This window comes from Nuphar pumila, chromosome 6 (assembly GCF_984573655.1).
Source record: "Nuphar pumila chromosome 6, dmNupPumi1.hap1.1, whole genome shotgun sequence".
NCBI classification, from domain to species: Eukaryota; Viridiplantae; Streptophyta; class Magnoliopsida; order Nymphaeales; family Nymphaeaceae; genus Nuphar; species Nuphar pumila.
The window spans coordinates 33,434,454-33,506,542 of record NC_143254.1 but is presented as its reverse complement, the minus strand read 5'-3'; the positions used below and the strand labels follow the sequence as shown (position 1 = coordinate 33,506,542).

The following is a 72,089-nucleotide window of genomic DNA, read 5'->3' as shown; positions in this document are numbered from 1 at the left end:
GCAAAGATCTTGCTTTACCAGCAGTCATTACAAGATCAATTTCTGAAATGGTGTAGCAGCTGCAGTCCCAAAGAACAATTCCCTGGTCAAAGATGCTCGAGATCATCTTTGTTGAAGAATGACAATCAGTACAAAGTTACAAAGCCAGAGATTTTTAGATACGTGGATTGTTGCTCCAGGTGAAATACAAATAAGCCCAAAAAGAAATTGTGAAAGAGGCAAAGACTTCCTCCTTTTCTTCTGCATCCAGTCTGGCTTCAGCTGTATCCAGTACAATAATTTTTTGGCGTGAAAACATAAAAGATTAGGGTTTGTTTAAACTTTAAACCCTATTTTTTGGTCAAATGAGGGCTTTGACCCTCATTTGACCAAAAGCCCCACGCATACACTCCTCAGTTTGAGGCACGCCTTGCCTCGAGGCGTGCGCCTCAAGGTGTATGAGGTGCACGCCTTGAGGGTTTTGCGCTTTATATACGTGTCTCAAGGCATAAAGCCCCTTGCCTTGAGGCGAGGTGCGCTTTTTGCGCCTTGAGGCGCATTTTTAATAACATTGACTGCAACTAACCTTTGGCCATTCTTTTTTGAACTCTTTCAAAATTTCATGAATACAATCTACCTCGTCCTTCAAAATCCACGTTCTTATCTCGTGATAAGAAGGCGGTTTAAACCCTTGCCCATAATTTGCAATAGCTTCTACCATTGCACCAAAATATGGATTATTGCAAAGATTAAATGATAAGGCATTTGCATAAAAAAATCTACCAATGGAACAACATACATTTTTTCTTTCATTCCTTTTGAAAGCAGTGTTTATTGTGGTTTGTCGTGCTTCTTTGTTTATAAAAAGGTCCATAGAACCACCTGTACTTGTTTTTGTTTTTGCATCACTACACGATCCACTAGTTTCTTTATTCACATTATCGCCTGTTGATGATCCAAAATAAACACTTTTCTCGATATCCAACTTGTTTTGTTCTAACTCTTCTTTCTTTTGCTTCTAATCCTTTAGATGATTCTGAAAAAATCTTTTCACATCAGGTGGAACCGCTTCACAGATGCTTACACCATGTTTTGTGCCAGCTAAGTGATGTTTTAGCCTATAGATGCCTCATGTATTTTCTTTATGACAGTAATTGCAAATTACATGTCCTACGAGTTTGGGATCTTTAGTGAGATTTGGAACTTTAACTCCATGATACCATCCCACATCTTTTCCCATTGTTCAACTGCAAAAATACATATAACAAAATATTTATTAACATCATGCATTCTGCTGATCACATTACATGAAAACAAATGCTAAAAATGTAAACCACATTCAAAACTTGTCATGTTTAGTTAGATTTTTAAAGAAATCTAAAAATCAGCATACTGTATTACACTAAAACTTCAACATAAGTATTAATGTAGTGCAGTTTTTTTTAACTAGTCTCACAAGTATTAATGTATCTAAAAACAATAATTAATAAATTAACAACTAAATTCAAATCTAAATGCAGAAAATAAAATTTCTGAGATTGAAAATAAACTTAACAAGAAAATGTAACAAGAAAATGATGGCAAATGCAAGCAAAACAATAAGACACCCGATGCAGAGAACTATTTGTCGTGATGTAGAGAACTATTAGTAGTGATGCAAACACAGATTAGCAACTAAAAGTAAAGATACAAGTAGTTAACTAATCCAAGAGGAACAATGCCAACATTTAGGTAGATTTGATATGTGAATCAACGATAAATTACTAACAATGCATATAGAAGTATATTGTACAACCCGACATCCAGTGGCATGACACCTATACCAGCCCAAGCTAATCAAAAGCAGGTTCATGTTCATGGACAGATATCCAAGGCCTATATCATTGGCCTGAAACGGGTTAATCCTCGAGGAGAGACAGAACAACTAAAAGTTAAAAATTATACATGAATTAGAAACATCACTCTGTTTACAAAATGACAGAACTAAATAAAACAATAAATGAAGCAATCATCATCAACAGTTTGATTAAATACTTGAACACATCATCAAACATAATAAACTAAGACGTTCCCCAATACATAATATTCCACTAGCATGAAAATCAATACATGCAAAAACAGAAAATAAGAAAATCTATAAAGAATCGTATCAATGAAATAACAGTTAACATAAACAACCAAATATGTATTAGAAGAAAAAAATCTAAAAAGACAGTAACAGAGCGAGAGAGAGAGATATAAGAGAGCAAACCATGCAAACAGTCGCAGTTATAAGTTTCCTTCCTCACTACTTCTCGACAAGGCGAATGGGGGGGGGGGGGGGGGGGGGAGGGTGGAGCCCCCTGCGGGCAAAGCAAGGAGGACAGGGGGGAGCATAGCCCCCCTGTCGACAAGGCAAATGACAGGGGGGGTTGGAACCCCCTGCCGGCAAAGCAAGGAGGACAGGGGGGAGCAGAGCCCAATTGTCGACAAGGCAAATGGCAAGGGGGTTGGAGCCCTCTGCCTGACGACAAGGTGAGCGACAGGGGACGGAGCCCCCTATTGAAAAAGAAAGAGACAGTGGGCTTCGCCCCCCTGTTGGTCGACCAAGAGAGAAAAGCAGAGGGGGGGGGGGGCTGCCCAAGGCGATCATCATCAACAGGGGGGCACTGCCCCATTGTCGGTCGACCCCAAAAGAAAGGCAAGGGGTAAGCCCCTGTCGACAAGAGGCGACGACAGGGGGTTTCGCCCCCCTGTCGGTCAACCAAGAGAGAAAAGCAGAGGGGGGGGGGGACCCCCTGCCGGTCGACCCCAATAGAAAGGCAGGGGGTTGTTAAAATGTATCATTCAACATTTGTAATATTATATATATTTTATATATATAAAGTATAATACATATTCATATATGGTATATATGCATATGTATTATCCTAATTATATATATATATAAAATATATATTTCTCTATTTATAGGCATAGGGGTAGTTTAGACATTTCCAGTTTTACGCATATTCCATTTGGAATATGTTTGTAATTTTATCTTTTATTTTATTTTTTATTTTTTCCTTTTTCGTGGTTTGCGCAACCTAGGGTGGCTCCCCAAAGAGTCGTTGGGGAGCCCCCAACGACTCCTTTGGGAGCCCCCTAAGTGGCTCCTTTCTTGTGTTATAAATAGGGGTCTCCCCCTTTGTATTTTCTAATTCTTGAGGGAGCTTATGCTCCATTGTAATGGGGTTTTTACCCCTTCTCCATTATTCTTCAATGATATGCAACTTATGACTTTATGTCATATTTTTCCCTTTTTATGGGTTTTATGTGTTAGCACATTATGTGCTTATGTTGTTTCCCTTTAATGAGTATATTTGCACTCCACGTGCATAAGTATGGGTTCATTATTGAATCCAATGTATTCCAAGTCACTTTCTAACATGGTATCAGAGCAAGGTTGAGATCGAGTTGCTCTTTGGTGCATCGGGAAGCGTGGTATTCAAGAATTTGTTAAAGAAAAATGGTGAAGTATTCATTTCTCTCTATTGTCTTTCTTATAGTTATTCGGTATGCATTCTATTTCTTTGAGTATTGTATGAAGAATGGAATATGTTCTTTTCTTTATGTGTGATTTTTGTCATTATGTCTTTTTTGAGTTTCTTGTTACTCCATTGAATCGTTTTCGTATGTTTTTCTTTGAAAAACTTTAAATGATAACTTGTTTGGCGAAAAATTAGATATATGATTGCTCAAAACTTGCTTTAATGGGTCGGTAAAAATTTATGACCGTTGGAACTTTGAATTTACATTTTAAACCTAACCTTGTTTATGAAAATACCTTTATATGAATGATTAGTCTTTAAAGAAAGGTATGTTAAGATTAAAATGCTTGTGAAATATAGTTTTTTGAAAAATGTTTGGCATATATGAAAAATTCCATATTATGTGTCCGTTTTATATGAGCAACATTTTAATTAAGAAAGTTTTTTTTTTTAATACCGGTTGAATTAAGTTTTAAAATGGTCTTATGGAATATGATGATTTTCTTTCCATCTTTACACTCTTAAGGATGTTTTCAACATTTAGAGAGTTCTCTCTCTTTTCAATAAGAGACATTTATATTTTTATGTTGTGATTGTCTCTTGTGGGTTTTGGTGTTTGCCCTTTTGTTTGTTCATTAGTGAATGTTGTAAGTGCTTAATGCACTCTTTTGCTTTTCCGCATATTTCATTACAAAAGTTATGGTCTTCACTAATGTTTATTGTGTACTTATTTCATTAGGAGTAGGTAATAATCTATTAAGTCATGTTTTTCGATAAAACTTAAGAGTGTTAAATTTTTCCTTAATAAATGTTTACTTTTTATTTAAGCCATAGTACAATCTTATTTATCATAAGGTTTTGTTAATGAATCTATTTTGTTGGGATTTCTTCCACTTTAATGGAGTTTTCTCCTTCTTTGGAAGTTGTATATGTTTTTTTGTTCAAACTCTCCTTAAGGAGCCTTTCGGTCCTTATAATCTTCTTGTGAGTATATACTCTTTTATGAAGATTTCATGATTGTTTATCATTTTTTAAGTTGAAATAGTAGATTTCATAAGTTTTTCAAAATTCACCATCTTTATGAATGCCTATATTGGCCTAAGTTTGTTATTTTTGAACTTCACCAACTTCACCGTTTAATTGCACCTTATGTCTTTCATAGTTAAGGCTTGTTTGTTCCAAATCGGTTCATACACATGATGTTGCTTAATATTTCATGTTATGTTGCATAGTAAGCCTTTTTTGGTGTACAAGACTTCTTTTGAAGATTAAGCATAATTCGTGGTTATGCAAAATTGTTTTGATGGATTATATTGGACCTTTGATTCAATTTGTTAATCGGTCCTCTTTGTAAAAAAAAATTATTTGGAAAATGATTCCTTATGTGTTTATTGCCCTTTTGTGGCATTTATGTTTGTCCATCACATGTTATTTAATGCATCATTGTTTTGGCCTTATTATTGTTTTATTAGAGATGTTTGTTGAGGTGAGATATGGGCACCTCGTGTTATATCATTTTAGATTGTCCAAATTGCCATATTATAGATGGTGGTTGAGGTGAGTTATGGGCACCTTGGGACTCTAGAATGATTTGGTATATGATCTCTAATTATGAGTGTGACACTCGTTGTTATGTTTTTTTAGATTGTCCACTTACCATATTATAGATGGTGGTTGAGGTGAGTTATGGGCACCTTTGGACTCTAGAATGATTTGATATATGAGTGTGTCACTAGTTTGTTCTTGTGCCATTGATATTATGGATGCTTCTAAGTAAATGTGATGGACATATGGTTTTTGAAATCTTAAATGTTTTAAGGTACATTTAAAATCAAGATGTTTTGGGATTATAACCCAACCTTTTATTTGTTTATGAATCTTATGAGTGCATTTGCACATTTGTGATTCTGTATGTTGTGCTCGTTGTGCACATGTGTTCTTGTGATTTCGCACAAGTATTCTAAGTGTTCTTGGTGTGTGTATGTTCACACATTTGTTCTCAAGAATTTTATTTTATCGATTATAGTATCTTGTTGAAGATATTTTTTACATGCATGTTATTGTTATGAGAATTCATTTTAAAAGGAGTATTGTTTTATTCGAGGTTTATTTTCATTACAAGTTTATTGCCTCAAAAGTCTTTTCCTTTTATGCCCATTATCTAAGTGTCATCATATGTAGACAAGAATTTTATTACACCTTCGTGTGTTTTTAGCCCTTTGTTGGCTTTTGCTCTCTTGGTCTAGTAGCTGAACACACTTGTCTTGAGTGTTTTTATATGTAGACAAGGCACGTTGATTCACACCATGGTGTGTAATTTTTAGCCTATGTTGGCGTTTGTGTCCTTGTTCTAGTCGCTTAAGATGTATGCCCATACAAACAACAACAACAACTACGCCTTCATCCCAAAACAATTGGGGTCAGCGATTAAGATGTATGCCCATGGTTGGCTTATTTCATTCATTTCAAGTGCTATCATATGTAGACAAGAGATGTATTATGTTTTAGCCCATGATTGGCTTATTACTCTTGTTCTAGTAGCTGAACATACTTGGTTTTAAGTGTATTTTTTACGTAGACAAGAGATACTTTTTAGTTCATGTTGGCATGTATTCTCTTGTTCTTGTCGTAGATGCACTTATTTCAAGTATTATTATATGTAGACAAGAGGTTCTTTTACACACCTTTGTGTGTGTCTTTGGCCTTTAATGGCTTTTTATTCTTGATCTAGTAGCTTATACACTTGATTTATGGGTTTTGGAGGACTAATGAGGAAGTTGTTTGTAATGGATAAACTATTGTTGAAATTTGCAAAATTTCATTCATGACTTATGTTTTTCAAGTAACTCATATTTTTTGATATGAATATCAAGTTGATTTCTTAGCATTTAATCTATATATTAAGTGCTTATGGTTTTTGCCACCCTTATATGCAAAATGTGGATTTTGTCAATTAAGTATGACTTTCATAAATGATTTTAAAACCTTGTGAACTCTTGGGTTTATTTTACCTAAAGTATGCTTGGAGACTTCGTTTCTCTTGTTTGGGACTTCATTACATGTTTGAAGCATGATCATTAATGAGTTCTTTGAGTATTAATTCATTTAATGATAATATGCATATGCTCTTTATGGCCTTTTTTGGGCTCTCATTCAATAAAGCATAGGTATTTTATGCCTCTTCATAGGCTTCTTGTGGTATCCCTTTGTGGATCATTTTGTTATTCCTCATTATGGGGTTATATTTGTCCAATGTTGGACCTTATGAATGCATTATGCATTCTTGCAATTTATTTTTGCATAATGTGCTTCCGCTCATTTTTTGTTTTAACATAATGTATGATTTAGAAACTTTGGTTTTCTAAATTTTTCGTTTCATGCTAAAGTAATTATCATATTATACATAAATTTTGCACCTTGTTAGGAATGTTCCTTTTTAAGTAAAGTGCAAAGGTATTTTTTACTTGTTCTTTGTTGGTTTCTTTTCTCAGGATCTTGAAGATAAGAGAAAAGGAAGTCCCTTGGATAGAAGGTGCTCATCGATAAAGACATTGGAGGAAGATATTTACAATGGCATTCGTTCTGAAGGCTCTTGAAGCTTTGAGATTCTTCTTCTTGCCGTCTTCAACCTCTTCGTTCCCCCACGCAAAGCTTGAGGGGGGGTGTTAAAATGTATCATTCAACATTTGTAATATTATATATATTTTATATATATAAAGTATAATACATATTCATATATGGTATATATGCATATGTATTATCCTAATTATATATATATAAAATATATATTTCTCTATTTATAGGCATAGGGGTAGTTTAGACATTTCCAGTTTTACGCATATTCCATTTGGAATATGTTTGTAATTTTATCTTTTATTTTATTTTTTATTTTTTCCTTTTTCGTGGTTTGCGCAACCTAGGGTGGCTCCCCAAAGAGTCGTTGGGGAGCCCCCAACGACTCCTTTGGGAGCCCCCTAAGTGGCTCCTTTCTTGTGTTATAAATAGGGGTCTCCCCCTTTGTATTTTCTAATTCTTGAGGGAGCTTATGCTCCATTGTAATGGGGTTTTTACCCCTTCTCCATTATTCTTCAATGATATGCAACTTATGACTTTATGTCATATTTTTCCCTTTTTATGGGTTTTATGTGTTAGCACATTATGTGCTTATGTTGTTTCCCTTTAATGAGTATATTTGCACTCCACGTGCATAAGTATGGGTTCATTATTGAATCCAATGTATTCCAAGTCACTTTCTAACAGGGGTAACCCCCCGGCGAAGACAGAGGGCTCCGCCCCCTGTCGCTCGACCAAGAGAGAAAAGCAGAGGGGGGAACCCCCTACCCACGAGAGGCGACGATAGGGGGCACCGCTTCCCTGTCGGTCGATCCCAAAAGAAAGGCAGGGGGTAACCCTCTGCCGACGAGAGGCGACGACAGGGGGCTCTGCCCGACCCCTCACGAAGAAGAAGTAAAGAAGAGGGTTTACTTGGCGGCGGAGACTTCGACGTCACCGAAAAACGCAGAGAAAAGGCGACGTCGGGGATGTCGGTCGAGGTTGCCGGAACGGACGGCGGTGGCGGTGAGTCGCTGGCGCCCTCGCAACAGAGAAAAGAAGACAGTGGTGGTCGATGGGTCACCGACGCCTTCTCAACAGAGAAAAGAAGAAGGTGGAAGAGGCGATGACCGACGACGGGTGGTGGCCGACGACAGCGGTCGCGGGGGACGAGAGGGGTCGGGGTGGAGAGAGAAGGGGTGAGGGCTTTTGCTCCTCGCCCGAGGCGCCTGTGACTTTTTTAAAGACAAGTTCTCTCGAACCTTCGAGCATACGGGTCCGGGTCTGGGTCGGACTCGGGTCCGGACCCATCCGATTTTCTAATGCGCGCCTCATGGTGAGGCGCGCCTTGCCTCAAGGCGTACGCCTCAAGGCGCATGAGGCGTACGTCTTGAAGGTTTTAAACTTTTTAAGTGCACCTCAAGGCAAAAAGGCCCTCGCCTCGAGGCGAGGCGCACTTTTAATAACACTGCCTACATCACTTCCACCTTGTCACAGAAGGTGCTTGTGGCAATCCCAGATGACTGCACAACTATGCAGTTATGGCATCGTCTTGTTCAGACATATTCTCAAGTTTCTCAGACTAGAGTTTTATTTTTAAAGAAAGAGTTTCAAATGCTGAGAAAGGACTCCATGACTGTCATGGAGTATTTAAACAAAATAAAAACTATCACAGATCAATTGGCTATTGTGGGTTGCGCGGTCAGTGACAAAGATATGGTGCAACAAACCTTGAGCCTGACACCCGATTATCATATGATGGTTACTTCCTTGTTGTGTTTGCCGGACTTACCTACATTTGAAGATCTTCGTGCTAAGCTCTTACAGTGTGAAACGACTTTGAAAGGATTCTCTGAAGGTAATCACAACTCCATTGGAGCACACAATATTCTTGTCACAGGAGTTAACTATGGTCGAGGACGTAGCAAGTATGAATCTCGAGAAAGGGGAGGTCAAGAGAGGAATGGACAAGGAACTCGTGGAATATTACCTACTCCCAGTATGCCTCCTAATCTGCAAAGGTAAAGAACAATATCTACCTGCTTTCTCTGCAACAAAATGGGGCACATAAAGGCAAATTGCTGGTTTAACCCGCAAAATAGAGGAAAGCAATTGGAGATAAGAAAGGGAACAAATACATTGAAGAATAGTGGAAAAGTCAAAGAACTGTTATTATCTGCCTTGGCTGAATTGAACATCAAACAGAATGATCAAGGCACTTGGTATGTTGATTTTGGTTCAACCACTCATGTCACTGGTGATACTGGTAAGCTCCTAAATCTTGTTCCTTATGTTGGTAGAAATAGTATAATCACTAGAGATGGGTGTCACCATCATATTTTGCACATTGAAAATTCTGTAATTTCTATGTCCAACTCTTCTTTTGCTCTTTCAAATGTCATTCATGCTCCTAATATCAAGAAAAATATTGTTTCTGTATCTAAGCTTGTTGATGACGTTAATGCTTCAGTTAAGTTTACTCCTTTTTCTGTTTGTGTTAAGGACCTTCACACGAGGAAAATGTTTGCTGAAGGAAAACGTTAAGGGAATATGTATATGTTCCAAGAGAATCCTTCCTCTCGTGTTCAGCCTGTTGACTCCATCTTGAAGCTCACATCATCATCTTCAGTTCCTTCTGATAGTGTTTTTAATCTTTCTGAATGTATTGAGCCAAATCTTTGGCATGGTCGTCTGGGTCATTGTAGTAGTCGCTTTATTGATAAGCTTGTTTCAAGTAGTCTTATTCCCAAGTCAAGTCTAAATTTAAGTGTCGATAATAAAAAATGTTCTAGTTGTCTTCAGTTTTAGAGTCATGTTCTTCCATTTCATTATATTAATAAAAGAGCTTCAAGACCATTTGAAATTATATGTTCTGATGTTTGGGGTCCGGCTCCAGTTTCTTCAATGTCTGGCACTAGATATTATCTCATCTTTGTTGACAGCTATTCTCGATATACATGGATCTTCTTTATGAAAAGTAAATCTGAAACCTTAAAGTTATTTTGGAATTTTCATTCCTTTGTTCAAAATCAATTCTCTGAGAATATCATTTGTTTCCAATGTGACGGAGGGGGTGAATTCTCTTCAAATGACTTTATTAGTTTCCTCCAAACAAATGGGATAAGTAGGCAGATGTCTTGCCCTCATACACCTCAACAGAATGGGATTGCTGAACGGAAGCATCGCCATATTGTCGAGAGTGCAATGAGCATGATGCATGACAGTAATCTTCTAGTTTTCTTCTGGACAAAGGCTTTTCATACAACAGTTTATGTCATAAATCGATTGCCCATGAACATCTTGGAAAACAAATCACCCTATTTCTCTTTGCATGTGTGCATCCAAATTATCATGATTTGCGTGTATTCGGGTGTGTATGTTATGTTCATGTTGACAGTTCAATGCGGCACAAGTTTCAGGATAAGGCCTTAAAGTGCAGATTTGTTGGGTACGTTGATGATTACAAAGGGTACATATGCTATGATCCTGTGAGCAAGCACATCAAAATATCTAGAAATGTTGTGTTTGACGAATCAAATTTTGGTCATAGTGCTAACACCCCTCCAGAAATTGAAGTTTATCATCCTTGGTTGAACTCAGATCTCTTTTTTAGTATTGATGATGTTTGTTCTTCTGAATGTAATTAAAGAGATGAGGGAAACGTATCTACTACTGCGCAAAGAACTTAGAAAAGTGTGATTCCTGAACCACTGTTGGCCCCCGAAAGGTATAAAGGCATTGTTTACTCTATACGTGAGAAGGAGATACCTCTCAGCTCTAATCAGGAGCAGAATTCTCTTTCTGTTTCCATTCAATCACCTGTTCACAGAAGATCTACCCGATCTCGACATCCAATTGATAGGTGGGTTAGTTATGAGAACTTCATGATGGATTTTCAGCTTTTCTTAGCCTCTCTCGACAAGGAAGATCAACCCATAACGTTTTATCAAGCAATAAATTCTAAGTGATGGATTGAAGCCATGAACGAAGAAATGAAGGCTCTTCATGAATGTGGCACTTGAGATATTGTTCTCAGACCGCACAATCGAAATGTGGTTAGGTCAAAGTGGGTGTATAAGATAAAGTATAAGTCAGATGACACTATCGAGCGGTACAAAGCTAGACTGGTTGCCAAAGGCTTCACACAGGAGCAAGGACAAGACTATGATGAGACCTTCAGTTCAGTCATGAAAATAGGCACTATACTATCCGCATCATGCTAACATTGGCTGTGGAACATCAGTGGACTCTCAACCAACTGGACGTGAAAAATGCGTTTCTACATGGGACTCTGAAGGAGGAAGTATACATGGAGCAACCTACTGGGTATGCAGAAGGGAACTCTAAAGAATACGTGTGCAGGTTAAAGAGAGCTATATATGGTCTGAAGCAGGCGTCTCGATCTTGGTTTGACAATTTTTCGCTTGAAGTTGAAAAATATGGCTTTAGTCGATCTCTTCTTGACCATTCTCTTTTCATATTCAAATGCAAAGATATAGTTACCCTGTTATTGATATATATTGATGACATTATCATTACAGGTAACTATAATGAACATATTGAATAGGTTAAAGAACTTCTGAACCATAGATTCAAGATGAAGGATCTTGGTAAGCTGCGATACTTTCTTGGAGTAGAAGTTGACAGGACTCCTGATGTTCTTAGCAAGTATACCGTTGATGTTCTTAGCAAGGTAGGTATGACAGATTGCAAGCCTCTAAGCACACCCAGTGTACTTCATAAGAAACTCAGTTCCCAAGATGGAGATTTGTATGAGGATCCTACAGGATATCGCAGGATAGTAGGAATGCTTCAATATCTTGCCTTTACTCGGCCTGACATTGTCTATTCTGTCAATTAGGTATTTCAGTTCATACATGAACCACATATTGGACATATGAAAGCTGTTAAACGCATTCTTCGATATTTGAAAGGAACTATTGGAGATGGTCTTCTGTACAGAAAAAGTATGCATGGCCATCACATGCATGAACTTCTTACTTACACAGATGCAGATTGGGCAGGAGACCCAGATGAGCGTAGGTCAGTCTCAGGATACTATGTTTTCATTGGCTTAAATCTTGTCTCCTGGAGCAGTAGGAAGCAAAAGGCCATAGCCAGGTCGAGCACAGAAGCTGAATATAGATCAATGGCAGTTGCTACAACTGAAGTAACATGGATCAGAGACCTGTTGTCAGAAGTAGGAGAGTCGATTTCTAAAAGTGTTCTCTTGTGTGATAATCAAAGCACTATAAACATGTCATTCAATCCTATCTACCACAGTCGTGCTAAGCATATTGAAATTGATCAACATTTTGTAAGACAAAAGGTCGAAGAAAAGGAAATTGAACCAGAATATGTTCGAACTGCTGATCAAGTTGTTGACTTGTTTACAAAAGGACTTATCAAGGATAGACTTTGGATGTTAAAAGGCAAGTTGTTCATGGTTATACAACTTGAGGGAGGGTGAAAAGATGTCATCATTCACAGCTGGGTCTGGACCCTCATATCCAGACCCAATTCATTTTATCTATTTTAACACATGCTCATTAATGGCATGTTGTAATTTTAGTATTGTCTGTAATGGGTATTTTCGTACCCTAATTTCTGTACATGTGCATACTTAATGTAAAGCAAGAATAGTCGACCCTATTGGGTTTTCTTCTGCAGCTATTAGAGCTTCTCTCTCCTCTCTCGTTCTTTTCTGACACAAACAATAGTGGTTGTAACTCTATGCTAAATCAAGAAAATAAAATAGTTTTCAGCCATTAACTTTGGGATTACCATCTATATGAGAAACCAGTTTTCAGCCCTTTTCTGCATTCATGAAGCCATCAAAAGATCCCTGATGGTTAAGTTCCTATTTTCTTCATCCTCCAATCTGAACAGACCAGGATTAGCATCCTGATGTGGAAAAGGCAACACGAAAAGAGGTGGTTGCAGTCTTCCTCTACATTGAAAGACATACTAGAACAACGTGCCAACTGAAATAACCCAAGTCTTAGTTACGTTGAGTGAGGTCACATTAAGTGAAACCAACTAGGCAAAAAAAATCTTTTGTTAGGTTCACCCTCAGAAGTCAGAATCCATTTTGTTGTGGCTGGGAACAATTCATGGCCAGATGGGGTAAGAGAGAAATAGAAAGTCAGTTGAGAGCTTATTCATACCTGAGCACTTCCAGAAAAGTAGATCCTTGCAGTCTCTTGGGCGTACCCTTTCAAGTAGCTCCATTAAGCCCAATCACTAAGCGAATTCTTGATCATCGAGTTCCATCATTAGCAAACACTCCTGTCCAGCAATATTATTCTGGCACTCTGATACCTTTTGATTTGTAGTCTTGCGATCAAGTAAAGCTGAGGGAATTGATACCTTAAAACTATCTCAGTAATCCATGGACCTCTCCAGATTCCATAATGATGTAGAACTTCTATCACCTGATTCTGCTCATACCCTCTCCACAAAGAAACTTATGTGGTCATTGTAGTCATATTTTTATCGAATATTTAGTTATGAATGCAATATTCGGTCATCTTAAATCTGTAGAATCTAGTCGGAAATCCGTTGGGGCCACAAAAAACTTATCGATCATGATGATATGGAGAAAATTTGTGATATGAAAAGACGAGATTGATTTATCTCATAGCTTGAAACAAGTTAAGGTGGCACATTGGTGTAACCATTCATCATATACTATCTTGCCCTTTTCACCATGAGGAAAAGGAAAATGATGATCTAGGCTAGCTTTCACTTTATATACACAGATACATACATATGTATATACATACTTACATATATATACTATGAAAGAATATCTTGAACTCAAATTTTAAAAGTTCAATCTTGTTAACGATTTTCAAATTACATTACATTGTTCTATCTGCAAGTGTAGACTTACAGATGCTGAAAGTAAATCAAAATATAGATAACATGTACTCGGATTGGGTTCAAGTTCACTTAGATTGTTTTTGGAGTTGGATCAGATTTGGATCCTTATTTTATATATGGATATTTATCCATATCCAGATCAAATCCAATTCGTATGTATCTTTTACATGTAAAATTACCTGTCTGCTAAGTTTCATTGTAGGAGTACCATCTACATTTCAAACTCAAGGTGAATCCTACTTTTCTATATCTCATTTGGATTGAGACTTAAATTTAGATCTACCACACATATATTTGGGTATGGGTTCACAATAAGAATGACCTGCCAGTATCGAATCCTTTGGCACCAAATGTATGTGGGGAAGTTAAAAGGCTTCGAACCCTAATTATGAAATATAAAGGATGATGGAGGGATGTATAATACCATAGAATAAAGATGGCTATATATGAAATTGAAAAGTATCACTATGAATTTAAAAAGTGGAAAATCAATAGCAAAGAAATAAAAAATGAGGGACGTTGACATCTTAGTTATAAAAGTGAAATTCATGATTTTGAGTAAAAATTGGAATATTACTTGAGATAGATGCATGTCACACAGATTATTGTTTTGGCCAAAATGTTAGTGTGGCAACAAGCACAACTTCTTAGTATGTAAAGGAAAAGAAACTCCAGACCCATGTAATATATGAAAAGGCATTTAACTTTCTCAAACCAATGAGACTGCATAGCACATTTAACCACAAGAAATGCATAGGATCCTTCTATCGTTAAAAGGCATAACCTTTTTCTTGTCTCTTTTCCAAGACATCTTACAGCAAAAAAGAAAAAAAATCCTCCCCAAAGCTAAATAAACCAAAGAAATAAACAAATACTAAAAAAAAGATAAAGAGGGAAGATAGCTTACCAAGATTGAGACTGGCCCAAGAGAGTGTACATTGAAGCCCCTTAACTTTTACCTTTTTATGTAACATGTGGCTCAGCCCTAGCCCAGGTTGCCATATCCAAAAACCCAAATCATCACCAACTCAAGACAAAATAAAAAAAAAACAACAGAAGAAAAGAAAAAGTTGTTTCTTGCTTTATCCTTCTCACTGCAATGAACAAGCCCAGAGAGCGAGAAAAAAGAAGAAAAGATAAATACAAAAAAGAGAAGGGATGACAATAGAAAAAAAAGGCTACTGAAGGGATGTAGGGAAGGTGGTCCTGCAGAGCTCGGGCAGAGACAACTACATCCGGTGCCAAGAGCAAAAACAACTGCGGGAAAAAACATGACAATAGGTTAGCCATGTGCTCTTTCTCCTTGGACCCCCTCTATCCTTGCTCACCTCCCAAGTTAGCAGCTCCAGCATCAGTCTAGCCCTGCAGCACTACTGCTGGTATTCTTGCTTCTCCAGTCACCGCCTGTCTATGTCACAGGGACTCTCCAACTAGGTGCCGCACTCGCGTCACACCTGCACCCACACCCGATGCGGTCAACCTGACCCTGGGTGCAGTCAACACTCCCAGGGTCATTTATGTCAAACTTTTGGACTTTATATATATATATATATATATATAATTTTTTATATTTTTGCCGCACCCCCACCCAAGTTTTTTGAAAGTGCCGCACCCCCGCACCCGCACTCATGTGACATAGCCGCCTGTATATGATTATGGTGCATGCGTGCAAGCTTTATATACATGAGGGTTGAATATTCAAACAATGACATGATCTTCATTATGAAGCTTGTGTAAATTAAGGGTGTGTTCGATTGCTTGTCCAAGATTGGACAGAACAGACAAAACACATGTTTTGTCTATTTTGTAACAACTGTTCTTCGTTCAACGTTTGTTTCGACCAAGGTTTTAAAACTCGCCGAGTCAACTCGGTGACTCGGCTCAGCTCGGCCCTCCAGCGAGTCAACCCGGCAGGGTAAACTCGGCTTGCCTTGACTCAGTCTGACTCGGCCGAGTTTTGGGATATTTGAAATTTGATTTTTTGGGTATTTCAAAATAACAATTTAATAGTAAATAATAAATTACAGTATGCTTGTACATGTATCCATGTGATAGCATTTCCCTTGGTCATAATTGGAATTTCTTCTGGTGATTCATTCTATTATTGTTGTTTTACCTTGTTGCAACTAATTCAATTTGGCTTTTTATGCAAGATGATGTGTTGTTGTTCTCAATGAGGTGAGATCACTAGAAAGGAAAGCTAACAAAAGCTAGGGTGTCTTCTGGAGAAGTTTAGCTGAAATTCCTAAACCATTTTATTTAGAAACTTGAGTTTAAGTATGTTTCTAGACTCAGTTACATGGGGCCTTCATTGAATACCAAAGACATGCAAATGAAAATTGATCGGTCCCTCCTTGGTCCTGCCTCTTCTAACCATTTCTTCCAACCTAGAGGTTCTAGCTGGGGACAATCAATATTCATCTAGCTAAACCTGAGTCAAATATGAGCAGCATGCTTTGGTTCAATAAGCTAATCACCTTTGAATTTAAGGTATTCATTAATGTCCTTTTTATTTCTATTTATCTTTTGTTGTAGTTGTATTATGGTTCATCAGCTTCTTCATGTAACTTGTTCTTTCCATGTGACCTTGTTATGAAGAAGTTTGTACTTTTTCTACTCTGAACTTGCAATTTTTTATTCTGTCAACTCTTTAGACTATATGTTTACTGAAAAACATGGTTTGAGACAAATTATATATTGTTTTTCTTTTAAAATCAAAAGTTAACAAAACCCGGTCTGAGTCACCGAGTTGACCCGCCGAGTCACGAGTCAATAAAGAACGAGTCGAGTTCCGAGTCACGGGTTTTAAAACTTTGGTTTCGACTCATAGGAAATCATATTTTTCCTATTTGAAAATAAATAAGCTGTAAGAAAATAAATCATAAATAAACCCTAAACTGTAAGAAAATAAAGCATACATAATCCAAAAAGCTTCAAGAAAAAATAAACCATAAAATCAAATAAACTACAAATAAACCATTAAATTAAATATACAAAGCACCAATCTAAGAAAATCAATGAAAAAAACCCTAATCAAATTAAATATAAAAACCCTAATTAAAGAAATTTGATTCAAAGTCCTAATAAAAAAATTCTTACTTTTTATATTTAATTCAAACCATAAAATCAAAATCAAAGAAAATTCCTCATTCAAACCCTAAATTGAAAATCTCTTATTCAAAACCCTAAATCAAAAATCCCTAATTCAAACACTAAATAAAAAATCCCTAATTCAAAACCCTAAACCCTAATAGAGAGAGAAGAAAAAGAAGAAGCAAGACAGAAAGAAAGAAAGAGAGAGAGGCCCACAACTGTTAATATGTACATATAAGTATATATATATTTAGCTATATGTACTTATATATATATTGTCTGTATATTCTTGTAATAGGTTATACCCATTAAGGGTATTTTGGTCATTTCAGTCATTATAATAGTCTATGCCCATTAGGGGCACATTTGTCTTTTCTATTTATTTTTTATTTTTGTCTTTTTCCTTTTGACTAAGGGCTATTTGGTCATTGACCAAATAGAGTTGTTGGGAGCTCCCAACGACTATTTCTATCTGTTGGGAGAATCTAGACGGCTCTTTTAAGCCCCTATTGTCTATATAAAGGGGATCTTCCCCTTCTCTTGTGTCATGCTTTTCTTAAGCATTTGGCTCTAATAAAATCCTATATTTTTTACTTGTGTTCATTGCCCTTAATTGACTTATGCACATGTGTTCTTGTATTGACCCATAAGTGGTCTTTGTGCTTTTGTTGTTGTGTTCTTGTAACCCCATAAGAAGCACACTCTTATGTTTTTTCCCCCTCTTTCATTACAACCACCACCCTGCCTTTGAGAGAGAGGACAGTCGAGGACATAACCCCTTCTGCACTGACCTTTTTTTTAACCCGCATTGCGTTCCACATGTCCAGCATGTGTCTGGCGCAGCGTCCCTTGCGAGGCACGAGACTTGCAATCGAACGCACCCTAAAAGAGACCAATTTGTACATGGTTGTTGCATTTGTATAGGAAAGAGAGAAAGGCAAGCATGGGTAATTTCCTAGAGAGAGAGCGTGGAGATGTTTGGAAGACGTTAGATGAGAGGTACAGGGAAAGTGGTGGAAAGGGTGAGAGATTAAGGACATTAAATACCATTAATAACATGAAAAGGTGGAAATATGAGTTACCATTTGTAGAAGACCATTAAAGATGATAATGAGACAAAGAATATAGAGAGAGGGAGAGGGGGGAAGGAAATTTTGTTAAGGTATTTAAATCTGAGAGAAAGAGAAACAGGTAAGGCTACATGGGGCTCGAGAAAGAAGGGCATAAAGAGAAAGAGGCATTAAATGGAAATTACTGGGAAGATAAGAAACTAAAAAATTTGAATTATTCTTTAATAGTTTGGTATTAAATATAAGATTGTTGACGTTACTAGATTGGTGAACTTACCGTGAACAGAAGAAGAAAAGAAAAGAGAGAAAGAAAAGAGAGGGAGAGGGAGAGAGAGAGAGAGAGCGCTCGTGTTTCATTAACCCTAATCACCTATTTAAATAGGTGATTAGTAATATTACACGTAGGCATACACAATTGTTCTAAATTACGTATGACCACCTCAAGTATGTGAATATTGCTTTTAACACTCCCCCTCAAGCTGGAGCATATATATCTATCATGCTCAGCTTGCTGCAACATCTTGAAAAACCTGCACTTGCAATAGGCTTGGTGAAGACATCTGCAACTTGGTCCTCAGAAGTCACATGACTAGTAGAAATATGCCTCGATTGCACTAAGTCACGTATATAGTGGCAATCAACCTCAATGTGTTTTGTTCTCTCATGAAAAACTGGATTGTTGGCTATATGGGTAGCTGCTTTATTATCACACATCATCAACATTGGTGATGAAATCATCACTTGTAGATCTTTTAGAATGGACCTAACCCACATCATTTCAGCAGCTGTTTGAGCCATAGCTCTATATTCTGATTCAACACTCAAACGAGCTACCACAGTTTGTTTTTTACTTCTCCAAGTAATTAAGTTTAATCGTACGAACGCGCAGAACCCTGTGGTGGACTTTCTATCATCAATGGCCCCTGCATAATCTACATCTGAGTACGCAAGTGTTTCAAGGTTGGAGCTTTGTTTATATAGCAATCCCTTTCCAGGAGAGGATTTCAAATACCTGAGAATCATCATAGCTGCCTGCCAGTGCACTCGGGTTGGTCGATCCATGAATTGGCTTATTTTGCTCACAGCCAAGGAGATATATGGCCTTGTTACAGTAACATATAAAAGTTTACCAACCAGGGATTTAAAACTGCTATTGTCAATTGGTTCTGCTTGTTCATCATACATATGAAGTTTACGATCCATTAGTATATTGGCTGGTTTGGCACCTAACATCCCTGTTTCCTGCAGTAGTTCAAGGGCATACTTTCTCTGCGATAAAACTAACCCCTCACTATTTCTAGCCACCTCTATGCCCCAGAAGTATCTAAGAGGACCGAGATCTTTTGTGACAAAGTGCTTCTGAAGATGAATTTTAGTGTCTGAGATGTTCTTTTCACTGCTCCCTTTAAGAATAATATCATCCACATACACAACCATAACCACAATACCAGCGGAGGTTTTCTTGATAAACAAGGAAGGATCTGATGCAGACCTGTTAAAGCCAAATGCAGACATAATTTCAAATAACTTCTGAAACCATGCACGCTCTGTTTTAGGACATATATGGCCTTCTTTAGTTTGCACACCTTGCTACACTCTCCATGAACCTCAAACCCGAGAGGTTGCTGCATGTACACAGTTTCAGACAGATCCCCATACAAGAAGGCATTTTTCACATCTAACTGGCATAAACTCCACCTACAATGAACAACCACATATATGACCAAACGAATAGTCCCAAGACAGGCGACTGGGGAAAAAGTCTCAAAAAAGTCAGCTCCATATGTTTGAGTATACCCTTTTGCCACCAATCGAGCTTTGTATCTTTCAATGGAGCCATCCGAGTTATACTTAATAGTGTAGACCGACTTACATCCGACGATATTTGCATCAGCAGGTGGAACAACCAAGTCCCATGTGTCGCATGAGAGCAAGGCATCCATCTCAACCTGCATTGCTTGCTTCCACTTAGGGTCTAACAACGCCTGATGATGATTAAGTGGAACAGATGTGGTAGATAAAGCAAAGATAAAATTCTTCATGTGGACCCCAAGCCTTGAGGATGTAATGTGCATTGTCTTGTACCTTTTCTGAGGGCTATAGGTTTGTCATCCTCAACATTAGGCATCTCAATATTTTCAGACGAACTTACTTCTGAAGAAGGCAGTGATGTAGGATCTGATTCAGGTGGTAATCTGCGAGTATACACCAACGGAGGATTATGATACCGAGCAGATATGGGAGTCTGAGAATGGGTGAGAACTCCTCCATTCTCTGTCGGTGAAAACGACTCCAAGGGAACCGAAGGAACTGGAAGAGGCATGACATCACCTTGTTCAACATGTAGTCTGGATGCAGTAGTAGAAAAGTAAGGAATAGATTCAAAGAAGGATACATCAGCACTAACATACTCTCGATGGGAGATGGGATCATAACACCGGTATCCTTTTTTATTCTTTGGATATCCAATGAAGACACACTTGATGGCTTGGGCAGATAATTTATCACGGTTAGGTCCAAGTTCATAAACAAAGGAGACACATCCAAACACCTTCGGAGAAATCGGGAAAAGTGGAGCATGAGGATAGAGAATTTGAAAAGGAATTTGCTCTTCCAATGATGAGGAAGGCACACGATTAATATGATAGCAAGAAGTGAGAATGGCATACCCCCAGTATGAAGGAGGCATATTTGATTGCAACATAAGGGTGCGAGCAACATCTAGAAGATGTCTATGTTTCCTCTCAGCAACTCCATTTTGCTGGGAGGTTTGAGCACAAGTGGTTTGGGGGTGGATGCCACGATTTTGATAAAATTGTAACAATCTATGTCACACGGACTCGGCTAGGGAGGCGTCGCACCCGAGTCAACACGCCCCGACACGGGTGCGGCTTCGGACACGACCTGGACTCAGTCAATGTCGAGTCAGACTCGGTCAATGAGTCGAGGCCGAGTCCGTCCTTGTTTTGGACTCGGTCAAAAAATGTCCATTTGTAGGGTGAAAAACTAAAAAAATTGATTTTTTAATATTTTTATTTAAAAAAAATATATAAAAAAAGGCTGTGTTGTGCACAGTCACAGTGCACAGTGACTGTGTTGTGCACAGTCACAGTGCACAGCAGTGGACTATGTTGTGTGACTGTGTTGTGTCTTTGCATTATATATATATATATATATATATATATATATATATATATATATATATATATATATATATATATATATATATATATATATATATATAGCCGAGTCCCCGTGTCCAAAAATTGTAAAATCGCGCCACACCCGTGTCGCACCCGCACTCGCACCCATGTGACATAGGTAACAATTCATTTGACTTGAACTCAAGAGCATTATTAGTACGGATAATCTTGACAAGAGAATGAAACTGAGTATTTATTTCAATGACAAAAGACAAAAGAATGGAGGCAACCTCTGACCTTTCTTTTATTAAGGAAACCCATGACAATCTAGAAAAATCTTCAACAATAACTAAGTAATAACGACACTGAGATCTACTAGGAACTCTACTAGGTCCCCATACATCAGCATGCAAAATCTCAAACAATCCTTGACTCGATGGACTCTGACTAAATGGAAAGGAGCTTCTGTGAAGTTTGCCCAATTGACATGCGTCACACTGGAATGAGTCAGACGGAGAAATCTCAGGAATAAGTCTACGAAGCTTTGGCAAAGGAACATGACCAAGACGGAGATGCCACTGATAGGAACTAGAAGATGTTTCGGACAGAGAATTCATAGATCCAACTGGCTGATGTAGATAATAGACAACACTCTCCTCATGGCCTCCACCAATCCTATTCCCTGTCAGCAAGTCCTTAAAAATACAACACAAGATCAAATATCACCCTACAATTATGCTCCTTAGCAATACGACTGACAAACAGTAAATTTTGAGGAAATAAAACAGCATGACAGACATTAGTCAATTGAAGTGTGGGGGATATAGATATGTTTCCTTGGCCTATAACATGAGAATATCTCCCATCTGCAAGTATAACATTGCGAGGTTCAGCAATAATATGTAACTTTGAAAAATTATAGGGAGTCCCACATAGGTGTCTAGAGGCACCTGAATCTATAATTCATCTACTACCTTGATAACTCGAGCTATCACCTGTAGAGCATGCAACATCAACAACATGCATAGGAGCACTCAAAATAGGAAGCCGGTGAGAACAATTCATCGTACTCTACATGACTAAGGATAACTGGATCTCTGGAGGATGTAGTGGTAGTCTCTGCCTCGAGTTTAGCAACTTGAGCCTTGGACACATTTGGTTTGGGCGATGGAATAGGAGGTCGACCAGTCTTATCCCAGCACCTATCTTCAAGATGTTTGAGTTTACCACAATATGTACATCGAAGCCTTCCTTTTCCTCCTATACTATGACCGTGACCTCTACCTCGAAAATTCAAGAAAGTACCTCTTCCACAACCTGAGGAGATAGCTAGAGCTTATGCCTGTGATTCTGATTGAGTCTGAGGAAGAATGATGACAAGCCTACTCAGACGATTGTAGGCTTCTGCAAGAGTAGGAACATCAGACCCGGTTAGCATTTGAACTTTGGCAACAGAAAAATCAGATGATAACCCAGTAAGCAACCGGGCAACCATAGTCTGCTCCTGATGGGTCTTTTGTTTGGTGCAACATAAGGGTCTGTGTGCATTCAGCCTCTCAAAGGCAGACTTAACAAAAGCATAGTATTGGGCCAAAGTCTGTTCTCCTTGCTGCAACTAGTAAATTTTCTGCTCAACTTGTAGAATACGACTCACATTGGTTTCATGAGAATACGTATCACAAAGATTATCTCACATTTGTTTAGCTGAGGTATAATAAATCAGTCCATCGGCTATATGCGGCTGTACACTATTTATTATCCATGACATCACAATGTCATTGTCTTCATCCCATGTGACATATTTTCTGGTTCTTTTAGTAGGCTCCAATTCCAACGAAACATGTTTTTTTTTATGATCAGAAACCGACATCATGAAGGTGTGAGACCACCGTGCATAATTAGTATCATCTAGCTTAACTGAAGATCCATACGAAAATGGATTCACAAAGGCTTTATATTCACCGACTACCTCTGCTTTTTGGTCATTATCTTGAGCATGTGACTGAGCCATGATAATAAAACACTTGCTCACTAACAACAGCTAGACAAAAAAAAAACCACAAACCAGATATTGCTGCTCAACAAAGAGACTCCTATGCAGTTTGCTTCTAGATCTGAATAACGATCAAATCATCATTTAATTTCAATGGTAATGATCTGATCACAGACATTCAACAACGATAAAAACAATATCAAGACAACACCATTCAGATCTAATCGCAGTCTTCAGATCTGCGTGCTTCTTATTATGCGTCACAATGATCAGACGCAATCTGAAAAAAATACCTCTTTTTTTTTTTTTAATCCACGAGCAGATCATGCTGATCAGTGACACCCACTTCTACTTCACCCTTCACGACTGGCAGGAGCCTGATCACGTTAAGCAGCCAAGGCCCCTGAAAAGAAATACCTCTTTTTTTCAATCCACGAGTCGATCACGATGATCAACGACACCCACTTCTACTTCACACTTCACGACTGGCAGCAGCTTGATCATGCTAAGCAGCCAAGGCCCCATTCCACTAAGCAGCAACCTGATCACGATCCACGATCTCCCACTTCTTCTTCACCTTTCACGACCAGCAACCTGATCACGATCGACGATCAAAATTTTTTCACGAGCCGATCACCCACTTCTTCACCCTTCACGACCAGCAGCAGCAGCAGCGTCATCCCAGAAGGGAGACCCGCTCTGATACCATGTTGACGTTACCAGATTGGTGAACTTAACGTGAACAAAAGAAGAAAAGAAAAAAGAGAGAAAGAAAAGAGAAGGAGAGAGAGCTCGTGTTTCATTAACCCTAATCACCTATTTAAAAAGGTGATTAGTAATATTACACATAGGCATACGGAATTTTTCTAAATTACGTATGACCACCTCAAGTATGTGAATATTGCTTTTAACCAAAAATGGAAATTAGAAAAAGGAAAATGTATTGGGTGAAGGGGGAGAGGGGGTTGGACGTTTCATGGACTGAGAGAAAGGAAAGAAAGTAAATTATAGAATACGTACACCATGGTAAATAAAACATTAAATGAAAATGGGGAAAACAATGTGATAAAAATAAGAACAATAATAGCTGTATTCTTGTGATTGGTTACAAAGAGGGATTCGGTCACTTGGATTTTAGTGTTCAACTCCAATATATACATATATATATATATATATATATATATATATATATATATATATATATAATCGGATGTCTTCGTATGACATTATGTCTTCTTTTTCATGTGTAAAATCACACTTCTGTGCAACATGAATACCCACTTTTCTGTGCATGAAGCATGTGACATTAAGATGTATTTGCCCATGTACCTTTGGGTCATCTAGTTATTATTTGGCATGAATTCTTCACTTGCGCAAATGCTTTCTAAACCAAAAGAGTATCTATCTTGCAGGAAAGCTTTTACTTTCTTGTTGCATTTCCGTGCATCACCTCACAATGGTTATGATGTTAGGATATCTTGTAGGGAGTGCTTCTACTTTCTTGTTGCATTGCCTTGCAGCACTTGACAGTTGTTATTACATCGGCATTACATGTCATGTGTTCTTTGTTGCAGTGATGCATGCATTTGCTTGCTTGGTTTCTGCTGAAATGGTTATAATTTTGTGAATGCTTTTCTAAATTCCGTCTTCTATGGAAATTGTAATAGAAATATATGATCTCTCAAGCTTTAGGCATGCATGAACACCGTGTATAGAAATAATTGTTTTTCTTCTTTCTCCAGGGATTTTGATTTTGAAATAATTATTGTGGATGATGGAAGTCCTGATGGTACCCAAGATGTGGTAAGACAGCTGCAACAAGCTTACGGTGAAGACCATATTGTAAGTGCTTTCAAACATTCTCATCACAATTTGAAGTTCCTTGAGTTGCATAATTAACTTTCCAGCTTTTCCTTGTTTTAGTTATTACGACCAAGGCCAAGGAAGCTTGGGCTAGGTATTGCTCTAATCATTTAATCCTCAATTGAGTTGACCAATGTTGGTATCTTAACCTTGTATTGTTGTTAGGAACTGCTTATTTTCATGAATTGAAGTCTGCATCTGGGGATTTTGTTGTAATCATGGATGTTGATTTGTCTCATCATGTAAGTTTTCTTTTCCATGTATTTGCAACTTAGAGTCATAGACAAGGTGGTTTGGTTCTCTATTTCAGAAGCTTATCAAATTGGCATCTGAAGCTCCTTGTTTTCTGTTTCCTTTTCCTACAGCCTAAATATCTACCAAGCTTCATCAGGTCAGCATATGCATGATATATTCCGTTCTTGTGTCATGAATTCTTAAATTGAGATTAGACCTTCTCCTCATACCTTATTTTGTAAATTCTTACTCTCTCTCTCTCTATATATATAAGGTTAATCTAACATTAAACTAGTATTTAACATTAGATGGATTCGACATTATAAAATGACTAAAATACCCTTAAAAGAATGACATTTTTTAAAATGCATGGTTACTTTTTGGGCATTTTATCTCTTTTGAACTTGGAGGGAAATAAAAGGTCAAACACCTTTTCCAAAAAAGTAACTTTATGAATCTATCAAGTTACCTTTATGAACTAAAAAATTAACCATGCATTTTTTTAAAAATGCCCTTCTTTTTAAGGGTATTTAGTGAATTTATAATGTTGAATTCATCTAATGTTAAATACAACTAGTTTAATGTTAGATTAATCCATATATGTGTATGTAGTAATGGTTACTATCCTCATTGGTAAGAAACCTCCTAGTGGAAAAATGTAATTTTTTTTGTGTCCCTTTTTTTTGTACATCTAACCTTCCAGATGTGTTCTACATATTAAGTTCAGTGGAAAGTGACCCTTGGATCATGTTTTACTGACATGCATGTCAGATTTTACGAGGGTTGAAAAACCAACGATCTGCAATGTACCAAATTTTCAAACCACAAAAAAACATATTTTACATCAATCAACTATGATTCAAGGGTTGATTCTTACTATTTTGACGATACTGAACACATTCATGAGGTCAGATTTGGTCAAAACAACCTCCCCCCATGAGTTCCAACTAGGGAGTTCCTTAGCCATGTGGGTCGCAAATTCTATCCATAAATATATATTTATTTATTCGTCATTGTTATAAAATTATTGGATTTTTTCTGTTAGCTTCACTGATCTGTCTTTTCATTTTGTTTTTCCAGGAAGCAGATGGCGACTGGTGCAAATATTGTTACAGGATGGACGCTCATGCTCAAACTTACTAGTAGTGGAGCCAATGTGCTTGCTCAGACTTTTCTTTGGCCAGGTGTTTCAGATTTGACAGGTTCTTTCAGGTATAATACTCATATTGTAACCAAATTAATCGTAAATTATTTCATGCACTCCTGGAGATTAATGCTTTTTGTCCCAGGCTATATCGGAAATCAGTTCTTGAAGATCTGATTACTTCCTGTGTGAGTAAAGGATATGTTTTTCAAATGGAAATGATTGTCCGAGCCTCCAGAAAAGGCTACCGCATTGAAGAGGTAGTGATTAGTATCTTATGGCATTAACTAAGGCAGTTCTCAACAGTTCGGTTGATGAAGACATTTCTGTATGTTTTTCTTATCTGTAGGTGCCAATTACATTTGTTGATAGGGTATATGGTAGTTCAAAGCTTGGCGGGTCTGAGATTGTTGAGTATCTGAAGGGACTTGTATATCTGTTCTTTGCAACATGACACTAGCATGGCAAGCTTTGCTCCTTATCTGTCATTTTGTGACCATCAAAATCGCTATTTGCTAAGTTTCCATGTTTGAAAGTTCATACCCAGCATTTCGATGGAACAGATCTAAGTTTTGGTGGCCATAGCTTTTTACAAAAATGTATGTTTGCCTTCATTTCTAGGCATATAACATTGTTCATGAATTGTGGTAAAGAATTTTTTTGAATGTAGTCCATTTTGTGCCATTTTTCAATGATACTGCTATTTTCCCGCCTACTGCAGTTGTTCATACCTAGCTCCAGCATTATTCTCAATATCTGTTCGGAATAGTTAATCTAAATATTTGCTTTTTCCTAGTTAACTTGAATGACCCCTGATTCCTTATATTGAAGGATAGGTAGAATCATAGTAACAAACCTTTTAAACGTGGTCACAACTCACAACCCCCTCTCACCCCAAGAAACAAGTTTTTTGGGTGGGGGCTGTTTCGATCGAAAGTTGTGTCTCACGTAATGGTGTGTAACAAAACCCCAGTGGGGCGTGCCTTTCATGAGAAAGCCACTTTCCTTCCCTGTTCCCACCCATTGAAACAAACGGGTCTTGACAAAGGTCCGGGTCGGGTCATGACCCGACTAATTTGACAGTCTTCTTGGAAAAAATAAAAGGAACCCATGGATGGTTAAATTTTGGTAATTGGATCCACACGAACCCACATGCAAAACTCCATTAGTCAGCAGCAGCAGCAAAACAAGAAGAACAAGGAGGAAGAAGGAAGAGGAGATCTCACAGAGGTTGGGAAAATGGATGCTCTCAGGAAACAAGCGAGCAAACTCAAAGAGCAGGTGGCCAAGCAACAATAGGTAATCAATCCTCTTCCCTCTCCTCTTGATGCCTGCTTCTTGTATTTCAACCCAATGAATTAGGGCTACGCGTCCAAATCCCTTTTTCTTTCCTTGAAGTCTTTTTGGTTTCTGTTGTTGGCGCAATGCTGACGCTCAGATCTATATCTAAAAATAACAAATTCGAGTCACTAGTTGGTTTTTTGAGATGCGCTTTTTGTTTGGTATTTTCTTGGGTGGTGTTTTTTTTTTCTGTTTTCTTGTTGTGGGTGATTTTGAATCTCTCTTTCTCAATTCGGTTCCAATTTTGCTTTGTGATTGTGCATTTTACTTGGATTTGTGGTTAATATGTTCTGGTACGAGGTCGTTAAATGTTCCATTAGAAATGCTATCTCTTTCAAAGGCAATGGTTTCTGCGGTCAGAATATGCTTAGAATTCCAGGACAAATTTGAATAATTGATATGAGAATGATGGTGTTCTCGACTTCAACCCTTTTTCTCTTTTAAAAATTTCGTTTTGCTGCTATTTATTGGTCCTGTGATACATGAACTGCATACCTTTTTGCGTTTCGCAAGTCGAATGGCTGGATTTCCTATGATGGTGGGTACCGATTATGCATTTGAATGAGTTAACTGATTCTGACTCTTAATTTCTCCTTTTTTTCTTGTGCTGGTTCACAGGATATGTTATAGCATACTATGGAGAAACAGGGCAGATGTGACATCGATAAATTGGTTACTAAATTATATGTTTATGACAATAGTATCACTGCTTTTCCAAAATATGTCTGTTTTTGAGTTGGAGCTTGCCCGAACCATGTTTACTGTACATCTCCAAACAGTCTATGTGGCCAATAATGATATTATCTAGGACGTGAACATTTAGCTGCGAAATACAGTGTCTTATAGATGCATATGTCCTATGTTCAGTATTAGCAACCATTCCTATCTGTTGTTACTTTGAAACGGCTAACACTTAAGGTACATGACCTTTAGGGATATCTTATTTCGAATAAATATATTTTTACATCCTCTCCAAATTGTTCGAATAAATGACTTATTTCTTCTTCATTATTTCGTCCGTTACTGGAAATTGTTCCTTCCAAGGACCCCCAAGACGAGCTCGGTGTTTTCGAGGAGATTTGTTGGTTGATCGGTTTTGTATGGATTTGAAGATGCATTTGGATTGCTTGGCCAGGAGATTCTTCAATCCCTCCTCGTCTTATTTGCTTCCTCCAGTGGCTCTTCCTTCTACAAGGTCTCTCCCTCTCTCTCTCTCTCTCTCACACACACACACACACTCACGCACGATATTTGGGTTTGATTTTCATTGTCGTTATGGTAAATTACAAGTATTGCTATCGCTTGACGATGGGCTCTGCAATATGGTAACGCTAATTTTTGAGCTTTTGAACTATGAAGATTGGTTTTCAAAGTCATAATGTCATTTGTGGAACTCTCCAAATCAATAAAATGCTAGTATTTTAGTTCATTGTTTGATGATTCATGCAACAAGGTGCTAGCCAATAAAAGCAGGCCTCATTAGAAAAGGGATGCCAATAGGCCATAAACTAAACATAAGAAGTAATTGTGGATATTTGTTACTGTCAAAAATCTGTATGAAGCATTGAAAGCATTTTGGCCTCCATGGACTAAAAGATGGAATATCCAGAAATTGTTTTGGGGCGTTAGAGTTGGCAAGTTTCTGACAAGAATGAAGCTATCTGGTAAGAGTGTGCAGTCATCATGAGTTGCGTTCTTAATTGCTTAAGCGCCCATCGCCTTAGTAAGTTTAATTATTGTAGCTGTCCTGGTTAGGTACATAACTGGACTGGAACTCTTGGAACATATATTAACAAAATCTGAAGAAAAAACAAGGAAGAAAAAAAATGCAGGAAGGGTAAATCTTTTGCCAAAATTTGTGACAGTTGGAACATTTCTGTATGTTTTTCTTATCTGTAGGTGCCAATTACATTTGTTGATAGGGTATATGGTAGTTCAAAGCTTGGCGGGTCTGAGATTGTTGAGTATCTGAAGGGACTTGTATATCTGTTCTTTGCAACATGACACTAGCATGGCAAGCTTTGCTCCTTATCTGTCATTTTGTGACCATCAAAATCGCTATTTGCTAAGTTTCCATGTTTGAAAGTTCATACCCAGCATTTCGATGGAACAGATCTAAGTTTTGGTGGCCATAGCTTTTTACAAAAATGTATGTTTGCCTTCATTTCTAGGCATATAACATTGTTCATGAATTGTGATAAAGAAATTTTTTGAATGTAGTCCATTTTGTGCCATTTTTCAATGATACTGCTATTTTCCCGCCTACTGCAGTTGTTCATACGTAGCTCCAGCATTATTTTCAATATCTGTTCTGAATAGTTAATCTAAATATTTGCTTTTCCTAGTTAACTTGAATGACCCCTGATTCCTTCTATTGAAGGATAGGTAGAATCATAGTAACAAACCTTTTAAGCGGCAATTTTTCGTTTCTCAAAAAAACTTGCAAGAAATTGAGTTTTTTTTTATAAATCTTGCATTTTTGGCAAAATCTTGGCAATAAAAAAATAAATTTAAAAATATAAAATTTATTTTTTATAAGAAAATATTAATAAAAATTATTTAAAAATAAAAATACACGTTTTTTTGTGATAAATAGCTGTTTAAAACATAAATATCGCGTTTAAATAGTGGTATTTATGTTTTTTCATAAATCTTGCGAGATTTTGAAAATCTTGCGGGAAATTGCTGTTTTAAACTTTCAGGCAATTTCTCGTGATATTATGCAAGATTTTTATAAATCTCACGATATTTGTCACTATGGGTAGAATAACCAGGCAGTTCTTGCTAACCTCTGGCAACCCATTTACTATCCACAGCTTTACCCCCAAAAGTGGTCGCATCTGGCATTAGACATGGATGAACCTCTCTTCACAGCTATTTTGGTTGCAAAGAGTGGGTGGAGAATAAATTAAAATACATTCTAATTGGTCAGAGAGTAGCAAGGGCTCACATGTTAGATCCAGCCATCAAAGCGGCTAGAAATGGAGCGTTCAGAGAATTTTTTCACCTCATGGTCTCTACTACCATTGAAGTCAAAGTAAAATTGACCTAATATACCATGTTTCTTGGAAAACAGTGAAAACTATTGACCTAATTAACTGCGTTTTTTGGAAAATAGTGAAAACTATGTCATGAGAACTGTTGTGATTGTGTGCTTGCAACAATTGCTTCTTGATTGTGAGGCTCAGCAACTTCAACAGCTTTTCTCAACCCCTGCCGAGTCAAGTTACTTTGCTGGTCGATTTCAGAGTGTATGGGCATAGGAAGCATAACCAAATCACCCATGGAATTTCAGCTTGTGAAGCCTGCTCCAGTGAGGGATAACCGCTCAAGTTGGAGAGGACTGATCATCTCTACCACGTACCGTCCCTGGACTTTGCTGCTTTGTTTGCGCGGGCAATGAACTCATCTGCTTCCAGACCTCCAAACACAAACTCATACCTGCTCCCATGCACGCACATCCACAGAGAAAACATCTTTTGCAGGTGGCAACACACAATCATGGTTACAAGTTTGCTTATCTCAACGAGAAGTTGGTAAGATTGCCTGATCATGGAACATACGAAACACCTCCAAATGGTGGAATCTTCCTTTCATTCCTCGCTTGTCTAATCTAAACATTTCTGTCATATTGTACACACTATTGATGTTAGTAGGCTCAATTTTCTGTAGAAGTGAAGTGAGAAAGCCTTGATTTAAACCCTGCTTAATCCATCAAGCATGAAAAAAAAAATGGAAGAGATTCCGTCCTAAGATTCCATCTGTTGTGTCAACAACTCCAATCTTGGTTGAAATGGGAGTTTCTGAGAGGAAGATTGGTAAGAAACATCAAATAAAGAGCATCAATGAATGCTAAAAATTGGAAAAAGAAAAGCAGTCTAAAAGAGATCTTGAGTCAATGTAGGATGCATCAAGATGATGACTGTGAATGTAGAAAATATTCCATTCTTCTAAAATTGAATCCTTACAATCGATGCGTATATTGCATATAAGGTTGGTTTCATTGCCATCATTTTCTCTCCCAGGAAAATTTTCATTGGAGGCCCATCTTTTGCCTCTGTTGCCTATTGAAAAAAACTATGAAGATGTCCAACTTGGCATGGGGAGTTGGAGTTAATTTCTGTCATCTACCTAAATGGGTATCATCAATATATAAATTTTTTATTTTACTCGGAGAGACTGTCCCAGGATCAGTGACCTAGTCACGCTGGCTTTGCCTGCCGTACTTAAAGTGTAAAACATGAGGGCCTACCCCTTGCCCCCAGGGAGTCCCCATGCTTCAGCTTGCGTAGGGATGACACTCATGGTATTTGAACCTAGACCACCTGCCTAGAGGCCTAGGCTCCATCCCACTATGCCAAATCCCATGGAGAAGTATCATTAATATTAAGGGTATCAACGAGGTCAGGTTTGGTTCGGATCACCAAGACCTGATTTGAGATACTGGTACCGGGTCTGGACCTGGGTCCAATTGAACCCATCATAAGAAAAACCATACCCAAATCCTATAAGGATTACATGAACTAGACCCGGACCATACCCGATAAAATATTTTTTTTTTATCATTTTTACATTGAAAATTTGCAGATCTTAGTCGAAACTCGGGTCAGGCCTGGGTTGTAGCATCAGCCACTAATGTACATCCTTTCCCTTTAAACTTGGATATTAAGAAGTGAAACTTTATCCGTGTAACAACCGAAATTTTTTGTTTGTTTCCTTTATAAAATAATGCGAAATGTGCACAATGGGCTTAGGATTCGTATTTCGGATCCAGGACCCATAAAGGGTCACATATATATATATATATATATAAAATAAATATCATATATATATATATATATATATATATATATATATATATAAAATGAGGATAATGTTATTATAAAAAAATAAAAAAATATAAAATTTAGTGTAGGGATCCACAATTGAATCCATTTGGATCCAACCTGTGAATCCACATTTCAAGTCATGGATCCAGTTCACGAACCCAAATCAGCAGGATCCATTGACCCTGATCGTGATAGATTCCCGGACCCAGACCCGGGCTGCGCCCCGTTACTGTTAAGTGGTTAAAAGAAAAAAAAGAAAAAAAGAAGATCCTTTCAGACCCGGGTCGAATTCGAACCCGACCCAGATCTGTAACCCGCTAGGGGATAAAGGGGTTGCGGGGTGAAGGGTTTCGTTAAGCCCTTCTTTTCCCCTTTTTTTTGTGCCGCACTCCCTCCTTCTCGCCTCTCGTTAAACAGGGAAACCCTTTAGGGTTTCCCCAATCGCCGCCGCCCCTGAGCTCTTTAAGAGCAACGCAGAGGGGAGGGAGGACTCACGTTGCCGTCGCCTCCTCCTCTCTCTCTCATTCCCTGCGTGCGATGTCGGTCGAGGAGGGTGTCTCCCTTGCTTCCTTCCGTCCGGCGTACCTCGACGACCGTCCGACGCCGCCAGCGACCTCGCACGACAACCTACTCTCCTCTCTCTTGTTTGCGTGAGGCTTCGTCAAAAACTGACAAGCCGCGTCGCCTTCCATTTCATCGAAAACCAGGTTTTCAGAGTGTTTCAGAAATCAAGTTCAAAACCAGGTTATCGAAGCTTGTCGTTGTCATCCAACAGGGCCTTGCTACTGGATCTATGCATATTAGGTTAGCACTGTCGGAATGTGCTTCGAATGTAAGTGTTTACTGGCAACGAGAAACTGAAGAACATTTTTGGTTTTTGGTTTGCAGCGCAATCAAATACAAAGTGAAAACGAAGGGAAGGTACTTTGTGACATGGCAGCAAGTAACAAGTACAGCATCATTGTTCCTACCTACAATGAACGTCTCAATATCGCACTCCTCGTCTACCTCATTTTCAAGCATCTCAAGTATTCATCTATCCTTTTGTCACTTGATTCCTTCATTTATTGCGATCTTTGTTTTAGTTGTTTGGTTTCCCATGGCTGATTCTGTATCTTTTTTTCCCTCGCGATTGAGAGAGAAAAACTGATGTTTTTTTTGTGTATGTAGAATTTGTGTGCGGCTAGTTTCCTTTGACCCCAATTTCAGTAATGTTTTTATTGTGCTTTATATGTCTTTCTTATATGGAATGATGCTGGATTTTTTGTGTATAGTGTTCTTGTCTAAATTACTTAGTCTTATGCAGATGGGATTTAATTGTCTTGTTGCACACATAAAATTTCTAACCATGCCATATAAATTTGAACTTCAGCCAGTGATTGTGTTTTTGATCTGAATTGCATGACTGATCAGCCAGTGATTGAGTTTTTTTATCTTAATTGCATCACTGATCAGTTATGTGAGAGTGCAGAATACTTTTTGGCAGGTATCCCTGAAAAAGATGCATGGATATTCTTTCTACCAAAAACATTGGTGTTGAGGCCAAGAAGTCCAGCTACTGAAAAAATATTTCTATTAATTTTATGGTATTTTATTTCCTTGAAACATGAAGTAGACCCATAAGATGGATTACCCTATACTACAATAACTTGTTATTGTATCAACTACTGTCATGTGATTCTTTGAAGGACATGCCATGTTTGCTTTTATAACCAATATGTCAATAAGTTCACAAAGGAAAATTGCCACAAAAGTGTCCTTATTTATCCATAGCCCTAGTGAAGTCTTTTATCATAGGACTAAATGCTAAAAGCCTAAAACTCATTTGTGGCATCCTGAAGATGTTCCTTCTCAATGCCTTTGTTGTACAATGCATGTCATAAAAACCACTCACATAACTTATCAGAATGAGGTTGTAGCACGCATGCAGAGAGAGAGAGAGAGAGAGAGAGAGAGAGAGAGAGAGAGAGAGAGAGAGAGAGAGAGAGAGAGAGAGAGAGAGAGAGAGAGAGAGGTGTATATTGAATTTATGAAAAACCAATTAATGTTTGTGTACATACCCAGTGGGAGTCGAACATAGGATAAATGGGTCTACACCTTCTCCCCAAGTTTGTTACTATAACGCCTCAAAATTTAACCCAAATTTTTAAGGAAATTTAATTTTTTTACAACAGCAAAAATATTCAAATTAACCAGGTTAAACATTTCAGGCACATTACAAGAATCATCAAAGCAACTAACATTCATTTCATTTCTAATAAAAATTTAAAACATAATATCAGAGTTTGGAATAACTGAATTACATAATTACAATAACCAAATTAACATTTAACATCCCGGGAACACAATAGATCATATATTCTGATCTGCACACCATCCCACAACCGCTCTTTATCTTTTACTCTTCTCCTGAAAAATAGTAAAATAATTTATGCCAGAGTACAACCAGTCTGCGTAGGAGAATAATATGATTTTGCAGATGTACCATATAACAAGCATGTAATGTAATTGATTAGCTAGGAATCATAAAGTATGATACTAAGCATGACATAATTGAACAAGTAACAGGGAATTCAATCCGTTGCATATCACAATGCTAACTCACTAACTAGTACAACATGAATAATTACATGATTAAATAAATAATCACAAGTTTAAATAATTCATAACATGCTCAATTATTAATAACATGCTCAAGTAACTAATAACATGTCAAGTCACGGATTTTCACAATATTTTATCTAAGTGATACACACAAAAATGTTTAATTTAAGTTTTTCTTGAATTATCCTGTGAGTACTCGCATGCCAAGATAATCGTAACAGAAGAGAACATTTGAGGGTATGCTTGATGATTTATTAACCCGAATGTCTAACTGAAACTGAAATCTTAAGAGAGCGGTTGAATAATCGAGAGAACCTCCCAAAGGCCCAAACAACAGGATGCATCCCTAACTTCTGCAGAAGAACGTGGAGCTACCGCATAGGACAAATTTAGTAGTCCGAGTTTCCTAACTCCGAGAACTGGGGACCAACGAGCCATTGCTGCTCGAAGCAAGAAACACGTCTCCGAAGTTGTGTACTACCTATCCTCTCCAAGGTAAGCCCGAATCTCAGTGGGTTGATTTTTTGTTAAATTGGTATTTCTTGATTTGTTAGGGTTTTTCTGTGATTTGAACCTAGTAGCTCAAAGACACTAGAGTTCCTCAATTTTTTTTTGAATCATACCACAGTCGTAGACTCGTAGTAGATCTCCAACCGTTTCTACCTTAAATAGGCATGTTAACCAACCTTTGTCCATTTAATTGTGCAGACCCACCCAGAGTTTTCCGGTACCTTTGAACTGTCAAGCGCGATTGCCTCAGTACCTTTAAACTAGTCAGACAAAAAAAATATTCATATATGTTTGAATTTACATTTGTATTCATTTTGTAATTTCGAGGACTAGCGTGTGACTTTGGCTTGACACTTATGTGCCTACCGTCAACCGACTCGCAGGCTTGGTTAAGAGATCAACTCTTTTCTCAATGGTAAGTTGCCACAACCTACCATTAGGTTTTACACTTGCAACGTCCCAACTCCTGGTGGCGTGCGCTGGCAGTTCTTGCCAAATAAGCGAAACCCAAGTTACTTCTCTTAAAGCATCATAGTGAGCACATGCTTAATTGTTTTTGTGTAAACCCAAGTTCGTGAAGAAAATTGTATTACAGCCTTGCTTCATTCTTATTTAGGATTTCAGCAACTACATGTATATTTCTGTGCACTATCATGTACAATTGAATAGGTCATAATCTGAGTGCATAAGTGCGGCAATATACAACCAGATATATATATATATATATATATATATATTGGACCTGAAGTAGAATGTGCAGACACTTTCATCATGAAAGTGTATGTCTATGTGTGCGTAGAAACATGTGTGGGAAGATATATTAGGTGCTGAAAACGCAGGCACGTGGCTGGATTTACAAAAAAAATGTAACACCTATCACTGTGGTTTCAAATGCTGAAAATGAAGATTGATTTTCAGTATGTATGAAGATGCAGAAAATGCAGACATACAGTTGGAATTAACATCTAAAGACACAGACACATGCTTATTATACTTTGATTAACCAACTATGCATTCTGTACATTTTTTTTTATGCTATAAAAAATTGACATGTGCTAACCCACAATCTGGAACACACGGTAATCTGAGTATTAAAAATTTAGAACATGCGATAATTTAAGTAGGGGAAAATACTCAGAACATGCAATAATCTGAACATTACAATGTTAGCACCTGCAATAGTTTAAGCAAGGAAAATAATCAGAACATACAATTATAATTTCAGGACATGTGGTAAAGTTAGCATGGAAAATAATCAGAACATGCTATAATCTGAACATTAAAATGTTAACACCTGCGATAGTTTAAGCAAGGGAAATCTATCTCATAGCATAGGCTTAAGGAATCTGACCCTTAATGAATTTAGTAGATACTGATGATAAATAACTCCAACTACAATTTAACCCATATCTTCACCCAATGCTAGAGTGTGATTATGTACGGAACAAAAATAAAACTTCAAAGGTACTAACACGCAAGATGCTATTCCAGTGGCTGGACAAACAAAAATGTTCAGGGGCAACACACAGGCCACAACTTGTAGTTACTGGTGTGCATTGAAGATGCATATCAATACATCCTTGAAACATTTAACACAATACATCGGAGGAACCCTACAAACCCAAAGTTAGGTTAATCAGGGAATTCCAAGCTGATTTTTCCTAAATTCGACATAGGCCCAACCAATAATATTTGCATATGCATGCAGAACCGTATTTACACCGGTTAAGCCCCCGTAAATGGGCTGAGCAGCACTAACTGGCATGCTTGAGACATGCACACTGCAGAAATCACCGTAAAAACCGAACTTTGAATCACAAATCCCCAATTCGTTATCGATTTCCTCCTCCCCATTGCCTTGAATCCAAGCACACTTCACGCTGCTCCGTGAAAACTACAGAGAGAGTACTGAGGGAGGTAACGAGAGAGAGAGAGAGGAAAAGGGGAATACCGAGAGGGAGAAAAAGGAGAGGAAGATAGGTTTTAAAGAGGTGAGGGAGAGAGAGTTGGAGGCGAAATGGAAAGAAAATCGGGGAATGACAAGAGATCGTGGGGGAGAGGGGTCGGTTACCCATCCTCCCTCATCCACTTCCGGCTGCGTGAATGAGATTTCACACAGCCCCTCCCTTTTTCACCTTAGGAGTAAACTTCGATTTTAGGTTTTACAATTTTTTTTCTCACCACTTAACGTGTTTTAGTTTTTAACAAGTATATTTTTTTTCATGTTTTTGTTTTAACGCCCCATCGGATGCGGGTTTGGTTCGACCGAACTCGTGACCCATGACCTACTTATTGTTTGGGTCCTCCTTTTGGAACTTGTCCTGTATCCATCCGTGGGTTCGGATTTTTTTAAGGTTTTATTAATAAAATTTCAAATAAGGATCCAACTTAATTCATATGGATTTTAAGTAACTTATTATGAATCCAAGATCCGTTGAGTTCATAAAACCCCATAAGAAAAATCCGGATCTAAGGATTCGAACTTTCTTCATACTATGATTTGGACCCATGGATCCAAGAAAATTATTCATAGATCCAAATTACACTATTGTGGATTCTAAGCAATTTTATTTTGGATCCAAGGAGAATTTTAATTGGATCTTCACCATATTTAAATCTCTGGTGTCCAGGATCTAAATGAAATAATGTGGGTCCAAACATCGCATAGGTTATTACGGATCTTAATAAAGTGTTGTAGGTTCAATATAGACAATTTTCTCATTAACATTTGATTGAGACTTCACGGACCTACTCGATTCATTGTGGATCTAATATCAAATTTGACTATGATATTGAGGATCCAGAACCCGATATCTGATCCATTTGACCGAAATCTATTATTAAATATCCAATTTAAGGTTGGCGTTCCGATATCTAAGATTCGAATGAAATATCGAAGTTCCGAACAAGATATTAGGGATCCAACATTGAAGATCCAACTAGGATATCCGAGATCCAAATACGAATAAACAAATACGACACTAAAAATATCCATGTACCAGCTTAAGGATATAAATTTCAAGTTTATTTATCTAATAAAATCCTTCGGTATTACGGTTACCACTTAAGCAACTCAGTCTCGGGTCACTTAATGGGCCCATCCCAGGCAAAGTAAACCCTTGGGGGGGGGCTTACTTGATGAGTTTAACCCGCATTGCGTTCCATATGTCCAACATGTGTCTGGCGCAGCGAGTTCTCTGAAACTTGTTCTTAGTTCTGACTTTTGTTTCTGATTTTTATTTGTTGTTTTTTCAAAGTCTTGCTTTCACCTTCAATCGCCTATGGATTCTTTTTCTGCTTCTCAATCTGGCGGACACGGGTGCGGCTTCAGACACGACCTGGACTCAGACAACGTCGAGTCAGACTCGGTCAATGAGTCGAGTCCATCCTTGTTTTGGACTCAGTCATAAAATGTTCATTTGTAGGGTGAAAAACTAAAAAAAATGATTTTTTTAATATTTTTTATTTAAATAAATATATAAAAAAGGCTGTGTTGTGCACAGTCACAGTGCACAGTGACGTGTTGTGCACAATCACATTCCACAACAGTGGACTGTGTTGTGCACAGTCACAGTGCACAGCAATGGACTGTGTTGTGTCTTTGCATTATATATATGTATATATATATATATATATATATATATATATATATATATATATATATATATATATATATATATATATATAGCCGAGTCCCCGAGTCCAAGAATTTTAAAATCGCGCCACACCCGTGTCGCACCCGCACCCATGTGACATAGGTAACAATTCATTTGACTTGAACTCAAGAGCATTATTATTACGGATAATCTTGACAAGAGAATGAAACTGAGTATTTATTTCAATGACAAAAGACATAAGAGTGGAGGCAACCTCTGACCTTTCTTTTATTAAGGAAACCCATGACAATCTAAAAAAATCATCAACAATAACTAAGTAATAACGACACTGAGATCTACTAGGAACTCTACTAGGTCCCCATACATCAGCATGCAAAATCTCAAACAATCCTTGACTCGATGGACTCTGACTAGATGAAAAGGAGCTTCTGTAATGTTTGCCCAATTGACATGCGTCACACTGGAATGAGTCAGACGGAGAAATCTGAGGAATAAGTCTACGAAGCTTTGGCAAAGGAACATGACCAAGACGGAGATGCCACTGATAGGAAGTGGAAGATGTTTCGGACAGAGAATTCATAGATCCAACTGGCTGATGTAGATAATAGACACCACCCTCCTCATGTCCTCCACCAATCCTATTCCCTGTCAGCAAGTCCTTAAAAATACAACACAAGATCAAAAATCACCCTACAGTTATGCTCCTTAGCAATACGACAGACAGACAGTAAATTCTGAGGAAATAAAGGAGCATGACGGACATTAGTCAATTGAAATGTGGGGGATATAGATATGTTTCCTTGGCCTATAACAGGAGAATATCTCCCATCCGCAAGTATAACATTGCGAGGTTCAGCAATAATATGTAACTTTGAAAAATTATAGGGAGTCCCACATAGGTGTCTAGAGGCACCTGAATCTATAATCCATCTACTACCTTGATAACTCGGGCTATCACCTGGAGAGCATGCAACATCAACAACATGCATAGGAGCACTCAAAATAGGAATCCGGTGAGACAACAGTCCCACATAGGTGTCTAGAGGCACCTGAATCTATAATCCATCTACTACCTTGATAACTCGGGCTATCACCTGTAGAGCATGCAACATCAACAACATGCATAGGAGCACTCAAAATAGGAAGCCGGTGAGACAACAGTTCATCGTACTCTGCACGACTAAGGATAACTAGATCGCTGGAGGATGTAGTGGTAGTCTCTGCCTGGAGTTTAGCAACTTGAGCCTTGGACACATTTGGTTTGGGCGATGGAATAGGAGGTCGACCAGTCTTATCCCAGCACCTATCTTCAAGATGTCCGAGTTTACCACAATATGTACATTGAAGCCTTCCTCTTCCTCCTATACTGCGACCGTGACCTCTACCTCGAAAATTCAAAAAAGTACCTCTTCCACGACCTGAGGAAATAGCTAGAGCTTATGCCTGTGATTCTGATTGAGTCTGAGGAAGAGTGATGACAAGCCTACTCAGACGATTGTAGGCTTCTGCAAGAGTAGGAACATCAGACCCGGTTAGCATTTGAACTTTGGCAACAGAAAAACCATAGTTTGCTCCTGATGGGTCTTTTGTTTGGTGCAGCATAAGGGTCTGTGTGCATTCAGCCTCTCAAAGGCAGATTTAACAAAAGCATAGTATTGGGTCAAAGTCTGTTCTCCTTGCTGCAGCTGGTAAATTTTCTGCTCAACTTGTACAATACAACTCACATTGGTTTCATGAGAATACGTATCATGAAGATTATCCCACATCTGTTTAGCTGAGGTATAATAAATCAGTCCATCGGCTATATGCGGCTGTACACTATTTATTATCCATGACATCACAATGTCATTGTCTTCATCCCATGTGACATATTTTCTGGTTCTTTTAGTAGGCTCCAATTCCAACAGAACATGTTTTTTTTGATGACCAGAAACTGACATCATGAAGGTGCGAGACCACCGTGCATAATTAGTATCATCTAGCTTCACTGAAGATCCATACGAAAATGGATTTGCAAAGGCTTTATATTCACCGACTCCCCTCTGCTTTTTGGTCATTATCTTGAGCATGTGACTGAGCCATGATAATAAAAAACTTGCTCACTAAGAACAACTAGACAAAAAAAAAACCACAACCCAGATATTGCTGCTCAACAAAGAGACTCCTACGCAGTTTGCTTCTAGATCTGAATAGCGATCAGATCATCATTTAATTTCAACGGTAATGATCTGATCACAAACATTCAACAACGATAAAAACAATATCAAGACAACACCATTCAGATCCAATCCCAGTCTTCAGATCTGCGTGCTTCTCATTATGCGTCACAATGATCAGACGCAATCTAAAAAAAATACCTCTTTTTTTTTAATCCACGAGCATATCACGATGATCAGTGACACCCACTTCTACTTCACCCTTCACGACTGGCAGAAGCCTGATCACGTTAAGCAGCCAAGGCCCCTGAAAAGAAATACCTTTTTTTTTTCAATCCACGAGCCGATCACGATGATCAGCGACACCCACTTCTACTTCACCCTTCATGACTGACAACAGCTTGATCATGCTAAGCAGCCAAGGCCCCATTCCACTAAGCAGCAACCTGATCAAGATCCACAATCTCCCACTTCTTCTTCACCTTTCACGACCCGCAACCTGATCACCATCCACGATCAGAATTTTTTCACGAGCCGATCACCCACTTCTTCACCCTTCACGACCATCAGCATCCACGAGCAATGGCAGCAGCAGCAGCAGCGTCATCCCAGAAGGGAGACCCGCTCTGATACCATGTTGATGTTGCCAGATTGGTGAACTTAACGTGAACAAAAGAAGAAAAGAAAAGAGAGAGAAAGAAAAGAGAAGGAGAGAGAGCTCGTGTTTCATTAACCCTAATCACCTATTTAAATAGGTGATTAGTAATATTACACGTAGGGATACGTAATTGTTCTAAATTACATATGACCACCTCAAGTATGTGAATATTGCTTTTAACCAAAAATGGAAATTAGAAAAAGGAAAATGTATTGGGTGAAGGGGGAGAGGGGGTTGGACGTTTCGTGGACTGAGAGAAAGGAAAGAAAGTAAATTATAGAATACGTACACCATGGTAAATAAAACATTAAATGAAAATGGGAAAAACGATGTGATAAAAATAAGAACAATAATAGCTGTATTCTTGTGATTGGTTACAAAAAGGGATTCAGTCACTTGGATTTTAGTGTTCAACTCCAATATATGTATATATATATATATATAATGGGATGTCTTCGTATGACATTATCTCTTCTTTTTCATGTGTAAAATCACACTTCTGTGCAACATGAATACCCACTTTTCTGTGCATGAAGCATGTGACATTAAGATGTATTTGCCCATGTACCTTGGGTCATCTAGTTATTATTTGGCATGAATTCTTCACTTGCGCAAATGCTTTCTAAACCAAAAGAGTATCTATCTTGCAGGAAAGCTTTTACTTTCTTGCTGCATTTCCGTGCATCACCTCACAGTGGTTATGATGTTACGATATCTTGCAGGGAGTGCTTCTACTTTCTTGTTGCATTGCCTTGCAGCACTTGACAGTTGTTATTACATCGGCATTACATGTCATGTGTTCTTTGTTGCAGTGATTTATGCATTTGCTTGCTTGGTTTCTGCTGAAATGGTTATAATTTTGTGAATGTTTTTCTAAATTCTGTCTTCTATGGAAATTGTAATAGAAATATATGATCTCTCAAGCTTTAGGCATGCATGAACACCTTGTATAGAAATAATTGTTTTGCTTCTTTCTTCAGAGATTTTGATTTTGAAATAATTATTGTGGATGATGGAAGTCCTGATGGTACCCAAGATGTGGTAAGACAGCTGCAGCAAGCTTACGGTGAAGACCATATTGTAAGTGCTTTCAAACATTCTCATCACAATTTGAAGTTCCTTGAGTTGCATAATTAACTTTCCAACTTTTCCTTGTTTTAGTTATTACGACCAAGGCCAAGGAAGCTTGGGCTAGGTATTGCTCTAATCATTTAATCCTCAATTGAGTTGACCAAAGTTGGTATCTTAACCTTGTATTGTTGTTAGGAACTGCTTATTTTCATGGGTTGAAGTCTGCATCTGGGGATTTTGTTGTAATCATGGATGCTGATTTGTCTCATCATGTGAGTTTTCTTTTCCATGTATTTGCAACTTAGAGTCATAGACAATGTGGTTTGGTTCTCTATTTCAGAAGCTTATCAAATTGGCATCTGAAGCTTCTTGTTTTCTGTTTTCTTTTCCTACAGCCTAAATATCTACCAAGCTTCATCAGGTCAGCATATGCATGATATATTCCGTTCTTGTGTCATGAATTCTTTAATTGAGATTAGACCTTCTCCTCATACCTTATTTTGTAAATTCTTACTCTCTCTCTCTCTATATATATAAGGTTAATCTAACATTAAACTAGTATTTAACATTAGATGGATTCGACATTATAAAATGACTAAAATACCCTTAAAAGAATGACATTTTTTAAAATGCATGGTTACTTTTTGGGCATTTTATCTCTTTTGAACTTGGAGGGAAATAAAAGGTCAAACACCTTTTCCAAAAAAGTAACTTTATGAATCTATCAAGTTTCCTTTATGAACTAAAAAATTTACCATGCATTTTTTTAAAAATGCCCTTCTTTTAAGGGTATTTAGTCATTTTATAATGTTGAATCCATCTAATGTTAAATACAACTAGTTTAATGTTAGATTAATCCATATATGTGTATGTGTATGTGTGTGTAGTAATGGTTACTATCCTCATTGGTAAGAAACCTCCTAGTGGAAAAATGTAATTTTTTATTGTATCCCTTTTTTTGTACATCTAACCTTCCAGATGTGTTCTACATATTAAGTTCAGTGGAAAGTGACCCTTGGATCATGTTTTACTGACATACATGTCAAATTTCATCAGGGTTGAAAAACCAACGATCTGCAATGTACCAAATTTTCAAACCACAAAAAAACATATTTTACATCAATCAACTATGATTCAAGGGTTGATTCCTACTATTGTGACCATACTGAACACATTCATGAGGTCAGATTTGGTCAAAACAACCTCCCCCCATGAGTTCCAACTAGGGAGTTCCTTAGCCATGTGGGTCGCAAATTCTATCCATAAATATATACTTATTTATTCATCATTGTTATAAAATTATTGGATTTTTTTTGTTAGCTTCACTGATCTGTCTTTTCATTTTGTTTTTCCAGGAAGCAGATGGCGACTGGTGCAAGTATTGTTACAGGAACCCGGTATGTAAGGGGTGGTGGTGTGCATGGATGGACGCTCATGCGCAAACTTACTAGTAGAGGAGCCAATGTGCTTGCTCAGACTTTTCTTTGGCCAGGTGTTTCAGATTTGACTGGTTCTTTCAGGTATAATACTCATATTGTAACCAAATTAATCGTAAATTATTTCCTGCACTCCTGGAGATTAATGCTTTTTGTCCCAGGCTATATCGGAAATCAGTTCTTGAAGATCTGATTACTTCCTGTGTGAGTAAAGGATATGTTTTTCAAATGGAAATGATTGTCCGAGCCTCCAGAAAAGGCTACCGCATTGAAGAGGTAGTGATTAGTATCTTATGGCATTAACTAAGGCAGTTCTCAACAGTGCGGTTGATGAAGACATTTCTGTATGTTTTTCTTATCTGTAGGTGCCAATTACATTTGTTGATAGGGTATATGGTAGTTCAAAGCTTGGAGGGTCTGAAATTGTTGAGTATCTGAAGGGACTTGTATATCTGTTCTTTGCAACATGACACTAGTATGGCAAGCTTTGCTCCTTATCTGTCATTTTGTGACCATCAAAATCACTATTTGGTAAGTTTCCATGTTTGAAAGTTCATACCCAGCATTTTGATGGAACAGATCTAAGTTTTGGTGACCATAGCTTTTACAAAAATGTATGTTTGCCTTCATTTCTAGGCATATAACATTGTTCATGAAATGTGGTAAAGAATTTTTTTGAATGTAGTACATTTTGTGCCATTTTTCAATAATACTGCTATTTCCCCACCTACTGCAGTTGTTCATACGTAGCTCCAGCATTATTTTCAATATCTGTTCTGAATAGTTAATCTAAATATTTGTTTTTCCTAGTTAACTTGAATGACCCCTGATTCCTTCTATTGAAGGATAGGTAGAATCATAGTAACAAACCTTTTAAGCGGCAATTTTTTGTTTCTCAAAAAAACTTGCAAGAAATTGAGTTTTTTTTATAAATCTTGCATTTTGGCAAAATCGTGGCAATAAAAAAATAAATTTAAAAATATAAAATTTATTTTTTATAAGAAAATATTAATAAAAATTATTTAAAAATAAAAATACGTGTTTTTTTGTGATAAATAGCCGTTTAAAATGTAAAATATCGCGTTTAAATAGTGGTATTTATGTTTTTTCATAAATCTTGCGAGATTTTTGAAAATCTTGCGGGAAATTGTTGTTTTAAACTTTCAGGCAGTTTCTCGTGATATTATCGCGAGATTTTTATAAATCTCATGATATTTGTCACTATGGGTAGAATAACCAGGCAGTTCTTGCTAACCTCTGGCAACCCATTTGCTAACCACAGCTTTACCCAAAAGTGGTCGCATCTGGCATTAGACATGGATGAACCTCTCTTCACCGCTATTTTGGTTGCAAAGAGTGGGTGGGAAATAAATTAAAATACATTCTAATTGGTCAGAGAGTAGCTGAAAATGCAAAGTCTCACATGTTATATCCAGCCATCAAAGCGGCTAGAAATGGAGCATTGCTCAGAGAATTTTTTCACCTCATGGTCTCTACTACCATTGAAGTCAAAGTAAAATCGACCTGATATACCATGTTTGTTGGAAAACAGTGAAAACTATTGACCTAATTAACTGTGTTTCTGGGAAAATAGTGAAAACTATGTCATGAGAACTGTTGTGATTGTGATATGCTTGCAACGATTGCTTCTTGATTGTGAGGCTCAGCGACTTCAAGAGCTTCTCTCAACCCCTGCCGAGTCAAGTTACTTCGATTTCAGAGTGTAGATGGGCATAGGAAGCATAACCAAATCACCCATGGAATTTCAGCTTGTGAAGCCTGCTCCAGTGAGGGATAACCACTCAAGTTGGAGAGGACTGATAATCTCGACCACGGACCTGCCCTGGACTTTGTTGCTTTGTTCGCGCGGGCAGTGAACTCATCTGCTTCCAGACCTCCAAACACAAACTCATACCTGCTCCCATGCACGCACATCCACAGAGAAAACAGCTTTTGCAGGTGGCAACACAATCATGGTTACAAGTTTGCTTATCTCAACGAGAAGTTGGTAAGATTGCCTGATCATGGAACATACGAAACACCTCCAAATGGTGGAATCTTCCTTTCATTCCTCGCTTGTCTAATCTAAACATTTCTGTCATATTGTACACACTATTGATGTTAGTAGGCTCAGTTTTCTGTAGAAGTGAAGTGAGAAAGCCCTGTTTTAAACCCTGCTTAATCCATCAAGCATGGAAAAAAAAACTGGAAGAGATTCGGTCCTAAGATTCCATCTGTTGTGTCAACAACTCCAATCTTGGTTGAAATGGGAGTTTCTGAAAGGAAGATTGGTAAGAAACATCAAATAAAGAGCATCAATGAATGCTAAAAATTGGAAAAAAAAAAGCAGTCTAAAAGAGATCTTGAGTCAATGTAGGATGCATCAAGATGATGACTGTGAATGTAGAAAATATTCCATTCTTCTAAAATTGAATCCTTACAATCGATGCGTATATTGCATATAAGGTTGGTTTGAATCCTTACAATCGATGCGTATATTGCATATAAGGTTGGTTTCAGTGCCATCATTTTCTGTCCATCTTTAAATTGTCCAACTTAGCATGGGGAGTTAATTTCTGTCATCTACCTAAATGGGTATCATCAATATATAAATTTTTTTTTTTACTCGGAGAGACTGTCCCAGGATCAGTGACCTAGTCACGCTGGCTTTGCCTGCCGTACTTAAAGTGTAAAACATGAGGGCCTACCCCTTGCCCCCAGGGAGTCGCCATGCTTCAGCTTGCGTAGGGATGACACTCATGGTATTTGAACCTAGACCACCTGCCTAGAGGCCTAGGCTCCATCCCACTATGCCAAATCCCATGGAGAAGTATCATTAATATTAAGGGTATCAACGAGGTCAGGTTTGGTTCGGATCACCCAGACCTGATTTGAGATACTGGTACCGGGTCTGGACCTGGGTCCAATTGAACCCATCATAAGAAAAACCATACCCAAATCCTATAAGGATTACATGAACTAGACCCGGACCATACCCTATAAAATAATATTTTTTTATCATTTTTACATTGAAAATTTGCAGATCTTAGTCGAAACTCGGGTCAGGCCTGGGTTGTAGCATCAGCCACTAATGTACATCCTTTCCCTTTAAACTTGGATATTAAGAAGTGAAACTTTATCCTTGTAACAACCGAAATTTTTCGTTTGTTTCCTTTATAAAATAATGCGAAATGTGCACAATGGGCCTAGGATTCGTATTTCGGATCCAGGACCCATAAAGGGTCACATATATATATAATAAATATGATATATATATATATATATAAAATGAGGATAATGTTATTATAAAAAAATAAAAAAATATAAAATTTAGTGTAGGGATCCACAATTGAATCCATTTGGATCCAACCTGTGAATCCACATTTCAAGTCATGGATCCAGTTCACGAACCCAAATCAGCAGGATCCATTGACCCTGATCGTGATAGATTCCCGGACCCAGACCTTGGCCGCGCCCTGTTACTGTTAAGTGGTTAAAAGAAAAAAAGAAAAAAAGAGGATCCTTTCAGACCCGGGTCGAATTCGAACCAGACCCGGATCTATAACCCGCTAGGGGATAAAGGGGTTGTGGGGTGAAGGGTTTCGTTAAGCTCTTCTTTCCCCCTTTTTTTTTGTGCCGCACTCCCTCCATCTCGCCTCTCGTTAAACAGGGAAACCCTTTAGGGTTTCCCCAATCGCCGCCGCCCCTGAGCTCTTTAAGAGCAACGCAGAGGGGAGGGAGGACTCACGTTGCCGTCGCCTCCTCCTCTCTCTCTCATTCTCTGCGTGCGATGTCGGTCGAGGAGGGTGTCTCCCTTGCTTCCTTCCGTCCGGCGTACCTCGACGACCGTCCGACGCCGCCAGCGACCTCGCACGACAACCTACTCTCCTCTCTCTTGTTTGCGTGAGGCTTCGTCAAAAACTGACAAGCTGCGTCGCCTTCCATTTCATCGAAACCCTCCTCGAGCACCCCCTGTCACGACAGTGAGTGAAGCGACACCAGCCGACCCTGCCTTCGCGTCTCCAGCCTTCGATCACCGGAAAAATCGCCGGATAAGGTAGGAGTCTTCTTGGAAACAGGGTGAGGGATCAAACAGGGGTTCGATTCCGTGTGTGTGGGTTACCGTGAATAGCAAAAACTATTATGCTTGCATTGCATTTTTGGCTTCTTGCAGTGCTGTTTCCAAACATGCATCTTTTTCACAACAAATTAAATAGTTGTAAAATGTTCTCCTGGAGCTTACTTGGAAGCGCACCTCTTAACATACCAAAGTATTTTTTTTTTCAGAAATATTTGTTTATATTCTCTTAAGCTTCATTTGAACTTGCTGAAAATGCCTTCTATCATTTGAAAATGGAGAGGAAAGAAACTCTGCTGATTTAGGAGTACTAGCTGTGATTTTTTTTTAAACTGTGGATGTTTTTTTTTGAAGTGTTGATGTTACTTGAATTATGGCCTAACTAGGCACTTTGATGCACCCATATTGTGGTCATGCCTTATCTTGCCACCTTAAAGTCCAATTCCTTAGGCCATTATCCATCCCATGGAGCTACCGTCCGACTAGTCACCAGAACCTGCCTTGCTCAAATTCTGAAGGCCTTCTAAGCTCATGCACTTCTTGTGGTAACCTTATATTTCAATGTGAACTAAGCATAGTCGTCAGGTTTGTGGACTATGTCATGGATATAGTCAAGTTGCTGGTATGCTAGGGGTTGGATCATTTGGACTAAGAAGAACACCTGTGCACTAACAACTCTAAGTCATGGGTCATGGGCCCTGTGCCGTTGCCCCAAGTAGAAAACCTTGTAACAATAGAACTGGCACTATCTATCGACATTGCTGCAAATAAAAAACATCTGCCTGAGATTTCTAATCTATTGACATTAAATGAATAAAATGAAGCAGGACTAACTATTTATACTTGTTAGTAAGCATTAATGGGTCAATTGAATATCTTGGTGTATGTTGATCAGTTAATAGAAATTGTATACCTGGTGATATTCTGATTATCATACCCTCTTATACTAGCATACCCTGTTATCCTCTGATTAGATATAGTTGAACTGTATTGCAACAGTATGACCTGCTTTCGCCATATTGATTTTTATTGCACCATTATGAAGTGCTTTCACAGCTCTGATTTTCTTCAAACAGTAGGAATTGACTTCACTTGATTAAAGTAACATTGACTATGGGTTTTGTATTAGATTACACCAGATCGTTTACCTTTCCCTAATTTTGAATATTTGAGATACCTTTTCTTGAATGTCTTGTTCTGTTAATATGTTATTGGAAAGTTTGTTTGGTAGAGGTGCATACATGATATGAATGCGTGCAACCCTGAAATGTCAATTTCTAGATCCGGTTTATGTGCATGTGTGTGGATGATAATACATGTTAGGAATGAAAGGTTTCATGTATCTACATTTATGAGACATGTTTAATTATCGTGCATGTATGATTTGGTTTCAAGTGCATGTGCATATATGGGATCGAGGTGTATTGGCATGTATAATCATGCATAAATATTCTCATGTACTTATGAAATTTTGGATGAATGCGAGTGCGTTAAGTGAATACATGAAAGCACTTGCTTTATCAGAGTTTAATTTAAAATTAATTCAAAACATATATCAATGACCATAGTCAGGATATATTGAGAGTTAATTTCATTTTAAACTCTATGAAGGCACCAAAATATATTTTATTCTTCAAATGAATTTAAATACGATTATTATATAATACATTTTATGGCCATAGTCAGAAATGTATTATATCTTCAATCTTATTTCATTTCACTTAAAGAATGAAATATGCTTTTCAAAACCCAATTTCAAATTCCCTTTAATGCATTCATCATTTAAGATAGAATTGCATTAGCATTTTCCATCTCTTTCAAACCATTTTCAAATTTTCAAGTGAATTTTGAAATAATTTTCAAAAATGTTTTTCATTCCTAAATTCCAACTTATTGTTTTATTCCATTTCATAAATTCAATCTTATTTCTCAATTTCATTTTCGAACTTTAAATCCTATTTCAAATACCTATTTTCAATTCCCAATTTTCAATTTTTATTTTTAAATTTCTATCTTTGAATTTTATATTTCAACTTTGAATTTTATTCTTTATTTCTCTCAAAACCCCAATCTCGATTCTCTATTCAATTCAGATCTCAAATTTCAAAAAAACTTGACTTTGAATTTGATTTCCAGATCTTCGATTTCAATGCTTTTAAATTCATTTCAAATTCTTGAATTTCAAAATCGTCATCTAATTTGTGACGTTCTTTCCATAAATCCTTGTGTGATTTACATTGACTTTTAGCAAATCATCAAGCACATGTAGAAGGAACACAAAAGAACAAAGAAGAACAAAGAAGAACAATGAAGAGAGAAATATACAAGGAAAAAGAAGAATGCGAGTGCGAGTGCGTTAAGTGAATATAATCATGCATAAATATTCTCATGTACTTATGAAATTTTGGATGAATGCGAGTGCGTTAAGTGAATACATGAAAGCACTATTCATACATATTCTTATGGACTATATTTGCATGTAACATTTGAAGCAACTCGCAAAATTCATACATATTCTTATTGAAATACTGCAATGTAACATGAAATCGAATTCTTGATCATCAGGTTCCATCATTAGCAAACACTCCTGTCCAGCAATATTATTCTGGCACTCTGATACCTTTTGATTTGTAATCTTGCGATCAAGTAAAGCTGGGGGAATTGCTACCTTAAAACTGTCTCAGTAATCCACGGACCTCTCCAGACTCCAGAATGATGTAGAACTTCTATCACCTGATTCTGCTCATACCCTCTCCACAAAGAAACTTATGTGGTCATTGTAGTCATATATTTTTAACGAATATTTAGTTATGAATGCAATATTCGATCATCTTAAATCTGTAGAATCTAGTCGAAAATCCGTTGGGGCCACAAAAAACTTATCGATCATGATGATATGGAGAAAATTTGTGATATGAAAAGACGAGATTGATTTATCTCATAGCTTGAAACAAGTGAAGGCGGCACATTGGTGTAACCATTCATCATATACTATCTTGCCCTTTTCACCATGAGGAAAAGGAAAATGATGATCTAGGCTGGCTTTCACTTTATATACACAGATACATACATATGTACATACATACTTACATATATATACTATGAAAGAATATCTTGAACTCAAATTTTAAAAGTTCAATCTTGTTAACGATTTTCAAATTACATTACATTGTTCTATCTGCAAGTGTAGACTTACAGATGCTGAAAGTAAATCAAAATATAGATCACATGTACTCGGATTGGGTTCAAGTTGACTTAGATTGTTTTTGGAGTTGGATCAGATTTGGATCCTTATTTTATATATGGATATTTATCCATATCCAGATCAAATCCAATCCGTATGTATCTTTTACATGTAAAATTACCTGTCTGCTAAGTTTCATTGTAGGAGTACCATCTACATTTCAAACTCAAGGTGAATCCTACTTTACTATATCTCATTTGGATTGAGACTTAAATTTAGATCTACCACACATATATTTGGGTATGGGTTCACAATAAGAATGACCTGCCAATATCTAATCCTTTGGCACCAAATGTATGTGGGGAAGTTAAAAGGCTTCGAACCCTACCTATGAAATATGAAGGATGATAGAGGGATGTATAATACCATAGAATAAAGATGGCTATATATGAAATTGAAAAGTATCACTATGAATTTAAAAAGTGGAAAATCAATAGCAAAGAAATAAAAAATGAGGGACGTTGACATCTTAGTTATGAAAGTGAAATTCATGATTTATAGTAAAAATTGGAATATTACTTGAGATAGATGCATGTCACACAGATTATTGTTTTGGCCAAATGTTAGTGTGGCAACAAGCACAACTTCTTAGTATGTAAAGGAAAAGAAACTCCAGTCCCATGTAATATATGAAAAGGCATTTAATTTTCTCAAACCAATGAGACTGCATTGCACATTTAACCACAAGAAATGCATAGGATCCTTCTACCGTTAATAGGCATAACCTTTTTCTTGTCTCTTTTCCAAGACATCTTACAGCAAAAAAGAAAAAATTTCCTCCCAAAAGCAAAATAAACCAAAGAAATAAACAAATACTAAAAAAAAAGATAAAGAGGGAAGATAGCTTACCAAGATTGAGATTGGCCCAAGAGAGGGTACATTGAAGCCCTTTAACTTTTACCTTTTTACGTAACATGTGGCTCAACCCTAGCCCAGGTTGCCATATCCAAAAACCCAAATCATCACCAACTCAAGACAAAATAAAAAAAACCAACAGAAGAAAAGAAAAAGTTGTTTCTTGCTTTATCCTTCTCACTGCAATGAACAAGCCCAGAGAGCGAGAAAAAAGAAGAAAAGATAAATACAAAAAAGAGAAGGGATGACAATAGAAAAAAAAGGCTACTGAAGGGATGTAGGGAAGGTGGTCCTGCAGAGCTCGGGCATAGACAACTACAAACGGTGCCAAGAGCAAAAACAACTGCGGGAAAAAACATGCCAATAGGTTAGCCATGTGCTCTTTCTCCTTGGACCCCCTCTATCCTTGCTCACCTCCCAAGTTAGCAGCTCCAGCATCAGTCTAGCCCTGCAGCACTACTGCTGGTATTCTTGCTTCTCCAGTCACCGCCTGTCTATGTCACAGGGACTCTCCAACTAGGTGCCGCACCCGCATCGCACCTGCACCCGCACCCGATGCGGTCAACCTGACCCTGGCTGCAGTCAACACACCCAGGGTCATTTATGTCAAAGTTTTGGACTTTGTATATATATATATATATATATATATATATATATATATATATATATATATATATATATATATATATATATATATATATATATATATATAATTTTTTATATTTTTGCCGCACCCCCAAAAAGTGCCGCACCCTCGCACCTGCACTCATGTGACATAGCCGCCTGTATATGATTATGGTGCATGCGTGAAAGCTTTATATACATGAGGGTTGAATATTCAAACAATGACATGATCTTCATTATGAAGCTTGTGTAAATTAAGGGTGTGTTCGATTGCTTGTCCAAGATTGGACAGAACAAACAAAACACATGTTCTGTCTATTTTGTAACAACTGTTCTTCGTTCGACGTTTGTTTCGACCAAGGTTTTAAAACTCGCCGAGTCAACTCAGTGACTCGGCTCGGCTCGACCCTCCAACGAGTCAACCCGGCAGGGTAAACTCGGCTTGCCTTGACTCGGTCTGACTCAGCCGAGTTTTGGGATATTTGAAATTTGATTTTTTGGGTATTTCAAAATAACAATTTAATAGTAAATAATAAATTACAGTATGCTTGTACATGTATCCATGTGATAGCATTTCCCTTGGTCATAATTGGATATTTTTCTGGTGATTCATTCTATTATTGTTGTTTTACCTTGTTGCAACTAATTCAATTTGGCTTTTTATGCAAGATGATGTGTTGCTGTTCTCAATGAGGTGAGATCACTAGAAAGGAAAGCTAACAAAAGCTAGGGTGTCTTCTGGAGAAGTTTAGCTGAAATTCCTAAACCATTTTATTTAGAAACTTGAGTTTAAGTATGTTTCTAGACTCAGTTACATGGGGCCTTCATTGAATACCAAAGACATGCAAATGAAAATTGCTCGGTCCCTCCTTGGTCCTGCCTCTTCTAACCATTTCTTCAAAACTAGAGGTTCTAGCTGAGGACAATCAATATGTTGAGAAACTCTGTTTTGATGTCACATAATATGATACACTGTTGTATTTGATTTTATATGATATGATAATATGTCCTCTTGAAAAATGTTATATTATGACTGAATATGTTTTGCCATAAATCTAACGAGTATTTGATGCAAGGATATCTCACCCAAAAAGGATGGAGACTTCCTGTTCAAATACAACTAGTGCAATCATACTCCTTGAAGAAAAAGCTTGATGAGCCATGCATTCCTAAAGATCAACTGAAGAGATCGGCTACCTCAAGATGAAGATTTTTTTCTTCTTTAGAGTCATATGTAACAGAACCTTCAGGAACATGCATATTGCATATTACATACTCATTCATAAAAGCTATATCATAAAAGTATACGATAGTTTCAAAAAGCTCCTTTTTGAAAACTAATAATTGTACCTTTTTACAACCCTTTATGAAAAAGGTACTTTGACATGATTTCAAAATGTAATAATTGTACCTTACATCATATACAAGACAACATGAAAAGAAATGTAGGAAGAAGACAAAACATAAAATCGGCTACATAAAGAAAAACAAATATAATATGTTTTTGAAAAGACTCTAGTTACCTTCTTTAAAGAAATGATTTCAAATATGGGTAAAAGACAAAACATGAAAATCGGCTACATAAAGAAAACAAATATAATAAAGGTTTTGAAAAGACTCTAGTTACCTTCTTTAAAGAAATGATTTCAAATATGGGTAAAAGACAAAACATGAAAATCGGCTACACAAAGAAAACAAATATAATAAAGGTTTTGAAAAGACTCTAGTCACCTTTTTACAAACCCATAGAATGTCGACTTACTTGAAGTCATCATTCTCTTTGTATAGCATTAAATACCTCCTGTAAGAAATCCTTGCTAAATATCCTTCTCAAGAATGTCGACTTTCTTGTAGTCCTCATTCTCTCTGAAGACTTTGAAAACCACAACATAAAGAAAACACTTGACATGACTATGTACAAATAAATATCTCAAAGCACTAATTGTACTTACACTCATTTAAAGTAAAGAAGTACTTATGTACCTCAAATCATTAATTAGAATAAAGACAAAACCACAATCCAACGTTCAATGTACTATTGTAAGAAATAGACTTTTTACATAAAATATGTATTACCTAAAAAATTACGACTAGTGTACCCTATATTTTACTTTTATGGAAAAAGGCTTTCTCGAATTTCTCTAAAGATGTTTTTGAAATGACATAACATTTCACATTTCAAAAAGGCTACGATTTCAAAATATAACGACTACTTTTTTAAAAGCTATATAAACACACTCAAATAAACTATTCAACATGGAATGGACGTGTGAGCTTACAACGAGAAAAATTCCTATTCATCATTTGAAAAGAGAGCCTTGAAAAAGAAAGAGAAAAAAGAAAAGAAAAAAAAGAAAAAAGAAAAAAGAAAAAGTCAAGTATAACTATTTGACAAAGAGTATCCTCTGAGTGACAAACAGAACATTCTGAGAATCCTTCATTCGTGTATTCATATCATTCTGAAGGTTCTATAGGAAGTATTGTAACTTTCTGTTATTCACTGTATTCCTTCTTTGTTGAAAGAAGTAGACCTCTGTGTAAGAGGGTATGCCCTTCTCTGTTGAGAGAAGAAGACCTCTGTGAAAGAGGGTGTTGTCCTTCTCTGTTGAGAGAAGAAGACCTCTGTGGAAGAGGGTGTGCCCCTTCTCTGTTGAGAGAAGAAGACCTCTGAGGAAGAGGGTGTTGTACTATTTATCCGGTGACTCGGATGTTATAGTGGAAAGCTCAAGTGGTTTGCTTGGGTACTGGATGTAGGTCTGGGTATTGACCGAACCAGTATAAATTCTGTGTTTTATGTGTTGTGCCTTATTGCCTGATTCTTTTATTATATCGATCTTTATCGTATTTCACTATTCACCCCTCCCTCTAGTGGAATTTCATTTGGTATCAGAGCGGGTTTGCTGGTTACGACATAACAAGTCTTCCAGCACAAATGATATCTACCTCTTATGCTCGTGATATTGAAGGTCAACACGCATCTCGTCCTCCCTTCTTCAATGGCTCCAACTATGGATACTGGAAGTGCAAAATGACTATATTTCTCAAATCCATAGATTTTGCTGTATGGAAAATTGTTGAGCATCCATACACATCTCCATCCGCAGACTATAACTTATAGTTTGATGAAGAAAAGAAAATGGCAAACCTAAATGCAAAGGATATGAATGCCTTATATTGTGCCATTGATCATAACGAATTCAATAGAATATCTATATGTGAATCTGCATATGATATTTGGCATTCTTTGGAGGTTATTCATGAAGAAACCAACAAAGTAAAAGAAGCCAAAATCTCATCTCTTGTCAGAAAATATGAGTTGTTCAAAATGAACAAAGATGAACCCATCACAGAGATGTTTACCAGATTCACCAACATCACCAACGATCTGAAATCTCTGGGTATAACATATTCCCAGACAGAAAAGGTGAAGAAAATCTTGAGATCTCTCACAACTGATTGGGAGAAAAAGACTACAGCTATTGAAGAAGCTCAAGATTTATCTAAGCTTACTCTGGACGACTTAATAGGCAATCTTATGGCCTATGAAGTCCACATGAAAGAAAGAAGGGAAGAAGAACAACCAATAAAGAAAACTCTAGCCTTCCCAGCTCTATCTGAGAATGAAGACTCAGATAAAGAATCTGAAATTGCGCTACTAACCAGAAAATTTCAGCGCTTCATGAGAAGAAACCGACTTCCAAACAAGCACAAGGAAAGAAAAGATCCTAAGAAAGATCCCATGTGCTATCAGTGTAATAAGCCAGGTCACTTGAGGCGTGACTGTCCCCTTCTCAAAAGAAAGTCCAAGACCGAGGAACCAAAGAAGAGGTTCTTCAAGAAAAAGGCTCTGCATGCTCAATGGGATGACTCAGAACCATCCACCAGTGAAGAGTCAAGTGATGATGAAGCCAAAACTGCAAACATGTGCTTCATGGCAAACGAAAGTTCTGTAAGTGAAATTTCTGATTTTTTCTTTGAAGAACTTCTAGATGCTTTTCAAGAACTATTTGAAGAATCTAGAAAATTAAGCTCCAAAAATAAAACATTAAAATCTGAAAATTTAGAGCTTTCCCAGAAAAATAAAAAACTCAGCAGTGAAAACTCTGAGTTGAAAAAGAAAAATCTTCTTATTGCTTCTGAAATCTGATCTACTAGCTTCAAGACTAAAAATCTGCAAGTAGAAATTTCAGAATTAAAAAGTAAAACTGAAAACCTTATGAAAACGGTTTTCAAGTTTACCAAAGGAAAAGAGAACTTGGATAAACTCCTATCTTCTCAAAAAGTCTCTTTCTACAAGAATGGTATTGGCTACTCTCATTTCAACAAGCCTTCTTGTATGAATCAAAAGACCACTTTTGTGAAAAGTTCATCTGAACCAAATAAGGAGTATTATAATGTTAATTTTTTTAACTCCTCTAAGGTTGTAGACAAACCCAAATCCAAATGGATATGGGTTCCAAAGTCTAACAAAAAGGGACCCGATTGGGTACCAAAAAGAAATTTTACTTGATGATTTGCAGGCTCCAAATAAGAAGAACAGATGGATTCTAGACAGTGGATGTTCAAAACACATGACTGGACATTCAGACCTCTTTGCTGTTCTTCATAAAAAGGAAGGAGGAACCGTCACCTTTGGAGATAACAACAAAGGTTTGATAATAGGTATTGGTAATATTGGAAATATAGATAAACCTCTTATCAAAGACGTTCTCCTGGTTAAAGGCTTAAAACACAACCTTCTAAGTATTAGTCAAATGTGTGATACAGGTTATAATGTTAGCTTTAATCATAATGCTTGTCTTATAGCAGACACCAACGAAAATATTATCTTAAAAGGTATAAGAAAAAATAATATATATGAACTATACCTAGAAAACATCACAGAACATTGCCTCATAGCTAATAATGACTCTCAACATCTATGGCACATGAGAATGGGTCATGTCAATTCTAAATACATGTCTAAATTAGCTAAAGATAAGTTAGTACGTGGGTTACCCAAAATATCTTCTAAAAAGGACTATTTTTGTGATGCATGTCAATTAGGAAAACTGTCAAAATCATCTTTCAAATCAAAAAATATCATTTCAAGCAAAAGACCTTTAGAGCTTCTCCACCTGGATCTTTTTGGTCCTTCTAGGATAGCTAGTCATAATCACAATAAATACGTTTTTGTTATTGTAGATGACTACTCAAGATTTACTTGGGTGATATTTTTGAAAAACAAAAGTGATACGTTTTGTCAATTTGAAATTTTATGTAAAAAATTACAAAATGAAAAATCTTGTTCTATTGTTAAAATCCGTAGTGACCATGGAGGAGAATTTGAAAATGAGCATTTTGAAAATTTCTGTAACTTGCATGGTATTTCTCATAACTTTGCCTTTCTTAGAGCTGCACCTCAAAATGGTGTAGTAGAAAGAAAGAATAGAACCCTTCAGAAATCTGCTAGAACTATGCTCCAACACAATAATCTTGCTAAATCTTTTTGGGCAGAAGCTGTTAATACTGCATGCTACATAACAAATAGAGTTCTCATTAGACCCTTATTAAATAAAACTCCCTATGAACTATTCTATGACAGAACTCCAAGAATAGACTATTTCAAAGTCTTTGGTTGTAAATGCTTTATCCTAAACACAAAAGATAGCCTAGATAAATTTGATGCTAAATCTATTGAAGGCATATTTTTAGGATATTCTAGTCATAGTAAAGCATACAGGGTTTTCAATAAGTGTTCTAAGTCTATTGAAGAATCTATGCATGTTAGTTTCTGTGAATCTATTGATCAATCTGTTCATAAGCAAACTAACAATGATGATGTTGAAAGTACAGATTTATTTTTAGATAACACAGCTAAGTCTAATGAAGATGATCATCAAAGAACATTTGTCGATATCAAAGATCATCCTCAAAAGCAGATTTTGGGAGAACTGACAAAGGGGGTTCAGACTAGAGCTCAGCTAGAACGGATTGCAAATATGACATTCATTTCTCAACTTGAACCAAAGAAGATTGATGAAGCCATCATCAATGAGTTCTAGATGCTAGCCATGACTGAAGAACTGAATAAATTCCAAAGGAATGAAGTTTGGGATCTTGTACCAAGACCAAAGGACCATCCAATCATTGGGACAAGATGGATCTTCAGAAACAAACTAGATGAAACAGGTAATATTATAAGAAATAAGGCAAGACTAGTAGCTCAAGGATACAACCAGGAGGAAGGTATTGATTTTGATGAAACATTTGCTCCTGTTGCTAGACTTGAATCTATTAGGATGTTTTTAGCATATGCAAGCTATATGGATTTTAAACTGTATCAAATAAATGTTAAAAGTGCTTTTTTAAATGGTTTTATAAATGAAGAAGTTTATGTAAAACAACCTTCAGGATTTGAAAATGAACAATATCCAGATCATGTTTTCAAACTCAAACGTGCTTTGTATGGTTTAAAACAAGCACCTCGTGCTTGGTATGATAGACTTAAAACCTTTTTGTTGAAAACTGGTTTTTCTGTAGGCAAAACAGACTCTACATTATTTGTTAAAATAGTGAATAATCATACCCTAATTGTTCAAATATATGTAGACGATATCATCTTTGGATCTTCTAACAACACTCTTTGTGAAGAATTCTCTAAGTCCATGCAGAAAGAATTTGAAATGAGTATGATGGGAGAACTCACCTACTTTCTTGGACTGCATATTAAGCAAACCAAGGATGGAGTTTTCATCAATCAGTCTAAGTATGCTCGTGAACTTCTGAAGAGGTTCAACATGAACTCAACTGCTTCAAAATCTACTCCTATGAGTACTACTACTGTTTTGGACAAAGATGAAGATGGTAAGTCTGTTGATACGAAGGTATACCGAGGTATGATAGGATCACTTCTCCATTTAACTGCTAGCCGTCCAGATATTATGTTCAGTGTTTGCTTATGTGCTAGATTTCAGTCAAATCCAAAAGAATCACATCTTAAGGCTGTAAAAAGAATAATGAGATATTTAAAAGACACAGTTGATTTTGGATTATTCTATTCAAAATCCTCTACATTTGATTTAATCTCATACAGCGATGCTGACTTTGCTGGAAGTAAATCTGACAGAAAAAGCACAAGTGGAACATGTCATATGCTAGGGCAATCTCTTGTATCATGGTTCAGTAAGAAACAAAACTGTGTATCCTTATCAACTACTGAAGCCGAATACATTGCTGCTAGCCTAGCCTGTACACAAGTTATCTGGATGAAACAAACCTTAAAAGATTTTGGTTTAAATTTTGAAAATACAACTATTTTCTGTGATAATACTAGTGCTATAAACTTATCTAAGAATCCTATTTTACATTCACGAACTAAGCACATTCAAATAAGACACCACTTCTTAAGAGAACAAGTCTTAAACAACATAATTAAGCTCGAATTCATACCCACTAATCAACAGTTAACAGACATATTCACTAAACCATTGAAACATGAAGACTTTACACGAATTAGAAGAGAACTAAGAATATGCAAACTAAGTGACTTATAAATTAATCACACTTATAATACTTCTTATAAGTTTTGTTAAAATCTTATTCTAAAAGTTCTTTTCTTATCGGTTTTTGTTAGTCAAACTAGGTTTCCATATTCACGTATACTCTAAAACTCTTATAAGACACATTTTTTTCGTCTTTCAACTTGTCATCTTTCAAGTACACATCCATTATGACTCCTTGTCCTATCTCCTTTCACTCATATCCATAAAAACTAATTATATCAAAAGCTATCATGACATTGTTCACATCACTCATCTCATAACTCCTTTATTATTTTTGTCCTTTTGTGAAAACTTCTCTTACGATAAATTGATTCACCTTCAACATAATAACATAATTAGTTTATGAAAAATCTTGCTTTTCAAATTTTTAGCTAAAATCAGATGATTATTTTTTTTACCTTCTTCTAAAAGATCGTGTTACTATGTTCTCACGTAAACTTTTCACTATATCATTTGATATCTCATATATTACGTACACTATTATATCTCACGTAAATTTTTACTATATCATCCTTTATATCATAGCCTAAAGAACTATCTATTATCATCTCTTCATATTTTACATCTTTTGCAAAAAGTATTGTAAAAACACTTGTACTCCACCTTTAGTACTTTCTCTCTCTCATACAAATTGAGTCTCCATTCTTGTCAAACCGAGTTTGTGACTCCTTTTAAAACTTAACTTTATTCTCTATGAATCAAATCGAGTTTCTTTAAAATATGTTTATCAAATAAACAATAATTCATATCAATCATGATTTTTTATTACTTCTTATCCTACTCGAAAATCCATATATGTCATCTCACTTTTCTCTATGACTACTCTCACTCCTTTCACGCATATCCATAAAAATATTTCTTATACAAACAATTATTACTCTTCATTCATAAATATCTTTTTGTCTCATCATTATTTATAGTCAAAGTGTGTCCCTCTCATCTTTTCGTATACTCATAAAACAATACAAATGTGAAGACACATTAATCATGACACATTTTTTTTAAGGCATTCTTTTCCTTCAAAAATGTCATATCTTTCAAACCACATATCCGTATCACCCTTCTTTATGTCTAGTCATTCTTTTTCCACACATATCAAAATATATACTTATTAAATAACAAATTATTGCCTCTCACTCTCTTATCTTTGTTTATCTTATTCCAAAATCACTCTTCACGAATTTGGAATGCTTCCATATCAAGTAAAAGTTGTTTGTTTTATTAGGCCATTGTTTTCTTCACTCTCTTCAATATGTCACTCCATACTCCATTCATAACATTTCTCACTACTCGATACACTCTCCTATAGTATATTTGTTCAAATCTATGTCCTTAACTTACATACCAATATGATACACTTTCCTCCAAAATTGATTTGATTTGTCATTCACAAGTCTCTTATTTTACAACTCACGCATTTCCTCTTTCCACTATAATCTAAAAATCCTTCACTTCCAATATCATTCATTTCTTATCACCATTATTTTTCTTCTTCTATTTATTAGATTGATTCATATCTCATTCCCACGATTTTCTCTATTCTCTTACAAACCCTTACTCTTTCCAAGATCTTCTCTCTTGCTCGTTTTTTTTGCTCTTGCAATGGCATTCTCTGGCACATCCGACTTACTCCAAGCTTCGGAGTTGAGATTTCCTGATCTCGTTCACACTTATCACTCCATAAAATCTTTGACCATCCTACCAGGCAGCTTGATTCACCTTGAAGCCTTTCCAGCATTTGACTTACAAACTTCTCTTTCTGAACTTATTCATGTTCTAGCCTCTCCAAAACAAATGCCCATCTATCCTCACCTTATCAAAGTTTTCTACACCAACCTTTCTATCGACCATGATCACTCTTCTATCACTTCCATGATACATGGAAAATTTTTCTCCTTTGACATATCTCAGTTAGGCAATATTTTGAATATTTCTTCTTACGGTATTAAACTTCCCAACATTGTTCCTCTCGACCACTCTGTGTTTCAGAAAATCCTCCTCTCCACTCGCTCCACTCACTTCCCATGGCATGAGAGCAATCTCCAACCTCATGCTCTATTGTTGTCCAAAATTCTTTCCTCCAATATCGTCCCCAAGTCGCCCTCCAGGGGATTTATTGCAAATGAAGTCTCCCTTCTTCTTTATGCCATCTTCTCTGACTTTCCCATCAACTGGTCCAGTGTCATCTTCCACAACATGATCAACTTTCGTTCTTTTAAGTCTCTTCCCTTCGGATACTTCATCTCACTCATTCTTGAATTCTTCCAGATTCCTCTTGCAACCGATGTCGTCTACTACTCAAACAATATAATTGATGACTCCTCTCTTCATGAAGAAGAGTCCTCCCCTCTAAACTCTGACAACGAAGGCCCTCAAGAAGCAGATCAAGCAGCAACTTCTGACCTTGACATCTTCACAGCTATTGTCAATATTCAGAACACCCAGGATCTCCTTCTGAAGAATCAAGCTTCACTACAACTCGGCCAAGATGCATTACTCCAAAAGTTTCACCCTTCCTCCGGCTCAAAATAAACTTATTTTTTTTCGGTCTATAATAACTCTTAATTAATTTTGGTCTGTAATAACTCTCTTACTCTGATCCCTTCCTTTTTGTCTATGACAAAGAGGGAGAAAACCTGTCTCCATTATTGGAGAAATACTTTCTTTAAACATTTTTCAATATTTTATCATATTATTATTTCTATGCATAATGTCTTTTTGACAGGGGGAGCATATTTTGTCATCATCAAAAAGGGGGAGAATGTTGAGAAACTCTGTTTTGATGTCACATAATATGATACACTGTCGTATTTGATTTTATATGATATAATAATATGTTCTCTTGAAAAATGTTATATTATGACTGAATATGTTTTGCCATAAATCTAACGAGTATTTGATGCAAGGATATCTCACCCAAAAAGTATGGAGACTTCATGTTCAAATACAACTAGTGCAATCATACTCCTTGAAGAAAAAGCTTGATGAGCCATGCATTCCTAAAGATCAACTGAAGAGATCGGCTACCTCAAGATGAAGACTTTTTTCTTCTTTAGAGTCATATGTAACAGAACCTTCAGGAACATGCATATTGCATATTACATACTCATTCATAAAAGCTATATCATAAAAGTATACGATAGTTTCAAAAAGCTCCTTTTTGAAAACTAATAATTGTACCTTCTTACAACCCTTTATGAAAAAGGTACTTTGACATGATTTCAAAATGTAATAATTGTACCTTACATCATATACAAGACAACATGAAAAGAAATGTAGGAAGAAGACAAAACATAAAATCGGCTACATAAAGAAAAATAAATATAATATGTTTTTGAAAAGACTCTAGTTACCTTCTTTAAAGAAATGATTTCAAATATGGGTAAAAGACAAAACATGAAAATCGGCTACACAAAGAAAACAAATATAATAAAGGTTTTGAAAAGACTCTAGTTACCTTCTTTAAAGAAATGATTTCAAATATGGGTAAAAGACAAAACATGAAAATCAGCTACACAAAGAAAACAAATATAATAAAGGTTTTGAAAAGACTCTAGTCACCTTTTTACAAACCTATAGAATGTCGACTTACTTGAAGTCATCATTCTCTTTGTATAGCATTAAATACCTCCTGTAAGAAATCCTTGTTAAATATCCTTCTCAAGAATGTCGACTTTCTTGTAGTCCTCATTCTCTCTGAAGACTTTGAAAACCACAACATAAAGAAAACACTTGACATGACTATGTACAAATAAATATCTTAAAGCACTCATTGTACTTACACTCATTTAAAGTAAAGAAGTACTTATGTACCTCAAATCATTAATTAGAATAAAGACAAAACCACAATCCAACGTTCAATGTACTATTGTAAGAAATAGACTTTTTACATAAAATATGTATTACATAAAAAATTACAACGACTAGTGTACCCTATATTTTACTTTTATGGAAAAAGGCTTTCTTGAATTTCTCTAAAGATGTTTTTGAAATGACATAACATTTCACATTTCAAAAAGGCTACGATTTCAAAATGTAACGACTACTTTTTTAAAAGCTATATAAACACACTCAAATAAACTATTCAACATGGAATGGACGTGTGAGCTTACAACGAGAAAAATTCCTATTCATCATTTGAAAAGAGAGCCTTGAAAAAGAAAGAGAAAAAAGAAAAGAAAGAAAAAAGAAAAAAGAAAAAGTCAAGTATAACTCTTTGACAAAGAGTATCCTCTGAGTGACAAACAGAACATTCTGAGAATCCTTCATTCGTGCATTCATATCATTCTGAAGGTTCTATAGGAAGTATTGTAACTTTCTGTTATTCACTGTATTCCTTCTTTGTTGAAAGAAGTAGACCTCTGTGTAAGAGGGTGTGCCCTTCTCTGTTGAGAGAAGAAGACCTCTGTGAAAGAGGGTGTTGTCCTTCTCTGTTGAGAGAAGAAGACCTCTGTGGAAGAGGGTGTGCCCCTTCTCTGTTGAGAGAAGAAGACCTCTGAGGAAGAGGGTGTTATACTATTTATCCGGTGACTCGGATGTTATAGTGGAAAGCTCAAGTGGTTTGCTTGGGGACTGGATGTAGGTCTGGGTATTGATCGAACCAGTATAAATTCTGTGTTTTATGTGTTGTGCCTTATTGCCTGATTCTTTTATTATATCGATCTTTATCGTATTTCACTATTCACCCCCCCTCTAGTGGAATTTCACAATATTCATCTAGCTAAACCTGAGTCAAATATGAGCAACATGCTTTGGTTCAATAAGCTAATCACCTTTGAATTTAAGGTATTCATTAATGTTCTTTTTATTTCTATTTATCTTTTGCTGTAGTTGTATTATGGTCATCAACTTCTTCATGTAACTTGTTCTTTCCATGTGACCTTGTTATGAAGAAGTTTGTACTTTTTTTACTCTGAACTTGCAATTTTTTATTCTGTCAACTCTTTAGACTATATGTTTACTGAAAAACATGGTTTGAGACAAATTATATATTGTTTTTATTTTAAAATCAAAAGTTAACAAACCCGGTCCGAGTCACTGAGTTGACCCACCGAGTCACGAGTCAATAAAGAACGAGTCGAGTTCCGAGTCACGGGTTTTAAAACTTTGGTTTCGACTCATAGGAAATCATATTTTTCCTATTTGAAAATAAATAAACTGTAAGAAAATAAATCATAAATAAACCCTAAACTGTAAGAAAATAAAGCATACATAATCCAAAAAGTTACAAAAAAAAAATAAACCATAAAATCAAATAAACTACAAATAAACCATTAAATTAAATATACAAAGCACCAATCTAAGAAAATCAATGAAAAAAACCCTAATCAAATTAAATATAAAAACCCTAATTAAAGAAATTTGATTCAAAGTCCGAATAAAAAAAATCTTACTTTTTATATTTAATTCAAACCATAAAATCAAAATCAAAGAAAATCCCTCATTCAAACCCTAAATCGAAAATCTATTATTCAAAACCCTAAATCGAAAATCCCTAATTCAAACACTAAATAAAAAATCCCTAATTCAAAACCCTAAACCCTAATAGAGAAAGAAGAAAAAGAAGAAGCAAGAGAGAAAGAAAGAAGAGAGAGAGGCCCACAACTGTTAATATGTACAAATAAGTATATATATTTAGCTATATGTACTTATATATTTGTATATATATATATATATATATATATATATATATATATATATATTGTCATTATATTCTTGTAATAGGTTATACCCATTAAGGGTATTTTGGTCATTTCAGTCATTGTAATAAGCTGTGCCCATTAGGGGCACATTTGTCTTTTCTATTTATTTTTTATTTTTGTCTTTTTCCTTTTGACTAAGGGCTATTTGGTCATTGACCAAATAGAGTTGTTGGGAGCTCCCAACGACTATTTCTATCTGTAGGGAGAATCTAGACGGCTCTTTTGAGCCCCTATTGTCTATATAAAGGGGATCTTCCCCTTCTCTCGTGTCATGCTTTTCTTAAGCATTTGGCTCTAATAAAATCCTATATTTTTTTACTTGTGTTCATTGCCCTTAATTGACTTATGCGCATGTGTTCTTGTATTGACCCATAAGTGGTCTTTGTGCTTTTGCTGTTGTGTTCTTGTAACCCCATAAGAGGCACACTCTTATGTTTTTTCCCCTCTTTCATTACAACCACCATAAGAATTTCTTGATAATTCTTTAAGTATCATAATATAATAATATTGTTTCTCTAGTGATTTGCTTTTATGAGCTATATCTATGTGAACGATATGTTCATCGCGATTTACAGAATGACTGATTCATAAAACGCGGCAAAGAAAAATAATAAACAAATCGAGTTAACTTCAACAATACATTACAACCACCTTCATTTACAAAATATATGAGTATTTAGTTACAATACATGACCTTTGCTAGTTACTGGGAATGATAGAAGGAAAATCTATCTACCAATGGAGGTCCTTATCTCTTTGCAAGTTTTTTTTGCAGCACATTTGTACCTTTTGATTATGCATATACTTGTTCCTATGTGTTCCTCCTAATGTATAAGAGTTGCTTGACTTTTCCCATGCATGGACTTTTACCAAGATATGCAGCTGCCCTTTGACATCCACTTCTACCAAGTATCTTAACATCAAAATCTAAATTACCATTATGTGCAACTGCGGATACATCCTCTCCAAGAAAATGAGCTCAAAATGATTCTATGTGCAACTGTCTATCATACAAAATATCTATGCTTGCTCCAGTATGGCAGCAACGATGAACATCAACATCACCCCCTGTTTATCATGTAAAATATCTGTGCTTGCTCTGGTATGCCGGTAATGATTGAAGATGATTATAGTCATTATATTCTATATAAGCTTCGATATACTTCATGACAAATAGGTCACAGTCGTATGTGTCATGAATATATCGATGTATACACAACAGATAACAATCATAATCATCATCGAAGATTATATAGATCTTTTCTCACGACATGAAACAACTGCGTCATCAGCATCAAACCCCATCTATCAAGCACATGTAGAAGGAACACAGAAGAACAAAGAAGAACAAAGAAGAGAGAAATATACAAGGAAAAAGAAGAATGCGAGTGCGAGTGCGAGTGCGTTAAGTGAGTGCGTTAAGTGAATATAATCATGCATAAATATTCTCATGTACTTATGAAATTTTGGATGAATGCGAGTGCGTTAAGTGAATACATGAAAGCACTATTCATACATATTCTTATGGACTATATCTGCATGTAACATTTGAAGCAACTCACAAAATTCATATATATTCTTATTGAAATAGTAGTTTTAGCTAGCTTCTAGCCATTAATTTTCTTTTGGCTGTCGTGGGAATTTGGTGTCCTACAGGATTGTGTGCAGGGACGTAAAGGGGTCAGACTCAATTTGGATCTAGGCATTACTGAGTCGGGCATAATCGAATATAGCATAATCTGATCTGAATTCAGATTGGGAGTTGTATAGGGATCAGCTAAAACTGAATTTGGATCTGACTACCTTCAAATCTGACTTTTACATGTATCTGGATTCAAATTTTATTCCAACTTGGTTTCGGACTTTGATGCAAGATTAGATACCAAGTTCATATCTAATTATTAATTGGATCTATGTTTGGTCACCAAATCTGATCCTGTAGATTTGGATTGGGTCTAATATCTGACTTGAATTTGAACATTCACGTACCTAGTATTAGCTGTCTTTGATTTGGTGATCGGTATCTCTACCTCATATATATATATATATATATATATATATATATATATATATATATATATATTAGGTACCCATCAACTTAAAATAAAAATAAAAAAGGACACCTCTTTGAGTTTATATGCTTATTTAGTCAATGGCTTTGATAGGATCCAGTTCACCATGGTGGAATGTTTCAACACTTAGAGTGTCAATCTATTTATATAAAGAAAGGTTCTTTATTAGGGTTCCATCTCAACGCTTTCATTAGGTTCCGTCAGGTCCATTAAAAAAATCATAATTAGGGTTACTTTTGTTTAATCCGAACATGTGGATGTGCTTGTCATAATTTATTAGAATGAAAGTTCAATAAAATGGATGTAAGATACACTACTATAGTTTTTTTGACACAAAATATCATCTTTAATTGGGGTTGACCTATCTGGATTCAGCTTATAATTTTTTGTTAACCATGGTAAAACAGATTTACTGCATATGCCCTTGCACATAAGGGCTCTCCGGACCCTAACCTAACTCCTGGTCCATCTATAGGTAGGGGCGTCAATGAGTCAAATTTTATTGGTTATCTAACCAAATATGATTCTGTTTAGTTGTATTTGGTAAGCCAAAACCATATTCAATTATAATCTGATGCATATATAGTTTTGATTTTTAGTGATCGACAAATATATGAATTCGTTTATATGTAAAAAAGTGGATCTGGTATAAGTTCTTCACCATTAAAATTGGAATCTGTTTTGCTAACATCTGATTAGTTGAATATGGTATTTGACTGCAACTGATCCAAACAGTTTACATCCCTCGATATAGGCAAAATGATGATCCCTCACCAAAGCAAGGAAAACCATGGATGGGGCTCCACAACTATCCTGTCATACATGGCTCACCTTTGAAAGCCATTGATACCCCCCCTGCACTTTGAGGGGTTTGATCTGGTGTCTTCATCTCAACACTAGGTATGGCAGTGGACCAAGGTAGGGGATAAGGTCTCCACCCCCGCCACGTCTAAAAATTTTACCTTTTATCCCTGCACGAGTTTTGATTTTAACCTCCATCCCCAGTTCATTCCTTGTTTCATTTCCTCCATCTCCGGTCCAAATGAGGCGAGGCAGGGCAGGAGCCTATTTCCTTGATCTTTCTGCCGCTACTGTCTTTCTCTGTTAGAGGAAGGAGAGAAGAGAAATGGAAGCTCGTGCAGCTCATTAGAGAGAGGAGAGAAGAGACAATCAAGCAAGAGTTTTATGTTAGGGTTGTATATATATATATATATATATATGTGTGTGTGTGTGTGTGTGTGTGTGTGTGTGTGTGTGTGATTTTATAATATGTATAAAGATATATTAATAAATTTCTTAACAGGAATCAAAGACGGAGACAATACTGGGTAGGGTGAGGCAGGGGCAAGAGTAAGTCCATCCCCATACTGGTTTTGATTTTAACCTTCATCTTGGGTCCATTCTCAATTTCATGCCCTCCATCTCCGGTCCAAACGGGGTGAGGTAGAGCAGGGCCTCGTTTCCCCCTCCCTGATCCAGGGCCATCCCTACTCAACACCCTCACAACCACCCCCTGGTTCGTTCTCAAGGATGAACATTGTTGATCATCCCACTTTCTATGGTGTGAGATGTGCCACGTTCGTTCATTGCGGTTACGATTTGTTTTGTGTCCACTCTATTCTCGTTGTAAAAAGCACCTGCAATGACAAAGTTGTTGGGCCGCAAGGGTCGAATAGTAAATGAGTATGGACCCACATAGATCCATATGTGGATCATAATATCAAGGGACGAGCTTTTGGCTCATGTTTTCTACTATGTCACAGGGATTATTCAACTTGCCTTCCTGTCGTGTCTCTTTGTATATTATTTTTAATAGAAAAGTATACAAAAAATGATGTGTCTCATATCTTTTTTATCTGTGTCCTTGTGACATAGGTTTTATGTGCTATATGTGTGTGAAATCCATGTCAAATCGAGATCCAAGTTCAGAAACCATGCACCCGAACATGAACTACGATTGATTTGGGTCGAAGATGTGTTTTCTACAACGGATTAGGTCTTGTTAAATAGATACGTTACAACTCGGTTTTGGATTCATCCACACACATGGATCTACTATAGTCCGATCATATAAATGAATCATATGAGGATGTTATGGATCCTAGGCCCAACCCCTGGCTTAGTGGCATTTTTGTAATAATTCATAAAAAATAGACCCTGAAGTAATACAAGGACGGCCTCATTCGACAGACGTGAGGGAAGGAATGGGTTTGGGTTAAGGCGGGGCGTGAAGTCCGCAAGAGCAAAAAACAAAAAAAACAAAAAAAAAAAACAAAAACAAAAAACAATTAGGGTTTTGCTTTCTGCATCATAAAGTGGGAGTGGGCGTCTTTCCCATTTCCTCTCTTTCTCTCTCATTATTGGAGCCCTCTCCTTCTTCTTTGGGAGAAGAAACTGAGAGGAGAAAGCATACACCTAGGCGGACAAACCTCCTGGAGGTATTTCTACACACTCTCTCTCTTTTCTTGATCATTGATCGGTTGGATCTGTCTCTTGTTGATCCACCTTTTATAATATCTCTGATTTTTTTTTCATTTTTTAATCTCTATAACGAACTTCTATAGGTTTTTTCTTTTGTTTTTCTTTGTCGGCTTATTTTTTGTGTTCAGTTCATCGCAAAATGGCGGTTCTCGTCAGGGTTTTGGATGGTGACAGTTTCTTTCTATTTTTTTTCTCTTTTATCTATTGCGATCGGGACAGTGTTGTTAATATGCGTTTTCCAGGGGCGCATCGTTTGGATCTATGTGGTTTTTCTTCCATAAATGGTAGATCTGTTGTTTTTGTTGCGTTGTGGTGTTGATGCTTCGAGATTTAGGGTTTTGCTGGTTGTAGGACTGGCTTGCGTCGTCATTTCGTGTTGGTCTATTGAAATTTTGAATGATCCATGAGAGTATGATGCTATTTCGAGTAGATCCGTGGTTGATACTGTTGTTGTTGTTGTCGCCTTTTTGTAAATGATTTGATAGTGATGTGATGTGATGATGATGATGATGATGATGTGATTCTTATTTTTCTCGCGCACTTATGGGTTTTCATGGCTATATGAGAGGATGTTTTCTGAATAGATCTCTAAATTACTTTTCCTGATCTTGCATTAACTTTGCTAAAATTGTCCTAGTTGGATCTCCATGACTGAGTACTTCAACCTCTAGTTTAGAAGCACTCTTATTGCTCAAAATAGTAAATATCATCTTCATTCTGCACGTTTCTTGGGAGTTCACTTATGTTTGTGTCAAGCAATTGTTTCTTCTTCTTCTTTTCAATTGGGCGGTCTTGATCTTTT

At 36.8% G+C, this 72,089-nt stretch overlaps 2 protein-coding genes across 4 annotated transcripts; both read left to right on the top strand.

Annotated features, from left to right (window-relative positions):
* Window positions 1-24,680: 24,680 nt before the first annotated feature.
* LOC149834584 (dolichol-phosphate mannosyltransferase subunit 1-like) lies at window positions 24,681-27,175 on the top strand. The gene is made up of 8 exons (XM_090009400.1): window positions 24,681-24,847; window positions 24,967-25,066; window positions 25,148-25,181; window positions 25,253-25,329; window positions 25,453-25,478; window positions 26,402-26,533; window positions 26,611-26,725; window positions 26,815-27,175. The coding sequence occupies exons 1-8, from the start codon at window positions 24,681-24,683 to the stop codon at window positions 26,917-26,919; spliced, it is 756 nt and encodes a 251-aa protein (XP_089865526.1). The 3' UTR covers window positions 26,920-27,175.
* Window positions 27,176-28,980: 1,805 nt separating this feature from the next.
* Window positions 28,981-45,386, top strand: LOC149834583 (dolichol-phosphate mannosyltransferase subunit 1). 3 transcript variants are annotated; one of them, XM_090010196.1, is made up of 10 exons: window positions 28,981-29,001; window positions 31,102-31,342; window positions 33,524-33,663; window positions 43,161-43,260; window positions 43,342-43,375; window positions 43,447-43,523; window positions 43,647-43,672; window positions 44,607-44,771; window positions 44,849-44,963; window positions 45,053-45,386. In XM_090010196.1, exons 2-10 carry the CDS (start codon window positions 31,256-31,258, stop codon window positions 45,155-45,157), a joined length of 849 nt encoding a protein of 282 aa, XP_089866322.1. In that variant the 5' UTR covers window positions 28,981-29,001; window positions 31,102-31,255; the 3' UTR covers window positions 45,158-45,386. The 3 variants fall into 3 exon arrangements, with proteins under 3 accessions (XP_089866322.1, XP_089866320.1, XP_089866323.1); XM_090010194.1 differs by lacking the exon at window positions 28,981-29,001 and having other exon boundaries at window positions 31,017-31,342; XM_090010197.1 differs by lacking the exons at window positions 28,981-29,001; window positions 31,102-31,342 and adding an exon at window positions 33,014-33,439.
* The last annotated feature ends 26,703 nt before the right edge of the window (window positions 45,387-72,089 follow it).

Coding starts and splice junctions, on each gene's coding strand:
- LOC149834584 (XM_090009400.1), top strand. CDS start 24,681: ATGGTTATGATGTTAGGATATCTTGTAGGGAGTGCTTCTACTTTCTTG. Junction 24,848..24,966: donor GCTGAAATGGTTATAATTTT/GTGAATGCTTTT, acceptor TTCTTTCTCCAG/GGATTTTGATTTTGAAATAA. Junction 26,726..26,814: donor AAGGCTACCGCATTGAAGAG/GTAGTGATTAGT, acceptor TCTTATCTGTAG/GTGCCAATTACATTTGTTGA.
- LOC149834583 (XM_090010196.1), top strand. CDS start 31,256: ATGCACGCACATCCACAGAGAAAACATCTTTTGCAGGTGGCAACACAC. Junction 31,343..33,523: donor CTTATCTCAACGAGAAGTTG/GTAAGATTGCCT, acceptor TTTGGTTTGCAG/CGCAATCAAATACAAAGTGA. Junction 43,524..43,646: donor ATGCTGATTTGTCTCATCAT/GTGAGTTTTCTT, acceptor CTTTTCCTACAG/CCTAAATATCTACCAAGCTT.